Source organism: Triticum aestivum, chromosome 2D (assembly GCF_018294505.1).
Source record: "Triticum aestivum cultivar Chinese Spring chromosome 2D, IWGSC CS RefSeq v2.1, whole genome shotgun sequence".
Lineage (NCBI taxonomy): Eukaryota > Viridiplantae > Streptophyta > Magnoliopsida > Poales > Poaceae > Triticum > Triticum aestivum.
The window spans coordinates 561812190-561884278 of NC_057799.1; the positions used below are offsets into that span (position 1 = coordinate 561812190).

The 72089-nt window shown below is 44.3% G+C and overlaps 2 protein-coding genes across 7 annotated transcripts; both read left to right on the plus strand.

Annotated features, from left to right (window-relative positions):
- The first annotated feature begins 33167 nt into the window (after nt 1–33167).
- Nucleotides 33168–51743, plus strand: LOC123054513 (uncharacterized). Of its 5 annotated transcripts, none has more exons than XM_044478299.1 (19): nt 33168–33277; nt 33393–33627; nt 38997–39113; nt 39290–39436; nt 39671–39714; nt 40503–40540; nt 41977–42067; nt 43218–43323; nt 43403–43473; nt 44035–44104; nt 44617–44679; nt 46382–46453; nt 47305–47406; nt 47509–47583; nt 47719–47841; nt 49784–49900; nt 50371–50427; nt 51178–51275; nt 51379–51743. In XM_044478299.1, exons 4-18 carry the CDS (start codon nt 39359–39361, stop codon nt 51235–51237), a joined length of 1167 nt encoding a protein of 388 aa, XP_044334234.1. In that variant the 5' UTR covers nt 33168–33277; nt 33393–33627; nt 38997–39113; nt 39290–39358; the 3' UTR covers nt 51238–51275; nt 51379–51743. The 5 variants fall into 5 exon arrangements, with proteins under 5 accessions (XP_044334234.1, XP_044334231.1, XP_044334229.1 ...); XM_044478296.1 differs by having other exon boundaries at nt 33393–33601; XM_044478298.1 differs by having other exon boundaries at nt 33182–33274; nt 33393–33601.
- Nucleotides 51744–64033: 12290 nt separating this feature from the next.
- LOC123054514 (AT-hook motif nuclear-localized protein 10) lies at nt 64034–68194 on the plus strand. Of its 2 annotated transcripts, XM_044478301.1 has the most exons (6): nt 64034–64168; nt 64300–65016; nt 65557–65609; nt 66528–66659; nt 67349–67510; nt 67601–68194. In XM_044478301.1, the coding sequence occupies exons 2-6, from the start codon at nt 64446–64448 to the stop codon at nt 67919–67921; spliced, it is 1239 nt and encodes a 412-aa protein (XP_044334236.1). In that variant the 5' UTR covers nt 64034–64168; nt 64300–64445; the 3' UTR covers nt 67922–68194. The 2 variants fall into 2 exon arrangements, with proteins under 2 accessions (XP_044334236.1, XP_044334235.1); XM_044478300.1 differs by lacking the exon at nt 64034–64168 and having other exon boundaries at nt 64199–65016.
- Nucleotides 68195–72089: the final 3895 nt, after the last annotated feature.

Consider the following 72089-nt stretch of genomic DNA (forward strand, 5'->3'; position numbering starts at 1 on the left):
ACATTGTAAAGAAGAAGAAGGAAAAGAAGAAAGACAGAAAGGGTCGGAATCCAAGTCAACAACGAGGACACAAGCTGACGACCGGAAACAAAAACGACTATGCGACCTAAGAGCCGGCCCAAGGAAACAAGAAACAAAAATAGGCAAGGAAGAACATGCCCACTAAGGGCATCTCCAATGTCGTCCCCTAAGACAAACACAGTATCCATTGCAGACTGGTCCCGTGGTCTGGACTTGTCCGTGGATATGAATACAGGAGCGGGCCATCCAACCGTATTCCTAAATGTCCATCCAGGTCTGGCCTCGTTCATTTCAAATGCATAGCAATATGAACATATTAAACTGCAGTGCTCATAGCGTTCGATCACAGAGACGCATGTTTATGGTTTTTACCTGCACGCAATCACGAAAGTTTCAGTCCATGTAAAAAAGCAACATTTTTGCACTCCCAGACCAGTTGGACATGCCTCCTCACTGACTCTGCTGCCAGCTCCTCCTCGTTAGCCGCCTCCTTCTTGGCTGCCTCCATCTCGACCGCCAAGCACTTCAACATCCTAACACGGACAATCGTTGCATCAGGATTCAGCTTCTCCATCCTCATAGTCAACATTTCGGTATCCTCCGAAGCGGTTGCGAGCTCAACCCTCCTCTCTTCGAGCTTGGTCTTCTTCTTTTCAAGGTTGATCTTCTCGGACGTTGCCATCAAGATGTTAAACCTCTCTACCTTCGTTTCCTCCTTCACGTCATAATGCTTGACACATGCCTCCTCCTTCTTCGCCAAGATGTCCTAGAACTCTCCATCATCTTGGCCGTCGTCCCTTCTCGCTTCTCTTTCTCCTACTCTCATTCTTTCCCCGGAACCCCCTTCTAACCTTCTTGGATGGCTCTTTTGTCGGGTCGGTTGGATTACCCGCTTCGTCCTCATTGTCGATGTCGCCAGTCTTGATGGATTTGGCAAATGGATAGTTGCCACTTGGGTTGTGCATTCAACTTCAACCAACAATGCATGAGGGTGAAGCTCTTCTTCTCCGCATTCAAATACAAGTTGCATGCACGGGAGGGCTAGGAAAAAAGGCATTGTCAACATGGCACATATCCGGCCAAATGACCTACACAGAGATCATATTTGGCCAACAAGTTGCATATCCGGCCAAATGACAAAAACATAGAATAACTTACTTGCTTGGTGATTTGCCCACTACCTGGCCACCGACCAATTAGTTGTTTGCAGTGGCCACAATACTTGCTCACAGACTCTTGGATGGTGTACCATCGATGGTCAAGCGACTTTGTCTCACAATTTCAGATGACTTTGTTGCAGCAGTAGGGCTCGAAATTTGTGTGCTCATGGAACCAAGAATGAATATTGGACCAAAACGTTGCACCCCTTTGCTTCGTGCCATAGATCGGATCGTTGCTAGTGGACAACCACGCATCGCACAAAAAAGTGTCATCCCTCGTGTTGAAAAATTCTGCTCTACCCTTCTTATTTGGATCGGTCGGCCAATCCTCCGGATCAAGCCCCGTCTCGTTGGTGTACGTGTGCTGCTCCAGCTGCCTGCTGTATGAGTCCAGGTGCTAGGAGTACGTGCCCGGTTGCTTGGCGTACGCCTCCGGCTGCGAGTCATCCACTTGTCTGTCCTCAAAGCCGCCTCCGCCTCCGTCGAGGATCATCTCTCTCAACTCCCTCTTTGTTTTTTCATATGTTGTCTCATCCGGTTGAGACATACTGGCAAACATCGAGCGGGCACCCAGCAGATCCATGTTGGCGTTCGTGACCGGACAAGTTGCCGCGATGGCGAGTCAGCGAAATGGAGCAGAGCCACGCTGAGGTCGACGCAATATGGCACGTGCCCAGCGACAGAGGCCGGGAACTGCTGTTGATGGTCGAGCTGCTTGGCAATATACGAGTAGGGGGACTGAAACTACTCTGGCCAGGGCAGCGTATGCATCGACAGCAGCAGAGGTGCGCCTCCATCCCCTGCCCCTCGTCCCTGTCCCATCCCTTCTTTTTGCCGGACACCGTCTCCTGTTGATCCTTTGCCTTCTTTTTGAGATGGCGGGCTTACCGTTCGCCGAGTTGATCTTACGGGCGACCACTTTCTCTGGATCCTTGCTTCCTCTGAACTAAGAAGTTATTAGGCCCCAACTGCAAGGGTTTGTAGCTAGCAACAATTTCCCTTAAAGTATGTGACCTTAAGCTTTATCAAACCAATGAGAGTTTGGGAACACAGGTGAAAGAACATGCGGTGCCTCCTGTGTTTGGTTTTGGTAATTGACTAGACCATGACGGCGCGCGTTGCTGCACCCGTTTATTTTTTCAATAGGCTGGTAGGGATATCTAAAAATATATGGATACATGAGAGAATTGAACTCTTATTTTCAGTGGCATGTAACTGAACAAAATATTGACAATTTTATGAGACCGTTCTCTTCTTTAGTTGTTCTATTGTTGTCAGGTTATCTTATGCCTTAACAACATCGGAGCTCACTAACATGTATTGCTAAAGAAAATGCATTCACATGGTATAGAATAGTATGTATTTTCACATGATTCAAGCATGCTAAAATACTCGCATCAAAAAGTTCAAGTGCACAGATAACAACTGAATCAATACTGAAAGATCCCATAGTGAATTTATGAACTCTCATAAATTGCATCTGCTCAACAGGGGACAAAAATAAATAATACAAATCTTTGCATGTCTTTTCAATTTGTGGAACCTTAAGTGAAGGTCTCACAAAGACTTGAGAGAATAAGAGCATGGTGTAAATTGTTTTTATCATAGTGTGTTCCCAAAATGCATCCAGGGAGAACTTTGTATTGATGTTCTTTAATCAATAAAGTGACAACATTCTAAACAAAAAGGAAATATAAGAGTGAGACCACTTTTGCATAGAGAAAGAAAGTGGAAGAAGATGCATGTATAGAACAAAAACAAGATTACTGTTGCCAGAATGGTTACATATTCTGTACATGATCCACATCTCGAGGGACTTGTCTCCAACCGAAAGGTTAGGATAATGGGGTGCACCTACATCCGTGATTAAAAATACGGGCACCTATTTGTAGTGTCGGTTTCAATTCAAAACCTTAGTTTCGACTAAGAATGACGAAGTAATATTTTGAGGTTGCATTGCCTTATGCTAATGGCATACACTGCAGTATGACCTAGAGAGCCAAAAACAAGGTTCAATTTTTCCTGGGGCATCCTGTCTGGAAAGGTGTTCAAGAAAACATGGTATCCTAGAAAAATAAGATTGAGTGAAATAAGGAACCTACCAGGTAAAAGATACATAAAGACACAGACAAAAAAAACAACTAATCAAAAAACTTTTATCTTGAACAGATTTGAGAGTAACAAAAAAAGGACTACCAATTTTATCGAACATAAAATGACTACCACTTCTATCTCTAATTATGCAAGCACACATTTGAGAGCAAGCAATTCAAGAACATACCAATGCAAAATGCCCCGGTTGCATTAGCTTATTGTTTCACTTGGCGCCAATACTTTCTTTTTCCGCTTGGATAACCTCCCTGCAACCTGCGAACAAAAATAGGGTTCTGTCATTTTCCACAATTTAGCAATGATGTTTTGCTTTCAAAACAACTCCATATGTTTTACTATGCAAAATAAGGTTGATTACCTTAAGCATAACTCATGTACAAATGTTGGGATTGACTGCCCATATATCTAGGCATCACGACGGTTGCTAATGATCACATACTTTGAGAAACACATAACAAATTTAACATCGTTGGCTTGGGCTTGGTTATTCCTCAAGGATTCACGTGTCTGTTCCTACAAAACTTGATAACATCTAACCATTACCCCCTATAAAATGTAAAACCATCAACCATATGGCTCTGCATCACTTCTGTCTATCTTCTCTTTTGTTGTAACATCTAATTTACTGATGAAGTTGACTACCATAATCTACATTAGAATAGTTGATCGTCTGAAAGCTACATATAGCATAAGTCAAAGTTTGCTAAGAGCACCCCGCGATTTGTGTGTGTATACATGAATCGGAAACTTGAATCAAACCAGGTCGATTAGCATTTAGCGCACACGTGAATTGAATTTCCGAATGGTACATATGTACTGTAGTCAAGTTTGTTAAGCCACACACAACACCCTACAATATTTGTACCACTAAGCAACACCACTGCAATTTCGTGGTGCGAAATACAAATTAACCAAAAAAACTTGGCCATACAAATATAAACAGTATTTTGCACACAAGCACTTTAATACCTTTTGGAATAGAGTGGGCATAACAGGAGCATACCTTGTTGAATCCAGAGAGTGGAGTACCACGATGGAAAGTTGAATGTCGTTTGGATCGGGAGAGGATAGTTTCATGGCGTTTGGATATGAGAGGATAGAGATGAGCAGAGAAGTGAGCTGTAGAAAAGGTGAATTAAAATAAAGCACAGACAAAGAGAATGAAGAAACTCACCAGGAACTTGTAGCGTCGATCATGTTATGGCGAGGTGAGTTCGTATTGCCGGCGGCAGCACGAAGGAAACATCAAACGAGAGAAACTGGATATGCATATGGTCGTAGCAGCGCCACGTGCTCCTCTTTTATTGAGCCCTAGTACCACAAATTCCAAGCTCCGGCTCAGGTCTTTTTTCATCTCCCTTGTCATCGATGTCCACAATATGCAGCAGCAACAGGAGAATTAGGAAGGCAGGGGAAGAAGGTGCAGAAGCAGAAGGTGGACCGAACGACGAAGGTAGCCACGGCGGCATACCTAGGAGTGGACCTAGCTTCCGTCGGTGCCCCACAGTGGCAGTAGCGGTGGACCTAGGACTGATGCCGTCGCAAAGGCCACAAGTTGAGGTCGCGACGGGTGACAGGATTCAGGGGACAGATGCGGCGTCGCTTGCTTTGCTGGGGCGGGTGAGGGAGGGGCCATGGTGGAGAGGATCTGCCGCCGCCACACAGTTAGGGTTCGAGTCGTCGAGGAGAGGGAAGGGAGAAGGGGCTCAATCGTTCCCTCGTGGGGTGGAGCGTGGAGCGGTCTCCCAGCTTAATGGGTGGTGACTAATGGGTTCCTGTACGACACATGTCACCCGAATAAACCAGAATCGGGTGATTTTGTTACGGGAGCAGCTTCTCAATCGACGACGCACCCGACCCGCAACGGTACCAACCCGTAAACCTATTTGATGCGGGAAGGAGCTCCACATCGAATGGTTAGGAACGTTCACAAGCTCGATTTGACGTCCGAAAGCACAGAAGGTCCGAGGGGGCTCCTAAGGTGCACAGTTATAATGTCTTAAAATGACAATCTCTATGGACTAATGGTTGCCTTGAGTTATATTTGAAGGATTTTTCCATATGCATTTCTTGAATTCCATTTGTTGGTTTCAAAGAGTTTATGTGTTGACCAAGGTGCTTTTCAAAGAATTATCCAAAGGGTGGTCATAGAGAAGACATGATTCAAGGTTGATCAAGACTAAGTCAAGGAGTGAATCAAGTTGATCAATACACAAAGCGTACAAGATGTACTGAGAGGGATCAAGTGATCACATGGTATGGTAAGCATTGTCCATTACACTTTGTGTACTAACCCATGGTCTACGTGAGAGTTCTATGTGGGGTCAGGTGTGTTCTATGGGTTTGCGTCAAGAGGAAGATCTCATACAACCCATGGAGGATGACATCAAGTGGTGATCATCATCAAGATTGCGGTGTGCAAGCTCAAGTGGAGCATCACGAAGAGATCATGCTTGAATCTTGCCATCCATTTGGTGACAATGGACTTGTGAAGATGTGCCAAAGAGTGGCTCATCCATAGTGGAGTATGTGTGAGCAATCATCTAGTCTTTATCGAGCCAACGCAATCAATAAAGATGGTCCAACTTGAGGAAGTCAAGATCTTCATCATCTAGCTCAAGTGGACTATGTGCAAGGCAAAGGTTTGCCCTTGATAGGTTTTCTATTTTACCGGTCATGGTGGTAGTTGGGAGACCGGGTTATAGGATCGATTGTCGTACTATCAAGGGGGGCTCTCAAGTGAGTAACTTGATCGTATCATTCATAGAGATCTCAAACCATTGCATACTTGCATCATCTTTCTTGGTTCTTGTTTGATATTTCTCTTTATGAGTTTTAGAGCTTATGGTCATCTTCATGACAAGCTCGAGTTCATCGAAAATGGAGTTCATATGCATCTTCTATGATGATTTCGATGTTGGAGTTTTTGCCAGTTCTTCGGTGAAAGAGGTTTCACATCTCTATATCTTAGGCATTCTCCGTCTAATATTTGTCGTCATTTGTTCAACAAGCTTGAGTTTTCTCAATTCGGAGCTTATTTGCAGAAGTTATTGCAGTTATGGCTTTATTGTATCCTTCTGTTTTGCTTGGGCTATTTTGAAGCTCGCTAGCGGTAGTATCGCCCTGGGTAGCAGTAGTACCACTACAGTAGGGCGGCAGTTAGGCAAGGTAGTGCCGCACCTGCCCCGCGGTAGTACCGCTCTCGCGGTACTTCCTCTACCGACTACCGTTACACTATCGCCTATCTCTTTACTTATGTAGTCCCTCGCCGCCTCCACAGTAGTAGAGCGGTAGTAGGGCGCGGTAGTACCATTGTATGCAGTACTACCGTCCTACCCTCCCTCTACTGCTGCTAGTTCTCTGTGTCCTGAGACACTAAGCAGTAGTACCGCTTGTGAGGACGGTAGTACTGCTCCGGCAGCACTACCGCGCCTGGACTTTTGTTCTCTCAGTGCTACACCTAGAACTACCACCCCAAGAGGGCGGTAGTACCGCTTGTGTGCGGGCTGGGGGCATAACGGTTGGATTTTCCCCCACCTTTAAAAGGGGGTCTTCTTCCCCAATGAACTCAATTCTTCTAGCTCGTGTTCTTCCCCCATTGTTAACCTTCTTTGAGCTTCCTAACTCTCAATCCCTCCATGGATTCTTGCTAGTTTTTGAGGGAAAAGAGAGAGGAGATCTAGATCCACATTTCCACCAATCACTTTCTCCTCTTTGTGAGGGGAACCCCTTGGATCTAGATTTTGGAGTTCTTCGTGTTCTCCTCTTCGTTCTTCCTCTCATTTTCCTCCATAGCATTAGTTGTTGTGGTGGGATTTAGAAGAGAAGGACTGGGGCACTCCGTGTGCCCTTGCCATTGCATTTGGTGCATAGGTTTGAGTTCTCCACGGTGATACATGGAAGTGAAGTTTGAGAGCTTGTTACTCTTGGGTGCTTGGTACCCTAGAGCTTGTTCCTCTTGGGTGCTTGGGCGCCCTAGACGGTTGGTGGTGTCTCGGATCTCAATCATTGTGGTGTAAAGCTCCGGGCTTGCGTTGGGGTCTCCAATTAGGTTGTGGAGATTGCCCCGAGCAATTTGTACGGGTTCCGGTGACCGCCCCCAAGGGTTGCCAAAGTGTACGGGTTCGGTGACCGGCCCAAGGGTCTCCATTTGTACGGGTTCGGTAATGATTCCATAAGTGTAAAAGGCCAATTTTTTGCATTTGCCTCCGAAGTCACCACAAGAGTTTGAGCTAACTCTTCATCAACCAGCACCCATGTGTATCTTGACACAGTGCATTCAACAAGTGAATGTCTCCAAGAATTCGATGCCCCGGGGAGCTCCTAACCAACGCCTTCCGCGCCGGTTGGGGTTCCGGGTGCCCACGCAACTGCTCTTATGCGTCGGCCCATCACGAGACAGAGAAAAATCGCTCACGAGCCCACACCTTCGTGGCCTTCGGTCGACGGTTGACCATTCAAACATTGACTTTTGAACAAAACAAAATCATAAAAAAAATCGTTCACAGATTTGAGAAATAGTTCAAAAATCGTGAGTTAAAAAATGATCACAGATTTGAAAAATAGTTCACAAATTTAAAAACAAACCAGAAAAACTTACAAAAAGTTCATCAATTCGAAAAAAGTTCATCGGTTTTGCAAAAACTAATCACGAATTTGTAAAATATTCATTGAATTTGAAAAAAGTCACCAATTGAAAAAGTTCACTGAATTTAGACAAAGCTCCCCAAATTTGATTTTTTTATGGAATTTGAAAAAGGTTCGCATTAAAAAATTCATATAATTTTAAAAGTACTTCAATTTTGAAAAAAAAGTTCAGCAATTTTGAACAAAGTTCATCAAATTTGAAAAACAGTTCATCTACTTTTGAAAATAAAATCACAGTATTGAAAAAGTTCAATGATTTTGAAAAAAATCACGAATTTTTGAAAAAAATCATGGATTTTGGAAAGATGTTCACCGGTTTTGAAGGAAAAAGTTCATCGATTTTTTTAAGAAATTCATGAATTTGAAAGAAGTTCACGCATTTAAGAAAACAAAAAAAGAAAAAGAAAAAAGAAACATAAAAAGGAAAAGGGACAAGAAAAATAGAAAGAAAAACCGAATAAAATCGTCCCGAAACTGACTAGTGAACAAGGGAAAACAAAACCAGGGACTCTCGCGACCTGGAGAAAGAATAAAACAATAAAAAGAAGTATATAGGCACAAGTGTTCCATGGTCTTACTGGTTAGTGCGCTGCTCTCCGAACCTAGAGAAGGCGCCGTTTAGATTTGCCCGGAGCTCCTATAGGGCGCCTTAAGCGCTGGTTGAGGATCCGGGCGCCCACTGCAGCCCTCTAGTGGGCCGGCCCATGAATACGCATGCCACTGAAAAAACGGCCCATGACCACGCAGACCACTGAAAAAATGTATCTCTGGCGCTAAAATTCACTACGATTCTTCGATCCTGGGATGATTCGAACCCGCGCAAACAACCTGCAGCGCATGGTAGTCTTGCCACTACACCAACTATGCCGCACTGAAAAGGTAGAATGCGAAACATTTAAGAGGTAAAGTTTGTCCGCGCTATATAGAAAACCGTGATTCCTTCCGAAAAAAGTTGAACAAAATTTGAATGTCTACAGATTCAAAAAAATTCACAAAAAATAAAAAATAAAGTTCATAAAAAATGGAAAAGTTCATTGATTTGAAAAAAAGTTTATAGATTTTGAAAAAAGTTCATCTAATTCAAAAAAATCACAAATTTAAAAAAAGTTCACTGGTTTCGAAAAAAACTTCATTGAATTTGGAAAAATTTCATCAAATTTGAAAAAAAGTTCACCAATTTAAAAAAAGTTCACTGATTTTACAATTCATATGATTTGAAAATAGTTCATTGAATTGAAAAAGTTCACCGAATTTCAAAGAACGTTCATAAAATCCGTTGAACTATTCTCATAGAATTAGAAAAAGGAAAAAAGAATAGGAAAAAGAAGAAGAAGAAGAAAATGAAGGAATAATAAAGTAGTAGAAGGGTCGTCAGTCACCACGTCTATGGTATTGGTCGAGTTGGCTAACGTAGCTTGCTTGCACGACGAGATGGTAGGTTTGAAACTCGCTGCTCGCACTTTTTTTCCATCATTTTTTGACGGAAAATGCGAGGCAATATGGGCCGGCCCATCTTGGCCCGGGGGTGTGCGCTCGTTTGCGTACACTGAAGGAACGGGCGCAGAGGGCGCCGTTTAGGGTTTGCCTTTGCCCAACCTCCGCTCCCCAGAGCGAGCTCTTCTGCGCCGGCCCATGTGCTATCTAGACACCCTAGTGTTTTTTTATTTTGCTTGTGTTTCTTTGTTTTAGGTTTTTTTCTCTTTAAAATAATTCAGGAATTCAAAAATATTCCAAATTTCAAATCAAATTGTAAGTTTTGAAAAAAGTGTCTGCACATTCAACAATGTAGGTGAATTTGAAAAAAGGTTCTTGATTTTCAAATTTTGTTTGGAACATCATCAAATATCTCTGGATTCCAAAAAATGTTCATATATTTATACAAATGTTTGTGAATCCAAATAATTTCTAAGGAAAAAATGTTCACGTATTCAAGAAATGTTTGTGAATTAAAAAATGTACAGGTTACATTAAGTGCTCATGATTTTTAAAATGTTAATAAATTTGGAAAAATGCTCGTGAGTTCCGAAAAAATCATGAGTTTCACAAAAGTGTTCTAAAGTTTGAAAAAAATGTTTATAAATTTTAAAAAATAGTCTTCCTATTTAAAAAATGTTCACTAAGCCAAAATAATTTCATGAATGCATTAAATGTTCACAAACTTGGAAAACTATATTCATGAATTCAAAAAAAATCACGAATTGCCAAATTGTTCGTGAATTCAATATATATGCTTGGATTAAAAGTTGTTGAATTTTAAAAAAAAATCACGAAATTAAAATTAATAAAAAGGAAAGAGGTGAAAAATAATAAAAATACAAAAAATAAAATGGAAAAGGAAAGAAAACCAGGCAAAAAAATAGAAAAAGAAACAACGTGGTTGGGAAAGGTTTCTTCCTAAAACAACGGGGAATAAAATCTGTATGGGCTGCCCCATCTCGTGGAGGTGGCGCATGGGGAGCTCCTTCAGAAGCCTCACAACGATCAGTGATACTTGGCGCGCTCTCAGCCGCCCGCCACGTGTCACGCTCTGGGTGCTTCCTTGGATTTTGTTTATTTTTTTTATTTTTTCGCACGCGTTTTCGACTTTTAAATGGTTTTTTGACGTTTTGGTTTCCCACCTGTCTTCCTTAGCTTTTGGACCAATTTTATTTTTCGAATATATTTTTTTTGCGAAAAAAATATGTTTTCTTTTTTTTCCTCGAGATGCACGGTTTTGCTTTGGAAATGGGAAAAATGTGTTTTCTATTTTTTCCTTCCGCTAGAGGCACTGCCGTGCGTTCGCGAAAGGCACGGCCGTGCTTCCGCGAGAGGCACGGTGACCAACGAAAAAATGTGTGTTCCTGTTTTGTTTCCTTCCGCGAGAGGCACGGTTTTGCTTCTGTGAGAGGCACGGTTGTGCTTTTGCGAGAGACGTGGCCGTGCCTCTTTCAGAAAGGAAAAAAAAGCGCGTTATCTATTTTTTTCCTTCCGCGAGAGGCATTGTTTCGCTTCCGCGAGAGGCACTATTGTGATTTCGCGAGAGGCACAGCCGTGCCTCTTTCGAAAAATGAAAAAACCATGCTTCCGATTCAGTTTTTACGTGAAAATAAGGTTCGTTAAAACCTATCAACATGGGATCTAGTTTTGAAGATCTCGATGCGAGGAATCCAACGGTGAAAACGGTTCGAGATTTGAACGCACGGTTTAAGAGATAAACCGTTTTGAATAAACGGATCTACGGAAAAACGGAAAACTCCCATGCGACAAGTGGCGCACATACAACGCGCCACTTGTCACAATCTGGGAAGGTGGAAATGATATTTACGATGAGTACTCCTCGATTAATGATTCCGGGGAATGCATGTGAGGCTTGGACTGAACATTTAGTTAGTGGGCGGCGACATGGGGACACGGCCCGATGCAGTAAAGGCCCGTTATGGCTTGTGCATAACATCTGTGCCACCAGCCCAATCAGCCCGTTGTAAATATCGTGTCTTTGACTCACAGCGCACAGACGAACATTGCAAGGCAACATTTTTTTCTTAGAAAGTATGCTTGTATAATCATGAAATAATATAGAAGTCCTAGAGCCGTACAAGCACACCCTAATACACGCATAAAGAATCAGAAAAACAAAGAGCACTCTAACAACCAGTAAAACATGGAAAACTCTGGAGTTATGTGTCATCATCCCTGAACCTTGCGAGAAGACACTGCCACACAAGAATCTACAACCACACCCAAGCAGGTCATCATCTTCAAGCACGGCATAATCGCCACCACGCTGCTCCCCTTTTATGCGTTCCACGCTGAAAAGACAAGGACACACATGTGCATCTTACACGCCTGCACCAGACTTTGTCATATGTGTCTTCGAGTACCGCTATATGTGCCCCTTCCAAGCGGAATAGAACTAGGATTCTGTTCCGGCGCCGTGGCCGGGCCCGCTCGATCAAAGCAGGACACCCCTATAGCAGCAGCACAAAGAAGAGGAAGAACAACATCAGAAAAACATACCGACGAGGAGGAAGAAGAATCTCCATCGCCACACAACCACCACCCATCCAAGCTCCGAACCAGTCAGTGTCGGTCGACCTCTAGACAACATAGCCCATGACCTCGACAAGATTTGGGGATACCCCACCTCGCTGGCTCCTAGATGAAGGCGGGAGCCCGCCTGACCGTGAATGAAGCCCGAGGAAACTTATTCACATGTGATGCCGATGCTGAAGGAAATATGCCCTAGAGGCAATAATAAAGTTATTTTTTATTTCCTTATTTCATGATAAATGTTTATTATTCATGCTAGAATTGTATTAACCGGAAACATAATACATGTGTGAATACATAGACAAACAAAGTGTCACTAGTATGCCTCTACTTGACTAGCTTGTTAATCAAAGATGGTTATGTTTCCTAACCATAAACATGAGTTTTCATTTGATAAACGGGATCACATCATTAGGAGAATTATGTGATTGACTTGACCCATTTCGTTAGCTTAGCACTTGATCGTTTTAGTTTACTGCTATTGCTTTCTTCATGACTTATACATGTTCCTATGACTATGAGACTATGCAACTCCCGATTACCGGAGGAACACTTTGTGTGCTACCAAACGTTGCAATGTAATTGGGTGATTATAAATGTGCTCTGCAGGTGTCTCCGAAGGTACTTGTTGATTTGGCATAGATCGAGATTAGGATTTGTCACTCCGATTGTCGGAGAGGTAACTCTGGGCCCTCTCGGTAATGCACATCACTATAAGCCTTGCAAGCATTGTAACTAATGAGTTAGTTACGGGATGATGCATTACGGAACGAGTAAAGAGACTTGCCGATAACGAGATTGAACTAGGTATTGAGATACCGACGATCAAATCTCGGGCAAATAACATACCGATGACAAAGGGAACAACGTATGTTGTTATGCGGTTTGACCGATAAAGATCTTCGTAGAATATGTGGGAGCCAATATGAGCATCCAGGTTCCGCTATTGGTTATTGACCGGAGACGTGTCTCGGTCATGTCTACATAGTTCTCGAACCCGTAGGGTCCGCACGCTTAAAGTTTTGTGACGATCGGTATTACGAGTTTATGTGTTTTGATGTACCGAAGGTAGTTCGGAGTCCCGGATGTGATCACGGACATGACGAGGAGTCTCGAAATGGTCGAGACGTAAAGATCGATATATTGGACAACTATGTTTGGACACCGGAAGATTTTCGGGAGGTTTCGGACATTTACCGGAGTACCGGGGGGTTACCGGAACCCCCCGGGGAGTATATTGGGCCTAATGGGCCCTAGTGGGAGAAGAGGAGGGGCGGCCAGGGCCACCGCGCGCCCCCTCCCCCTCTAGCTAGTCCGAATTGGACAAGGAGGGGGGCGGCGCCCCCCTTTCCTTCTCTCCCTCTCTCCCTTCCTTCTCCTCTCCTACTCCTACTTGGAAGGGGGGAGTCCTACTCCCGGTGGGAGTAGGACTCCTCATGGGGCGCGCCATAGGAGGCCGGCCCCCTCCCCCTCCTCCACTCCTTTATATACGGGGAGGGAGGCACCCCTTGGAGACACAACAATTGATCATTGACCTCTTAGCCGTGTGCGGTGCCCCCCTCCACCATAATCCACCTCGGTCATATCGTAGCGGTGCTTAGGCGAAGCCCTGCGTCGGTAACTTCATCAACATTGTTATCACGCTGTCGTGCTGACGAAACTCTCCTTCGAGCTCTACTGGATTGTGAGTTCGCGGGACGTCACCGAGCTGAACGTGTGCTGAACACGGAGGTGTCGTACGTTCGGTGCTGAGGATCGGTCGATCGTGAAGACGTACGACTACATCAACTATGTTGTCATAACGCTTCCGTTTTCGGTCTAAGAGGGTACGTGGACACACTCTCTGCTCTCGTTGCTATGCATCACCATGATATTGCGTGTGCGTAGGATTTTTTTTTGAAATTACTACGTTCCCCAACACTGGCATCCGAGCCAGGTTTATGCGTAGATGTTATATGAACGAGTAGAACACAAGTGAGTTGTGGGCGATACAAGTCATACTGCTTACCAGCATGTCATACTTTGGTTCGGCGGTATTGTTGGATGAAGCGGCCCAGACCGACATTACGCGTACGCTTACGCGAGACTGGTTCTACCGACGTGCTTCGCACACAGGTGGCTGGCGGGTGTCAGTTTCTCCAACTTTAGTTGAACCGAGTGTGACTACGCCCGGTCCTTGTTGAAGGTTAAAACATCACTAACTTGATGAAATATCGTTGTGGTTTTGATGCGTAGGTAAGAACGGTTCTTGCTCAGCCCGTAGCAGCCACGTAAAACTTGCAACAACAAAGTAGAGGACATCTAACTTGTTTTTGCAGGGCATGTTGTGATGTGATATGGTCAAGACATGATGCTATATTTTATTGTATGAGATGATCATGTTTTGTAACGGAGTTATCGGCAACTGGCAGGAGCCATATGGTTGTCGCTTTATTGTATGAACTGCAATCGCCATGTAATTGCTTTACTTTATCACTAAGCGGTAGCGATAGTCGTAGAAGCAATAGTTGGCGATACGACAACGATGCTACGATGGAGATCAAGGTGTCGTGCCGATGACAATGGTGATCATGACGGTGCTTTGGAGATGGAGATCAAAGGCACAAGATGATGATGGCCATATCATATCACTTATATTGATTGCATGTGATGTTTATCCTTTATGCATCTTATTCTGCTTTGATTGACGGTAGCATTATAAGATGATCTCTCACTAAAAATTTCAAGGTACAAAGTGTTCTCTCTGAGTATGCACTGTTACCAAAGTTCGTCGTGCCGAGACACCACATGATGATCGGGTGTGATAAGCTCAACGTTCTTGTACAACAGGTGCAAGCCAGTTTTGCACATGCAGAATACTCGAGTTAAACTTGACGAGCCTAGCATATGCAGATATGGCCTCGGAACACTGAGACCGAAAGGTCGAGCGTGAATCATATAGTGGATATGATCAACATAGTGATGTTCACCATTGAAAACTACTCCATTTCACGTGATGATCGGTTATGGTTTAGTTGATTTGGATCACGTGATCACTTAGATGATTAGAGGGATGTCTATCTAAGTGGGAGTTCTTAAGTAATATGATTAATTGACCTTGAATTTATCATGAACTTAGTACCTGATAGTATTTTGCTTGTCTATGTTGTTGTAGATAGATGGCCCGTGCTGTTGTTCCATTGATTTTTAATGCGTTCCTTGAGAAAGCAAAGTTGAAAGATGATGGTAGCAATTATACGGACTGGGTCCGTAACTTGAGGATTATCCTCATTGCTGCACAGAAAATTACGTCCTGGAAGCACCGCTAGGTGCCAAACTTGCTGCAGGAGCTGAACCAGATGTTATGAACGTCTGGCAAAGCAAAGCTGATGACTACTCGATAGTTCAGTGTGCCATGCTTTACGGCCTAGAACCGGGACTTCAACGACGTTTTGAACGTCATGGAGCATATGAGATGTTCCAGGAGTTGAAGTTAATATTTCAAGCAAATGCCCGGATTGAGAGATATGAAGTCTCCAATAAGTTCTACAACTGTAAAATGGAGGAGAATAGTTCTGTCAGTGAACATATACTCAGAATGTCTGGGTATAACAATCACTTGATTCAACTGGGAGTTAATCTTCCGGATGATAGTGTCATTGACATAATTCTTCAATCACTGCCACCAAGCTACAAAAGCTTCATGATGAACTATAATATGCAAGGGATGGATAAGACAATTCCCGAGATCTTCGCAATGCTAAAGGCTGCGGAGGAGAAATCAAGAAGGAGCATCAAGTGTTGATGGTCAACAAGACCACCAGTTTCAAGAAAAAGGGTAAAGGGAAGAAGAAGGGAACTTCAAAAAGAACAGCAAACAAGTTGCTGCTCAAGAGAAGAAACCCAAGTCTGGACCTAAGCCTGAGACTGAGTGCTTCTACTGCAAACAAACTGGTCACTGGAAGCGGAACTGCCCCAAGTATTTGGCGGATAAGAAGGATGGCAAGGTGAACAAAGGTATATGTGATATACATGTTATTGATGTGTACCTTACTAGAGCTCGTAGTAGCACCAGGGTATTTGATACTAGTTCTGTTGCTAATATTTGCAACTCGAAACAGGGACTACAAATTGAGCGAAGATTGGCTAAGGACGAGGTGATGATGCGCGTAGGAAATGGTTCCAAAGTCGATGTGATCGCCGTCGGCACGCTACCTCTACATCTACCTTCGGGATTAATTTTAGACCGAATAATTGTTATTTGGTGCCAGCGTTAAGCATGAACATTATATCTGGATCTTGTTTGATCCGAGACAGTTATTCGTTTAAATCTAAGAATAATGGTTGTTCTATTTATATGAGTAATATCTTTTATGGTCATGCACCCTTGAAGAGTGGTCTATTTGTGTTGAATCTCGATAGTAGTAATACACATATTCATAATGTTGAAGCCAAAAGATGCAGAGTTGATAATGATAGTGCAACTTATTTGTGGCACTGCCGTTTGGGTCATATTGGTGTAAAGCGCATGAAGAAACTCCATACTGATGGACTTTTGGAATCACTTGATTATGAATCACTTGGTACTTGCGAACCATGCCTCATGGGCAAGATGACTAAAACGCCGTTCTCCGGAAGAATGGAGCGAGTAACGGATTTGTTGGAAATCATACATACTGATGTATGTGGTCCGATGAATATTGAGGCTCGCGGCGGGTATCGTTATTTTCTAACCTTCACAGATGATTTGAGCAGATGTGGGTATATCTACTTAATGAAACATAAGTCTGAAACATTTGAAAAGTTCAAAGAATTTCAGAGTGAAGTGGAAAATCATCGTAACAAGAAAATAAAGTTTCTACGATCTGATCGTGGAGGAGAATTGATACGTCCATTTTGCATCATGCTTTTATATCGATATTTATTAGATTATGGGCTGTTATTACACATTATGTCACAATACTTATGCCCATTCTCTCTTATTTTACAAGGTTTACATAAGGAGGGAGAATGCAGGCAGCTGGAATTCTGGGCTGGAAAAGGAGCAAATATTAGAGACCTATTCTACACAACTCCAAAAGTCCTGAAACTCCACGAAAGTTATTTTGGGAAATAATAAAAAATACTGAGCGGAAGAAATACCTGAGGGGGCCCACACCCTGGCCACGAGGGTGGGGGGCGCGCCCTACCCCCTGGGCGCGCCCCCCTGCCTCGTGGGCCCCCTGTTGGCCCTCCGATGCCCATCTTCTGCTATATGAAGTCTTTCGTCCGAAGAAAAATCATAAGCAAGCTTTCGGGACGAGACTCCACCGCCACGAGGCGGAACCTTGGCGGAACCAATCTAGGGCTCTGGCGGAGCTGTTCTGCCGGGAACACTTCCCTCCGGGAGGGGGAAATCATCGCCATCGTCATCACCAACGCTCCTCTCATCGGGAGGGGGTCAATCTCCATCAACATCTTCACCAGCACCATCTCCTCTCAAACCCTAGTTCATCTCTTGTATCCAATTCTTGTCTCTAAGTCTGGGATTGGTACCTGTAGGTTGCTAGTAGTGTTGATTACTCCTTGTAGTTGATGCTGGTTGGTTTATTTGATGGAAGATCATATGTTTAGATCCTATATGCATATTAATACTCCTCTGATTATGAACATGAATATGCTTTGTGAGTAGTTACGTTTGTTCCTGAGGACATGGGAGAAGTCTTGCTATTAGTAGTCATGTGAATTTGGTATTCGTTCGATATTTTGATGAGATGTATGTGGTCTCTCCTCTAGTGGTGTCATGTGAACGTCGACTACATGACACTTCACCATTATTTGGGCCTAGAGAAAGGCATTGGGAAGTAATAAGTAGATGATGGGTTGCTAGAGTGACAGAAGCTTAAACCCTAGTTTATGCGTTGCTTCGTAAGGGGCTGATTTGGATCCATATGTTTCATGCTATGGTTAGGTTTACCTTAATACTTCTTTTGTAGTTGCGGATGCTTGCAATAGGGGTTAATCATAAGTGGGATGCTTGTTCAAGTAAGAACAGCACCCAAGCACCGGTCCACCCACATATCAAATTATCAAAGTACCGAATGCGAATCATATGAACGTGATGAAAACTAGCTTGACGATAATTCCCATGTGTCCTCGGGAGCGCTTTTCTCTATATAAGAGTTTGTCCAGGCTTGTCCTTTGCTACAAAAAGGATTGGGCCACCTTGCTGCACTTTATTTACTTTTGTTACTTGTTGCTCGTTACAAATTATCTTATCACAAAACTATCTGTTACCTATAATTTCAGTGCTTGCAGAGAATACCTTGTTGAAAACCGCTTATCATTTCCTTCTGCTCCTCGTTGGGTTCGACACTCTTACTTATCGAAAGGACTACGATAGATCCCCTATACTTGTGGGTCATCAAGACTCTTTTCTGGCGCCGTTGCCGGGGAGTGAAGCGCCTTTGGTAGGTGGAATTTGGTAAGGAAAAATTTATATAGTGTGCTGAAATTTATTCTCACTTGTTACTATGGAAATTAATCCTCTGAGGGGCTTGTTCGGGGTATCTTCACCCCGACCAGTAGAGCAGAGAGTTGCTCCTCAACCTACTGAACCTACTGAAAATGAAAATGTCTACTTTGAAATTCCTTCGGGTATGTTGGAAAAACTGCTAGCTAGTCCTTTTACAGGAGATGGAACATTACATCCTGATGAGCACCTAATATATGTGGATGAAGTTTGTGGATTATTTAAGCTTGCAGGTATGCCCGATGATGTTGTCAAGAAGAAGGTCTTCCCTTTATCTTTGAAGGGAGATGCATTGACATGGTATAGGCTATGTGATGATATGGGATCATGGAACTACAAACCATTGAAATTGGAATTTCATCAGAAGTTTTATCCTATGCATCTTGTTCATTGTGATCGTAATTTTATATATAATTTTTGGCCTCGCGAAGGAGAAAGCATCGCTCAAGCTTGGGGGAGGCTTAAATCAATGTTATATTCATGCCCCAATCATGAGCTTTCAAGAGAAATGATTATTCAAAAATTTTATGCTCGGCTTTCTGATAACAATCGCACCATGCTCGATACTTCTTGTGTTGGCTCTTTTATGATGAAGACTATTGAATTTAAATAGGATTTATTGGAAAGAATTAAACGCAACTCTGAAGATTGGGACCTCGACGAAGGTAAGGAGTCAGCTATGACACCTAAGTTTGATTGTGTTAAATCTTTTATGGATACCGATGTTTTCCGTAAATTTAGCACTAAATATGGACTTGACTCTGAGATAGTAGCTTCTTTCTGTGAATCTTTTGCTACTCATGTTGATCTCCCTAAGGAGAAGTGGTTTAAATATCATCCTCCCATAGAAGTAAAAGTAGCTACACCTATTAAAGTTGAAGGAAAAACTATCACTTATAATGATCCTATTGTTCCTACTGCTTATGTTGAGAAACCACCTTTCCCTGTTAGAATAAAGGATCATGCTAAAGCTTCAACTGTGGTTCGTAAAAGCAATATTAGAACTTATACACCTCCTGAGCAAGTTAAAGTTGAACCTAATATTGCTATTGTTAAAGATCTCTTGGCTGATAATATTGATGGGCATGTTATTTATTTCTGTGATGAAACTGCTAGAATTGCTAAACCTTGTGCTAAAGATAAACATAGACCTGTGGTAGGCATGCCTGTTATTTCTGTTAAAATAGGAGATCATTGTTATCATGGCTTATGTGACATGGGTGCCAGTGCTAGTGCTATACCTCATGACTTATACAAAGAAATTATGCATGATATTGCACCTGCTAAGATAGAAGATATTGATGTTACCATTAAGCTTGCCAATAGAGATACCATATCAACCATTGGAATTGTTAGAGATGTTGAAGTCTTGTGTGGGAAAAATAAATATCCTGCTGATTTTCTTGTTCTTGGTTCCCCATAAGATAGCTTTTGTCCCATTATATTTGGTAGACCCTTCTTAAACACTGTTAATGCTAAGATAGACTGCGAAAAGGATGTTGTTACCATTGGTCTAGGTGATATGTCTCATGAGTTTAACTTCTCTAAATTTCGTAGACAACACCGTGAAGAGGAATTGCCTAGTAAAGATGAAATTATTGGTCTTGCTTCTATTGTCGTGCCTCCTAGTGATCCTTTAGAACAATATTTGCTAGACCATGAAAATGATATGTTTATGAATGAAAGAAGGGAAATAGATGAAGTATTATTTAAACAGGGACCTATCCTGAAACACAACTTGCCTGTTGAAATCCTAGGGGATCCCCCTCCACCCAAGGGTGATCCCATGTTTGAGCTTAAACCATTGCCTGATACCCTTAAATATGCTTATCTTGATGAAAAGAAGATATATCCTGTTATTATTAGTGCTAACCTTTCAGAGAAGGAGGAAGAAAAAATATTGAAAACTCTGAAGAAGCACCATGCTGCTATTGGATATACTCTTGATGATCTTAAGGGCATTAGTCCCACTCTATGCCAACACAAAATAAATTTGGAGAAAGATGCCAAACCAGTTATTGATCATCAACGACGTCTGAATCCTAAGATGAAAGAAGTGGTAAGAAAAGGAAATATTAAAGCTCCTTGAGGCAGGTATAATTTATCCCGTTGCTCATAGTCAGTGGGTAAGTCCTGTCCATTGTGTCCCTAAGAAGGGAGGTATTACTGTCGTTCCTAATGATAAAGATGAATTGATTTTGCAAAGAATTATTACAGGCTATAGGATGGTAATTGATTTTCGCAAATTAAATAAAGCTACTAAAAAAGATCATTACCCTTTGCCTTTCATTGATCAAATGCTAGAAAGAATGTCCAAACATACACATTTTTGCTTTCTAGATGGTTATTCTGGATTCTCTCAAATACCTGTGTCAGCTGATGATCAATCTAAGACCACTTTCACTTGCCCTTTCGGTACTTTTTCTTATAGACGTATGCCTTTTGGTTTATGTAATGCGCCTGCTACCTTTCAAAGATGCATGATGGCTATATTCTTTGACTTTTGTGAAAAGATTTGTGAGGTTTTCATGGACAATTTCTCCGTTTATGGATCCTCTTTTGATGATTGCTTGAGCAACCTTGATCGAGTTTTGCAGAGATGTCAAGAAACTAATCTTGTCTTGAATTGGGAAAAGTGCCACTTTATGGTTAATGAAGGTATTGTCTTGGGGCATAAAATTTCTGAAAGAGGTATTGAAGTTGATAAAGCTAAAGTTGATGCTATTGAGAAGATGCCATGTCCCAAGGACATCAAAGGTATAAGAAGTTTCCTTGGTCACGCCGGATTTTATAGGAGGTTCATTAAGGACTTCTCAAAAATTTCTCGGCCTCTGACTAATTTATTACAAAAAGATATACCATTTGTCTTTGATGATGATTGTGTAGAAGCATTTGAAATACTTAAGAAAGCATTGATCTCTGCACCTATTGTTCAGCCACCTGATTGGAATTTACCCTTTGAAATTATGTGTGATGCTAGTGATTATGCTGTAGGTGCTGTTATAGGACAAAGAGTTGATAAGAAATTAAATGTTATTCAATATGCTAGTAAAACTCTAGACAATGCTCAGAAAAATTATGCTACTACTGAAAAATAATTCTTAGCAGTTGTATTTGCTTGTGATAAGTTCAGACCTTATATTGTTGATTCTAAAGTAACTATTCACACGGATCATGCTGCTATTAAATATCTTATGGAAAAGAAAGATGCTAAACCTAGACTTATTAGATGGGTTCTCTTGCTACAAGAATTTGATTTGCATATTATTGATAGAACGGGAGCTGAGAACCCTGTTGCAGACAACTTGTCTAGGTTAGAAAATGTTCTTGATGACCCACTACCTATCGATGATAGCTTTCCTGATGAACAATTAAATGTCATAAATGCTTCTCACACTACTCCATGGTATGCTGATTATGCCAATTACATTGTTGCTAAATTTATACCACCTAGTTTCACATACCAGCAAAAGAAAAAGTTTTTCTATGATTTGAGACATTACTTTTGGGATGACCTACATCTTTATAAAGAAGGAGTACATGGTGTTATTAGACGTTGTGTACCTGAGCATGAACAGGAACAGATCCTACGCAAGTGTCACTCCGAGGCTTATGGAGGACACCACGCTGGAGATAGAACTGCACATAAGGTATTGCAATCCGGTTTTTATTGACCTACTCTCTTCAAGGATGCCCGTAAGTTTGTCTTATCTTGTGATGAATGTCAAAGAATTGGTAATATTAGTAGACTTCAAGAAATGCCTATGAATTATTCACTTGTTATTGAACCATTTGATGTTTGGGGCTTTGATTATATGGGACCGTTTCCTGCCTCTAATGGATATACACATATTTTAGTTGCTGTTGATTACGTTACTAAGTGGGTAGAAGCTATTCCAACTAGTAGCGCTGATCATAACACCTCTATTAAGATGCTTAAAGAAGTTATTTTTCTGAGGTTTGGAGTCCCTAGATATTTAATGACTGATGGTGGTTCACATTTTATTCATGGTGCTTTCCGTAAAATGCTTGCTAAGTATGATGTTAATCATAGAATTGCATCCCCTTATCACCCGCAGTCTAGTGGTCAAGTAGAATTGAGTAATAGAGAACTCAAATTAATTTTGCAAAAGAATGTTAATAGATCTAGAAAGAATTGGTCCAAGAAACTTGATGATGCATTATGGGCCTACAGAACTGCATATAAAAATCCTATGGGTATGTCTCCTTATAAAATGGTTTACGGAAAAGCATGTCACTTACCTCTCGAACTAGAACATAAGGCATATTGGGCCATTAAAGAGCTCAATTATGATTTCAAACTTGCCGGTGAGAAGAGGTTATTTGACATTAGCTCACTTGATGAATGGAGAACCCAAGCCTACGAGAATGCCAAGTTGTTTAAGGAAAAAATTAAAAGATGGCATGACAAAAGAATACAAAAGCGTGAGTTTAATGTAGGTGATTATGTATTGCTATACAACTCTTGTTTAAGATTTTTTGCAGGAAAACTTCTCTCTAAATGGGAAGGCCCTTACGTTATCGAGGAGGTCTATCGTTCCGGTGCCATAAAAATCAACAACTTTGAAGGCACAAATCCGAAGGTGGTGAACGGCCAAAGAATCAAACATTATATCTCAGGTAATCCTATAAATGTTGAAACCAATGTTATTGAAACCGTAACCCCGGAGGAATACATAAGGGACACTTTCCGGAACGTTTCAGACTCCGAAAAGTAATAGGTATGTGGTACGGTAAGTAAACCGACTCCAAAACAGTTCTAATGGCAATTTTCCTCCGTTTTGGAATATTTAGAAAAATAGAAAAATAAGAAGCAGTCCGGGAAGGACACGAGGGCTCCACGAGGGTGGAGGGCGCGCCCTACCCCCCTGGGCGCACCCCCTGCCTCGTGGGCACCCCGTGCGCTCTCCGGACTCCGTTTTCTTGCACGATACTTCTTTTGGTCGGTAAAAATTCATTATATATTCTCCCGAAGGTTTTGACTCCTATATCACGCAAATATCCTCTGTTTTCGTTTCGAGCTGTTTTTCTGACAGATCTAGATCATCATGACGTCTCCAAGCGCCCCCAAGGACAAGTTCTTCGAGAATGTCATCAACCCTTACCTCGCGGAGGTGCTGCGACACCCTCAAACCATTGAGATGCGTGATGGGTTGCTGCACATTCGCGATGTTGAGGGACCGAAGGGGACCGGAAGCTTGGAGACGAGGCTCGAAGCAATGGAGCAACAAGTTTTCAAGTGTCAGGGGATGGTGGAACGTGGGCTCAACTCCAACCACATGATGATTGCGGAGTTCACCAACAACCACAAGCTGGATGCCCAGAACATTGGGGATGCCATCTTCAAGCTTCACGAGAAGATCGAGCACCTCCAAGCCCAAATCTATGACCTGCAAAACCAAAACTGTGAGTATGAATATAGATTCAAGAGGATGAGTTTGGCTGCAAATTTGAGGATCCTGGAGACTCGATCATCCTTCTATGATGGTGAGCCTATGCCTTGGAAGATGGACAACAAGCCCACACCATCAACAACTCCACCACCTTCTTCATCAACAAAGGAGACATAATCATATGGGTATGGGCACTCCCCTTCGCAACTGCCAAGCTTGGGGGAGGTGCCCCGGTATCGTATCACCATCACACTCCTATCTTTACCATGTTTCTTAGTTCGATCCTTTTAGTAATATCTTGATCTAGTAGAATAAAAGTTTTAGTATGATCTAGTTTTGAGTTTTGCTTTATGATCCTTCATGTAATCGAGTCCGTGAGCTATATAATAAAGATTAGTGTTGAGTCAAGGGCTTGATTATCTTTCTATGATCTTGAGTGAATAAAAGAAAAGAGAAAAGAATAAAAAGAAACAAAGAGATCATATTGATCTTATGGAAAGTAATGACTTCACATAGAAAGAGTATGATGATTAAAAATTGTTGAGAGTTGATAAACATAGTTTTGGTCATCGTTGCAATTAATTGTTGGGGAACGTAGTAATTTCAAAAAAATTCCTACGCACATGCAAGATCATGGTGATGCATAGCAACGAGGAGAGTGTTGTCCACGTACCCTCGTAGACCGACAGCGGAAGCGTTATCACAACGCGGTTGATGTAGTCGTACGTCTTCACGATCCGACCGATCAAGTACCGAACGCACGACACCTCCGAGTTCAGCACACGTTCAGCTCGATGACGTCCCTCGAACTCCGATCCAGCCGAGTGTTGAGGGAGAGTTTCGTCAGCACGACGGCGTGGTGACGATGTTGATGTTCCACCGACGCAGGGCTTCGCCTAAGCTCCGCAACGGTATTATCGAGGTGTAATATGGTGGAGGGGGGCACCGCACACGGCTAAAATATTGTATATCAAGTGTGTCTTAAGAGGTGCCCCCCTGCCCCCGTATATAAAGGAGCAAGGAGGAGAGGGCCGGCCAAGGGGAGGTGGCGCGCCCAAGGGGGGTGGGAGTAGGACTCATCCTTTCCTTGTGGGAGTAGGAGAAGGGAAGGGGGAAGGAGAAAGAAGGAAGGGGGCGCCCCCCCTCCCTAGTCCAATTCGGACTAGCCCATGGGGAGGGGTGCAGCCACCCTTTGGGGCCTTTCTCTCCTTTCCCGTATGGCCCATTAAGGCCCAATACGAATTCCCGTAACTCTCCGGTACTCCGAAAAATACCCGAATCACTCAGAACCTTTCCGAAGTCCGAATATAGTCGTCCAATATATCGATCTTTACGACTCGGCCATTTCGAGACTCCTCGTCAAGTCCCCGATCTCATCCGGGACTCCGAACTCCTTCGGTACATCAACATACATAAACTCATAATAAAACTGTCATCGTAACGTTAAGCGTGCGGACCCTACGGGTTCGAGAACTATGTAGACATGACCGAGACACCTCTCCGGTCAATAACCAATAGCGGAACCTGGATGCTCATATTGGCTCCCACATATTCTACGAAGATCTTTATCGGTCAAACCGCATAACAACATATGTTGTTCCCTTTGTCATCGGTATGTTACTTGCCCGAGATTCGATCGTCGGTATCTTGATACCTAGTTCAATCTCGTTACCGGCAAGTCTCTTTACTCGTTCCGTAATACATCATCCCGCAACTAACTCATTAGTCACAATGCTTGCAAGGCTTATAGTGATGTGCATTACCGAGTGGGCCCAGAGATACCTCTCCGACAATCGGAGTGACAAATCCTAATCTCGAAATACGCCAACCCAACAAGTACCTTTGGAGACACCTGTAGAGCACCTTTATAATTACCCATTTACGTTGTGACGTTTGGTAGCACACAAAGTGTTCCTCCGGTAAACGGGAGTTGCATAATCTCATAGTCATAGGAACATGTATAAGTCATGAAGAAAGCAATAGCAACATACTAAACGATCGGGTGCTAAGCTAACGATGTTGGAAATATGCCCTAGAGGCAATAATAAATTGGTTATTATTATATTTCCTTGTCCATGATAATCGTTTATTATCCATGCTAGAATTGTATTGATAGGAAACTCAGATACATGTGTGGATAAATAGACAACACCATGTCCCTAGTAAGCCTCTAGTTGACTAGCTCGTTGATCAATAGATGGTTACAGTTTCCTGACCATGGACATTGGATGTCGTTGATAACGGGATCACATCATTAGGAGAATGATGTGATGGACAAGACCCAATCCTAAGCCTAGCACAAGATCGTGTAGTTCGTTTGCTCAGAGCTTTTCTAATGTAAAGTATCATTTCCTTAGACCATGAGATTGTGCAACTCCCGGATACCGTAGGAATGCTTTGGGTGCACCAAACGTCACAACGTAACTGGGTGGCTATAAAGGTGCACTACAGGTATCTCCGAAAGTGTCTGTTGGGTTGGCACGAATCGAGACTGGGATTTGTCACTCCGTGTAAACGGAGAGGTATCTCTGGGCCCACTCTGTAGGACATCATCATAATGTGCACAATGTGACCAAGGAGTTGATCACGGGATGATGTGAGTTACGGAACGAGTAAAGAGACTTGCCGGTAACGAGATTGAACAAGGTATAGGGATACCGACGATCGAATCTCGGGCAAGTAACATACCGGTAGACAAAGGGAATTGTATACGGGATTGATTGAATCCTCGACATCGTGGTTCATCCGATGAGATCATCGAGGAGCATGTGGGAGCCAACATGGGTATCCAGATCCCGCTGTTGGTTATTGACCGGAGAGTCGTCTCGGTCATGTCTGCATGTCTCCCGAACCCGTAGGGTCTACACACTTAAGGTTCGGTGACGCTAGGGTTGTAGAGATATTAGTATGCGGTAACCCGAAAGTTGTTTGGAGTCCCGGATGAGATCCTGAACGTCACGAGGAGTTCCGGAATGGTCCGGAGGTAAAGATTTATATATGGGAAGTGTTATTTTGGTCGCCGGAAAAGTTTCGCACTTTATCGGTATTGTACCGGGAGTGCCGAAAGGGGTCCGGGGGTCCACCAGCCCCGGGGGGGCACATGGGCTGTGGGGGGTGCGCCTTGGCCTATATGGGCCAAGGGAACCAGCCCCAAGAGGCCCATGCGCCAAGAGATAAGATAAAGGGAGAGTCCTAAAGGGGGAAGGCACCTGCGAGGTGCCTTGGGGAGGATGGACTCCTCCCTGGCCGCACCCTTCCTTGGAGGAAGGGCCAAGGCTGCGCCCCCCCCTCTCCCTTGGCCCTATATATAGTGGGGGGGAGGGAGGGCAGCAGCAATCCAAGCCCTGGCGCCTCCCTCTCCCTCCCGTCATGAGCTTTCGAGAGAAAAGATTATTCAAAATTTTTATGCTCGGCTTCCTGATAACAATCGCACCATGCTCGATACTTCTTGTGTTGGCTCATTTATGATGAAGACTATTGAGACAGCTGCATTCACGTTAAATAGGGCACCATCTAAATCCGTTGAGACGACGCCTTATGAACTGTGGTTTGGCAAGAAACCAAAGTTGTCGTTTCTTAAAGTTTGGGGCTGCGATGCTTATGTGAAAAAACTTCAACCTGATAAGCTCGAACCCAAATCGGAGAAATGTGTCTTCATAGGATACCCAAAGGAGACTGTTGGGTACACCTTCTATCACAGATCCGAAGGCAAAACATTTGTTGCTAAGAATGGATTCTTTCTAGAGAAGGAGTTTCTCTCGAAAGAAGTGGGTGGGAGGAAAGTAAAACTTGATGAGGTAACTGTACCTGTTCCCTTATTGGAAAGTAGTTCATCACAGAAACCGGTTCCTGTGACACCTACACCAATTAGTGAGGAAGCTAATGATGATGATCATGAAACTTTAGATCAAGTTACTACCAAACCTCGTAGGTCAACTAGAGTAAGATCCACACCAGAGTGGTACGGTAATCCTGTTCTGGAGGTCATGTTACTTGACCATGACGAACCTACGAACTATGAAGAAGCGATGATGAGCCCAGATTCCGCAAAATGGCTTGAGGCCATGAAATCTGAGATGGGATCCATGTATGAGAACAAAGTGTGGACTTTGGTTGACTTGCCCGATGATCGGCAAGCCATCGAGGATAAATGGATCTTCAAGAAGAAGACTGACGCTGACGATAATATTACTGTCTACAAAGCTCGACTTGTTGCGAAAGGTTTTCGACAAGTTCAAGGGGTTGACTACGATGAGACCTTCTCACCCGTAGCGATGCTTAAGTCTGTCCGAATCATGTTAGCAATGGCCGCATTTTATGATTTTGAAATTTGGCAAATGGATGTCAAAACTGCATTCCTGAATGGATTTCTAGAAGAAGAGTTGTATATGATGCAACCAGAAGGTTTTGTCGATCCAAAAGGTACTAACAAAGTGTGCAAGCTCCAGCGATCCATTTATGGACTGGTGCAAGCCTCTCGGAGTTGGAATAAACGTTTTGATAGTGTGATCAAATCATATGGTTTTATACAGACTTTTGGAGAAGCCTGTATTTACAAGAAAGTGAGTGGGAGCTTTGTAGCATTTCTAATATTATATGTGGATGACATATTGTTGATTGGAAATGATATAGAATTTCTGGATAGCATAAAAGGATACTTGAATAAGAGTTTTTCGATGAAAGACCTCGGTGAAGCTGCTTATATATTGGGCATCAAGATCTATAGAGATAGATCAAGACGCTTAATTGGACTTTCACAAAGCACTTACCTTGACAAAGTTTTGAAGAAGTTCAAAATGGATCAGGCAAAGAAATGATTCTTACCTGTGTTACAAGGTGTGAAGTTTAGTAAGACTCAATGCCCGACCACTACAAAAGATAGAGAGAAAATGAAAAGTGTTCCCTATGCTTCAGCCATAGGCTCTATCATGTATGCAATGTTGTGTACCAGACCTGATGTGTGCCTTGCTATTAGTTTAGCAGGAAGGTACCAAAGTAATCCAGGAGTGGATCACTGGACAGCGGTCAAGAACATCTTGAAATACCTGAAAAGGACTAAGGATATGTTTCTCGTTTATGGAGGTGACAAAGAGCTCGTCGTAAATGGTTACGTCGATGCAAGCTTTGAAACTGATCCGGATGATTCTAAAGCGCAAACCGGATACATGTTTATATTGAACGGTGGAGCTATAAGTTGGAGCAGTTCTAAACAAAGCGTCGTGACGGGATCTACGTGTGAAGCGGAGTACATAGCTGCTTCGGAAGCAGCAAATGAAGGAGTCTGGATGAAGGAGTTCATATCTGATCTAGGTGTCATACCTAGTGCATCGGGTCCAATGAAAATCTTTTGTGACAATACTGGTGCAATTGCCTTGGCAAAGGGATCCAGATTTCACAAGAGAACCAAACACATCAAGGGACGCTTCAATTCCATCCACGATCAAGTCTAGGTGGGAGACATAGAGATTTGCAAGATACATACGGATCTGAATGTTGCAGACCCGTTGACTAAGCCTCTCTCACGAGCAAAACATGATCAACACCAAGGCTCCATGGGTGTTAGAATCTTTACTGTGTAATCTAGATTATTGACTCTAGTGCAAGTGGGAGACTGAAGGAAATATGCCCTAGAGGCAATAATAAAGTTATTATTTATTTCCTTATTTCATGATAAAAATTTATTATTCATGCTAGAATTGTATTAACCGGAAACATAATACATGTGTGAATACATAGACAAACAAAGTATCACTAGTATGCCTCTACTTGACTAGCTCGTTAATCAAAGATGGTTATGTTTCCTAACCATAGACATGAGTTGTCATTTGATAAACGGGATCACATCATTAGGAGAATGATGTGATTGACTTGACCCATTTCATTAGCTTACCACTTGATCGTTTTAGTTTACTGCTATTGCTTTCTTCATGACTTATACATGTTCCTATGACTATGAGACTACGCAACTCCCGATTACCGGAGGAACACTGTGTGTGCTACCAAACATCGCAGTGTAACTGGGTGATTATAAATGTGCTCTACAGGTGTCTCTGAAGGTACTTGTTGAGTTGGCATAGATCGAGATTAGGATTTGTCACTCCGATTGTCGGAGAGGTATCTCTGGGCCCTCTCGGTAATGCACATCACTATAAGCATTGCAGGCATTGTAACTAATGAGTTAGTTACGGGATGATGCATTACGGAACGAGTAAAGAGACTTGCCGGTAACGAGATTGAACTAGGTATTGAGATACCGACGATCAAATCTCGGGCAAGTAACATACCGATGACAAAGGGAACAACGTATGTTGTTATGCGGTTTGACCGATAAAGATCTTCGTAGAATATGTGGGATCCAATATGAGCATCCAGGTTCCGCTATTGGTTATTGACCGGAGACGTGTCTCGGTCATGTCTACATAGTTCTCGAACCCGTAGGGTCCGCATGCTTAAAGTTCTGTGACGATCGGTATTACGAGTTTATGTGTTTTGATGTACCAAAGGTAGTTCGGAGTCCCGGATGTGATCACGGACATGAAGAGGAGTCTCGAAATGGTCGAGACGTAAAGATCGATATATTGGACGACTATGGTTGGACACCGGAAGTGTTTCGGGAGGTTTCAGACATTTACCGGAGTACCGGGGGGTTACCGGAACCCCCTGGGGAGTATATTGGGCCTAATGGGCCCTAGTGGGAGAAGAGGAGGGGCGACCAGGGCCGCCGCACGCCCCTCCCCCTCTAGCTAGTCCGAATTGGACAAGGAGGGGGGCCCTTTCCTTCTCTCCCTCTCTCCCTTCCTTCTCCTCTCCTACTCCTACTTGGAAGTGGGGAGCCCTACTCCCGGTGGGAGTAGGACTCCTCATGGGGCGTGCCATAGGAGGCCGGCCCCCTCCCCCTCCTCCACTCCTTTATATACGGGGAGGGAGGCACCCCTTGGAGACACAACAATTGATCATTGATCTCTTAGCCATGTGCGGTGCCCCCTCCACCATAATCCACCTCGGTCATATCGTAGTGGTGCTTAGGCGAAGCCCTGCGTCGGTAACTTCATCGACATCGTCATCACGCCGTCGTGCTGACGAAACTCTCCTTCGAACTCTACTGGATCGTGAGTTCGCGAGACGTCACCGAGCTGAACGTGTGCTGAACACGGAGGTGCCGTACGTTCGGTGCTGAGGATCGGTCGATCGTGAAGACGTACGACTACATCAACCGCGTTGTCATAACGCTTCCGCTTTCAGTCTACGAGGGTACGTAGACACACTCTTCCCTCTCGTTGCTATGCATCACCATGATCTTGCGTGTGCGTAGGATCTTTTTTTTTTTAAATTACTACGTTCCCCAACAGCTGCAATGGGCTCGGCAACGTCTCCCTCAACCCTAACCCTATTGAAAACCCACCGGAAGCACATTTCCAAGGTTCCCCCTCCCTGCCGCCATCGAAGCGGCCGACAGAGGAAGAGGGAACCAACGGCGGCGTCGGCGGCACTCAAAGAAAATGCAGTCGCCTCCTTTCACCTGTGCATGAGATCCGATCTCTTTTCGGTCGTTATGAGTCCCTGCATGGCAAGGTAACGTTGACTAGTCAAAATCAATGCTATCGTCTCCAATTCCAATCCCAAAAGAAAAATCAGTTCGATACGAGGCATGTAGGCCTCATTCCGCCGCTGCTCACCCTTCCTTACCCCGACGGCTCCATCTCTTCCTAACTCGCCCACGAGTGAGGAGACCACTTGGATGGCGCTTGATCAAGGCGCGTCGTCCATGTCGGGAACGACAGCATGTGTACTTGTGGCCTCTCCCTTGGTCCCTCCTATCTCCAATGACTGAAGGGCGGCACGGCCTAGCACGAGAGCTCCTATATTGCGCGCTACACGCTGAGCGGCCACCAAACGCACGCCCCCTCGCCCCCCAGGGCATGGCTCCCATGTTTTTTGTTTTTTCATTCTTTTTGTTTTTTTCTTCTTGAAAAAAGTTTGGAATTTCAGAAAAGGCCCATAATTCTAAAATAGAATAAAAATTTATAAGAATATTTAAGAATTCAAAAAATGTTCACAATTTTAGAAAATGAACAATTTCTGAATTTTACTGAATATTTTCTTGTATGTTGATCAAAACATTTTGAAATTTCTACGAACATTTTTTAAATTTTGATGAATATTTTTGTATTTAATGAATGTTTTCTGAATTCAATGAACTTTATTTGAATTGGATGAATTTGTTTCCAAATTTATGAACATTTTTTAATTTGCTACACAAATTTTGTATTCAATGAAAAATATTTGAATTTGATTTTTAATTGATGAACATTTTTTGAATTTGACAAACAAAAAATGTTTGCGAATTGGAATAATGTTCAAAACTTGGAAAAATATATTTGTGGATTCGAAAATTATTCCTGAATTGCAAAAATTGTTCACGAATTAAAAAAAGTTTAAGAAATCATGAAATGATAGTGATTTTGAAGAATGTTTGAGTAATCATAATTCTTTCACAAATTAAAAAAATGTTCATGATTTGAGAAATGTTAGCGTATTCAAAACATGTTCATGTATTTGAATTATTTTTCAAAATTCAAATAATGTTAATGACGTTTTGAACATGGAATCATAAAATCTAAAAATGTTTGCGAATTTTGAAAATTGTTCCCAAATTTCCAAAGAATTTTCATCAGTTCAAAATTGTTTATGAATTCCAAAATTCGTCAAAAACAAAATAATGTTTGTGAAATTTTAAAATTATTCTAGGATTTCAATAAATCTTCTCCGATCCAAAATATATTGACAAGTTTATTTTTTTGTGTTTTTTTTGAAAAAGTTCATAAATTTGGAAAATAGTCATAATTGTAATAAATCTTCGTGGCTTTTATAAAGTTTTTGAAAATTTGAAAATTGTTGACGAATTGGAAAAATATTCATGATTTCAAAAACATTCCAAATTTGCAAGATGTTTACATAAATGAGAAAGAAAAAGAAATAAAAAATATATAAGAAACGAAAAATGAAAATGAAAAAAGGGAAAGAAACATAAAAGAAAAATGAAAAATGAAAAGGAAAGAAAATGAAAACTGGAAGAAAAATTGAAGGAAAACGATAAAACTGGTTCATGGAAGGTTCAACTTCCCCCCTTTTTTTGTGAAACGGTTCAACTTTCTAAAAACCAGTATGAGGGCAGAACCCGGAATGGGCCGGCCTAATTCTCCGGCCGCGTTGGGGGGCTCGGGTCAGCCGGCCCGGCACCCCCCTGCTCGCCCGATCAGGCCCAGTTCCCAGCATTTTAGTGGATAGGGAGAATGCTCGGTGCAAAACTGCTGCCGATAGCTCACCCTGAAAGAAAAGGCAGCGGCGGCTGCGATTCTGGATAGGAGCGGCGGCGCGGTTGAGCAAAGGCGTCGGCGCTCGTGGTGCAGCCCCCCCTCCCCCCACCCCCACCCCCATCTCTCCGCGACGGCGCGGTTGAGCAATGGTTCTCCCTCTGTACTTCTGTGCTGGTCTCTGACCCCCTATTCCTCCCTGCAGCTAGCACGAGCGAGTCGACGACAGTAAAAAGCAGCGGCGTCATGGGCGATTTTACCTTGGTCACGACTAGGGGATTTTATAGGTGCTCGGGCACCTCGGCGTCCGTGAGGTCGAGGCCGCGTGGCGCGTACGCCTGCCATGGGGGCTATCCTCGATTCGGCATGGCTCCAGCTCGCTCTTCGCCCCAAAGAAGCCCGGCGTCACCGGAGGTGAGGAAGCCTTCAGTTTCTTTACGGTGATTTTCCCATCCAAAATTTCATTGTTTAGAGTTTATAGGTCACCAGTTTCATTGTTATTAACTGAATGGAAACATGTCTCTATCAGCACAGCTTTCTGGTGTTTACTTCCTTTAGAGTTTAGATATGTACTAAAAGGGCTAGTATGCGTTTCTGCGCCGTTTTATCCCTAGCATTTCAGACTGAAGTTATTCCTCCATGGCTAAGTTTAAGTCTCTTTTATACCTGTTGATACGAAAAATTCAGGACAAAATTGCCGAGGCTGTAAATAGGGCAAACAAATAGAAAAATAATATCAAAATTGTATGTTATAGGAAGCAAAACATATTATGAAACTACACCTGGTGAACAGACTTTAATTATGGCTCGACGAAATACTTCTTAATTATTGAAAAAATCTTATACACTTAGAAAATAGGCTTTCGCCCCACTTTATAGATAAAGCCACATGGCTGAATACGATATAAGGTGTTGAGCTAAACCTCTTAGAAAGTTGATCAAAGATAACTAGACTACACAAGACTAACAGCACAAACACAGCACCAGCGGTGCATTGTTGAGCCGCGCCAGCTTGTCGTCGAGCAAAAGCATGGGAGTGGCAGAACCACCCCAAGGAGAGCCCACAACGCCTGATGAAAAATGACCTCATGACTCCTTGATGAACCACCGGACCTTGCCGCCAAGTCCCACCTCATTGTCGTCGGAGAGGGCCACTACCCTCTCGCTCCGGATCGGGGAGCACCAGCCCTGTCGGCGACCAAAGGGGACCTAAGACCTCGACACTACGATGTGTATATGACATGAGGCAAATGAGAGTGGCCACCATCGGGGCCGAGGAGGCCTCAAGAGACGATTCCAACTAGACCAAGAACGCCGTCATGGCCGGAGGAGACCTGCACTCACCAACGACGTCGCAGGAGGGTTACGACGCAAATGCGCCGCCATCACCAAGTCTGCCGATACGGACAAGGGTTTTCACCCATAGTGTTGACATGGGGAGGTAGGAGAACCATGACCACCTTCCCCGAGGGCTTGTTTAGTTAGGCAAGGTTTGGAGGTTTGAAAGGGATTGAAGGGGTCAATATCCCCCTCAAACCTCCCCAATCCCCTTCAAATCCTTTGGTGAGGGGATTAATCGAACAAGGTCCGAAGGGGGGAACGGACACCCGCAATGTCGCTGGCGCCGACGTCGAAGCGCTGAGCTTTCGCTCAGTACCTCCCTCATACATTGTTGTGGGACCTTGACCATCGAGCTCACCCCAAGGAGAGGCCCACCAACGCCATGATGGATTTGGGCCTTCAGATCTGGATCAGGGTCCAGCTTCCACCGCCAGCAGCAACCTCGCCACGAGGCTAGCCAGAGAGCCGCCTGTGCGTCCCACCTTCCAAGACTAATGCCCCGGCATCCAAGACCCTGCACGACCTTCTGTTGTCAAGTCCTTCATCCACCGAAGGACACCCCTGCCTCATTGCCAAGACCAGATTTGGGCAAGAGAGTCGGCGTTGTCGGTAACCTGCCAGATCGGACAAGCGCCGACCGCCGTAGGAGGGACAAGAAGGCTCCTCCTTCCGCATCCTAGGGCACCCATGCCTCATTGCCAAGGCCGAATTTTTTGTGGGCAAGCGGCCACGCTAGCGACCCCCGACCAACCCCGCTAGATCTGAGGAGCGTTGACCGCTGGAGGAGGGATGTGAAGGCGCCTCCTTCCACGTCCCAGGGCACCTTGGCCACCCTCTATGGCCGGAACTGGGGGAAACTAGCTTTAAATCAAAGGCATTACACTAGCTTTAAATTAATAAAGCCCCAAACAGTAGATACCAAGTGCCGATAGCTTTACCCAAAAAGGCTTTTGCCCCGCTTTATATATAAAGCAAACCACCAAGCCACAACAATGGAGAAGAGTTCACGACACACACACACACAACACGAAGTAGCATAGACACACAGGTTCAAAAGAGGGGGTTCTGCTGAGGGCACAGCTCAACAAGACCTAAATGAAAAAACACAAATGGCGAAGCAACGTCTACCAAGTGGCTAATCCGGCTATGGAGGTGGCGGAGGAAGTGGCGGCGCCAAGCGGAGAGCCATCGCGCGCAGGTCGGTGATGAGAGTGTCGATGGCGTCTCGGTCCTGCGGGCTGCTAAGCGTCCGCCAAAGCTGCATATAGCCACATATTTTGAAGATCGCGTCAGTAGCACATCGGAGAGGCACACGCTGAATCACTAGCTTATTCCGAATCATCCAAAGCGTCCAGGCGAGCACCCCAGTGCCCAGCCACCTAATGTGGCGGAGCCGTAGCAGTGAGGCGATGAGTTTCGTGAATAGGTCAGGGAAATTAGTGTGGCACCAACTTCCACCGACCGCCTCCTGAAAGCAGATCCACAAGAAACGCGCGGTGCTGCAGGTGAAGAAGATGTGGTTGGAGTCCTCTATCGTCGCACACAATGGGCACATTCCATCACCCAGGCCATTCCGCTTAAGTACCTCCACCCCTGAAGGTACCCAGCCGCGGATCCATTGCCAGAGGAAGATCCTGATCTTCAAGGGCAGTCTAATCTTCCAGATCGCCGCGAGGGGCTCTGGGCCCGGAACTGCCATGATAGCCTGGTAAAGCGATTTCGTGGAGAACCGACCTGAAGGCTCCAGGCGCCAAGAGATGCGGTCGACCTGTTGGTCAACATCCGGTTCATGGAGCGTAATACACTCAAGGAGCTCGTGCGAAGCATCAAGCTCCTGGGGGCCAAACGGCCGACGGAAAGCAAGGTGCCCTAAGTCAATAAGGGCCACCTCGACGGGGATCTTAGGCTCTACCGCGGTGGAGAACAGGTCCGGGAAATGCGCCGCGAAGGCAAGGTCACCTGCCCATCTGTTGAACCAGAATAGGGTCGAGGCGCTAGAGCCTACCGCGATGGAGGTCTCGATATGAAGGACCAGGAGCAGTTGGATGACGGACTGCCAGAACTGGGAGCCATCGGAGCGTTGGCAGAAGGCGAGGGGCTGTCCACGGAGATATTTGTTCCGAATTATGTCCGGCCACAGACCTCCCTCCCCGTTCGCGATGCGCCATAGCCAGCGTGTGAGTAGGGCGATGTTCATGCGTTTGGAGGACATGATCCCGAGCCCGCCCTGGTCGTGCGGCTTACAGATCTCGGGTCAACGGACCATTTTGGTGGTACTTTTGCTTATCGCCCTCCCCCGCCCAGAAGAAACACGCTTGAAACTTGGCTATCTCATGATGAAGGGTCTCATGAAGGTTGTAGAAGCTCATGATGAACAGCAACAAGCTAGATAGCGAGGAATTAATGAGTACTGTTCGGGCCACCTTGGACAGCCACCTACCCTGCCAGGGTTCGACTCGGTGTTGTAGCTTAGTCACCGTCGGGAGCAGCTCCGCCACTGTCAGCCGAGAGTCACTAATGGGTATCCCTAGATAGGATGTGGGGAAGGAACCCAACTGGCAATTAAGGCAGTCAGCAATACTTTGGCATTCGTCCGGGCCGTAGCCGAGAACCATGACCGCGCTCTTGTCGAAGTTAATCTTGAGACTCGACATCTGCTGGAAGCAGAGGAGGAGGAATTTCAGATTTGTGATGTCAACCGCGGAGCCTTCCACCATGTTAATGGTGTCATCGGCATATTGTAGGAGGGAGACCCCACCCCCTCCTACAAGGTGAGGGACTATGCTGTGGATGTGCCCCGCGGCCTTGGCCTTGTCTAGGATGGTGGCGAGAGCGTTGACCACCATATTAAATAGAAAGGGGGAGAAGGGGTCGCCTTGCCTAACCCCACATTGGGTGGGGAAGAAGGGGCCGATCTCCCCATTGATGTTAATCGCGGTACGACCGGATGATACCATCTGCATGACCTGGGTAACCCACCGATCATCAAACCTCCCGAAGGAAGGGCCAATGTACCGTGTCATAGGCTTTATGGAAGTCGATTTTCAGGAAGACCGCCTTCTGGTTTTTGGCGCGCACCTCATGAAGGACTTCATGGAAGACCAAAACCCCATCTAGAATATATCGGCCTTGGATGAAGGCCGACTGATTGGGATGGGTGACACGGTAGGCCAGCGAGGTCACCCTATTGGCGTACCCCTTCGCCAGGATGCGGAAGATCACGTTAATCACCGTGATCGGGTGAAACTGGCGGATGTCCGAGGCCCCAGGTACCTTGGGGATGATGGTGATGATTCCGTAGTTAAGCCGGGTTATGTCAATGGAGCCCACGTAGAACTCCTCGAAGAGAGCCATCACTTCATTTTTTATGACACTCCAGAATGTCTAGAAGAACTTAACCGGAAGGCCGTCAGGGCCCGGGGCAGATGTAGGATTCATGCCCTTGACAGCCAACCAGACTTCCTCCTCAGAAAACGAAGCCGTGAGGGCCGCGTTCTCGGCCACCGTGATGCGTTAGTGTTCGGTCCAAATATCGGGGGCCAGGGCCAAACCTCCCCGAGGGGAGGCTGAGAAAAGGACTATAGAACCATCAACATGCGCGCAAATGTCAGACGGTCTTTGAAGGAGGGTCTCACCGTCCCATAGGAGCGGGATGGTGTTTCGTCGCCTCCTACCATGGGTGATGGCCTCGAAATAGGCCGTATTCGCGTCGCCCTTGAGAACCTAGCTTTCAGGCAACCAACAAAGCAAGCAATCAAAAACAAAAAAGGAAAAAGAAATAAACGCGAACTTCGAGGCCATGGTCTTCCCTGCGATTAGACCAGAGAAGAAGCTAGGTCTTGAAGCAAGGCATGCCATTGGAGAAAGAACAGGCCTTCGTCAGCTCCTGGTTGGCCAGACACCGTCACAATGCCTTCGTCTCTGTTGACACTACCTCCGTAGAAGGCCCCCTGCCCTCTTGCCCTAGATCGAAGGGTGCCACACCATCGGAAGGAAGAGCATCCCACCCGAGAGCACAGCATGAGCACTTATGGATGGCTTGCCAAGGGAGAGAACATTGAGGACGACCACCTCACACAAATATTTCGTTGTTAAATTCATTTGATAAGCGAAGTAACTAATATTGATTCAACTTGCCATTACCCCTTGCTGAAGCCTAGTGTATTTATGTCCATTTTAAGGGCATCCTTCCTAGGAATTCAAAGGAAATTTGTAGGATTAGAATCCTTATGAATTTTTTTTTTCAAGGCTTGTTTGATTTGTAGGTTGAAAATCCTTGTGAATATTTCTTATGGTTAACTTCGAACTCATTTCCAAGGAAATTTTTATCGAGTTCAACCTTTTGGAAACTTTTCTATGTCTATTACAACTTCGGCACACACATTATCCCTCTGAAATATTCTGTGTTTTTCCGGTGCTACAACTAAACAACTTGTAATTCTTATTCATGTGCTTTAAATTCCTGTAGGAAAGGACATATCATCACATCCAACTCCTGCAATTTTCCTATTCTTGCGAACCAAAGAAGCCCTAAAGGAGGCCATACAGTTAAATTTAGTTTGTCCAAAGTACAAAGGGATTTTCCGTAAGCAAAACAATCTTCTTGCCTGCCACTTTCTTCCATTTTGTATATTATATTTTTTGTGAAGTGTGCGACGAACAATATCTAATTTACTCATGCTTTCGATTGCAGAATTTCACATTAGTCTAATTCTTTGGAATATAAGCTTATTGTTTGAGGTATGTATATGTCTGTTGTAGGGATGCCTGCAAAAAATTGGACGAGGTACTGACGTGGAAATATTTGGTTTAAAGATTGCCAACTACAGAATGCACAGGGCATTCAATTTTGAGTGTTTTGCTTCCAGCGGGGGTGGATTTGGGACTGATTTTACAAATAAGAAAAGAGTAGGTTCCCTCAGTCTTTAATTTTTCCCTCCCCTACTTCTGCGTAGCCACAGTGTGTTCCATCTTTGACTAATATAATTATTAAAAAATACGGGACTGCATTACTTTCTTGCCCTATATATTAGAGGTTCTTGAAATTATGAAATTCTCTTTACTGGGGTCCTACATCTTATTCATTCTATGTTAAGAAGTTTGATTCCTTAATGGTCTACTTTGCCTTTGCATTATCACCAGATTAAAAGCAGGAAGAGGGCAAAGGATGTTGTGCAGGACCCAAGGTATTCAAACTTGCTGCAACTGATTTCTTTCGTCACATTATGAACTAACTCTGTCCTTGTTGCCACTTATGGTTGTGGTTGTCATCACATTTTTTCCATACCATGTACCTCTTGTATTATGTAACATCTAAGTACATCTCAAAATTCTAATGGAAAGTTTGATTTTACCTGTGTCCAAAATGGGAGCTTTTAGGGAAATTAGAGGTATTTAACTCTTAGGAATATGTCCTCATTTGAAACGTTATTTGATAATCTTTGAAGCTCAACTGTTTTGTCAGCCATTATACAGAATTTAATATGCAGATTAAAGTGTTAAATATATCTTAATTGTGAAACTGTTCGGCTACATACCACAATATTGCTTACATGGGGTCGGCCTCTTGCCAACAACTTCGCTCTGTTTATCATATCTGTTCTACCTACGGGCTATAGCTCATTTGTTATGCTTACGTGTTAGATCTGGTTCTCAATACAATTTAATTTGTAGATTCCAGAACAACCTATTCAGTAAATTGTATGTAAAAATATCCTGGTAATTCAAGGCCATGATGTATGAAGTTGTGGTGCATGCAGCTAAACTCCAGAAGTTTGGGTTCTTTCTCTCTTCTTTTTGGGCTTCAGATGTGCCTTGTTATCTTCTATGTTGACAGAATCTGCAACTCAAACTAAAGACTTCAATATTTTTTCTTATTCATATCGTTCTATACTTCATAGTGATATTTAGTTTAACTTAGTTATGATTCTTTTTGGTTATTCATATTATTATCAACAACTTTCTTTTGATGCAGCAAGGTAGCATCTGCAGACTCAAAGAACCAGGAACAGTGTGAGTGCACTTCAATCTTTAGTTAATTTGTAATTATTGTGTGGCAAGTATGTTACCAAGATTGCCAAGTGTGCTTGTCTAGCAACTTGAGATATGTGTTGTTTTTTTCTCACCACATGCTCTCGCTGCCTTACTTTTTCATTTACTTGTGGGCCACTGGGCCCATACTTTGTTTCCTGGAGTTAGTATCAAATAATCAACATACAATTCCACGAAAAAAGCAAGCATTGTCTCACAAAAAAAAAAACCCGAAAAAAGCAAGCATCTCCCAGTGCAACGTAGTTATTGATGCCAAGAAAGGTAAGTGAGAGTTAGCATCGGATGGCCTTAATGCTGTGGTTGGCCTTATGGAATATTTGTATCTTTCTGTGTTTTCTTGTGCTGGATTTTTCCCCCTAACGCGCATCAATATATTAAGAAGAAAGGGAGTCTAAGCAGAAACATACACACCTGTTAGGGTAGGGTTTAATACATGGCCTTCACTGAGGAAAACAAAAAGGAAATGACCAGCAGCCTATACAAACAGAGGCTATGGCCAGATGCTAGTGCTACTGCGGCCTTTAGCCCCTGCCATACACCACAACTTGGCCTCATCCCTTATATCTTGCATCATGACACTGAAATTATGAGAGGCCCCCTTAAAGACACATCCATTCCTATACTTCCATAATCACCAAGCGACCAAAATTACTAATGAGCCGAAGCCTTTGACGTATTGCTTGACAACTTGCCACGAAGCTTGACGCCGCCACCTGGTAAAAAGAAAAACAACATCCGGCCTTGGTGTTTTTTGCCACAATCCAATTGAGGACAACACCAGAGAGCCACACGCTCCTTGAGAATTTAATGTGGTAAGCAAGTCTTGCACATTCTCGTCCTCCTGATCACAAAGTGGGCATCATTCGTCCATGTGACACATGTGGTAAGCAATCCAAACAATTCAAAAGAAAAGTAGGCATCATTCGTGGTGATCAAGGCCCTGATGGGACAAATGGTGGGTCAGCACTTCAACATCGTTTCAGTGAGGCCAGCCCAAATATTGTTTTTGCAGCAAGGCGGGACCCAAGCCCTCCAAATATCCTCGGCTCAAATTCCACAGCCCCCACAAAGAAACAACGATAATTTTTTGGCTGGAATTTGCATAAGTTCTTGGAGGAGTTTGCTGATATCTTCTATTTTGTAAATGGTGTTCTTTTTTGTGCTACCACTGTTTCTTTATATTGGTGAAATGGCATTGCCAGCTTTAAACCACCAATCTCTATACCTCCCCCACTATCAATATAAGTTCGGTCATTATATATATATATATATATATATATATATATATATATATATATAATTTTATGCATTTAGCCTTTGATGTTTGTTAGATATGGTTTTATTGCCACTTCACCCACCGCTGACACTTCTCAATACTTGGACATTTACGTTTTCAGGGGCACCAGAGTTAGGAATTGGAAGAGAAAACAAATCTGGTAAAACGGTCATGGATAAGAAATTTCTGGAAAAAGTTGAAGCCGTTCGAAGGTACTCAACAGTTACCTCATGCTATAGTGAGTGAAAAGAAAATCCATTGTTCAACTGCTACTGCTTGAAAGTTTGTGAGCAAGTTATTCGATACACGAGATACCGAGACTCGATATGATATGGAAGCAAGAGGTTCATAGTTAAACTTCTGTTTGGCCAATGTGATGAAAAATATAAAAAATGTAGAAGAATGTGCTGCGTTTCCCACTTTTCCAACCCACACCTGATTTGGCCAGTGTCTTTTTAGCATGCCGCGTTCTTGCACGACTGCCAGGATGTAGACTATAGTTTTACAGCTGTCCCATCTCTGCCTACAAGCCCAAATGACCACTATCATTTTGTGTCACTGGAAATTTAGGTTGAAACTGTTGTCCGTTGTGGCCTTACATCATGTCATTCTGCTGGAAATCTGACAGAGTGGACCCACCTGTCATTGTTAGAGCCTTTATGGCTGGGCTTGTGCTTGAGCCAGGGGTTTTTGCAGCTCCCCGAGCCTCCCTAAATCACCCACTGCCTTTCTGCTGTGGGAGAGGTGAGGGCGCTGTTGTTGATTTCCGCCACCGCCCTCGCGTCCATCTGGCGGCAGCTCGCAGGAGTGGGTGAAACACAGAGGATTGAGAGTGAGAGGGCAGAGAGTGGGCGATTTGAAGAGGCTCGGGCGAGCTAGCTCAAGCCGAGCCAGAAGGACTCTGACAATGAGATGGAGACCCATTCAATGAGATTTCAGTTAAAGGACTAGGCAGTGTACTTTTTTTTTTGCTAAAGGTTAGCCTTGGGGTGTTAAGTGTTCAAATCCCTCGTAGCTATAGTTTTTTGTTACACCCTCCCTCGAAGGTGTGTTTTGCTTCCTTCTTTCTTACAGAATGGAGGAGCTTTGCTTCCTCTCTTAGATCCTGCTTGATGTGTGTGCCTTGACTGCCTTCTTTGGCTCCCCTCTTGTATAGCGCCCCCCCCCCCCCCCTGCTGGTTCCCACTATGTACAGTCTCTCTTGTATATATTTCTTCTTTTAATAAATTTTTACTGTCGTGACCTCCCCTACAGTTTCAGTTCAAAAAGGAGTGTTTTGCTGCAATTCACTCTTCTTTGAATCTAATGTTTTTATTTATGTTCTAAGCTTGGGGCTTCTGTTGTTATTATGTTTTTTTACAGGTCTGCACTTGATAAAAAGAAAGTTGAAGAGACCAAAAATTATCAAGCTATTGATTATGATGCTCCAATTGAATCAGATAAGAGCACACTTGGCTTTGGTACAAGGGTCAGTATACATGTACATCTTTACGTGTTTTCACTATTTGGTAGCTTCCATATCATGTACAGCGGAATTTCTCTGGCAGGTTGGAATTGGCATAGCTGTTGTGGTTTTTGGACTAGTCTTCACTTTTGGGGATTTCCTCCCTTCTGGAAGGTGCTTAACATCTACTACACTAGTGGACCACATTTGTTACTTCAGGAAGTAGCAAGTGACTATGGTTTGTGGTTTTGGACTACTGTTAAGAGTTTCTCTTGGAAGCTTTTGAAGTACTGAATGTGTTATATTAGGTATATTTTTAGTCGGTCTGGTTTAGCTTAGTCCAATCTGTTCAACATACATTGTACGTGTGGATCGCACTTAGCAGGTATGTGTAGAGTGTAATTACGGACAATTAGTTACTTTAGGAGTCTGATGGGCCAGCACATTTTTATGCACTAGAATATTACTATCAAATACTTAATTTATACTATTTTTGTGTTTGAAATATCTAGTAACAAATCTATTGTACTATTAATTGGTGACAATTTTGGAAATACAATTACACCTTACATCATTTTTCTCTTACATCTGATGCTGGTAATTAAAGTGATTCATGTGTGAACAAAGCTGTAGGTCATAAGAGAAAAATAATTTTGCAGTTAAAAGTTGACTTTTCATTGTATGCCTATGTACATAATCATTTTCTTACGAGGAACTATACTCCCCTTGTTACAGTGTTAGCCCTAGCAATGAAAGCACTGTGGTTAACAAACAGCTTTCAGAGGAGGAAAGAACAAACTATAAGGTACCCCCCCCCCCCCCCCCCCAACCCCACCCATCCACCCAGAAAGTATTGCTGACTTTTAAATATATGAACTACTCCAGTTACAGTGTATGTGTAGTATTACCCACAAAATTGTTCATAAAGGGTTTTGCTTTTGAAAAATAAAACCATGTCCATGTCACCCTTATAATGTTTTATAGCCATGTGATTTTCTCTCGCAAGATGTAGCTCAATAAAAAGGAAGCATAAGCAATCAGTCTAGACAGCAGGCGTACTGCGTAGCGGTCATGGCCATCATCTAAGTATTCAGAATTGTAGTAAAAACAAATGCCATGCTTAGAAACAGTTGTGGAATGTGCTTGCTTATGAGCTGTATACTTGTATTGATTTGTATTGTACCTCTGATGTTTCATTTCGACACAAAGGGTCAAAGAATTATTTCAGCCGCAATACCAAAAATATCTAAGGAAATGTTTTCAGTTCAGTTTGGTACTTTGTTATTGTATTAAGATATTGTCAATTGTCTTGATTAGAGGGCACTTGAAGGGTACGAAGAAACACTGACGAAGTCGCCTAACGATCCTACCGCTCTTGAGGTGAACTGTTATTTCCTTCTTTATTTTACTTGGGTTATGCATCCTGTCCTAGAACTTTCTGCTCTTACTGTGTGATTTCTGTCCACATTGGTACTTCATTTGTTATTTATTGATGCAACTTGCATAACAAGACTCCTCGTTATAATTGTCCATGAATTATAATTGCTTAGTCAGTAAAAGTTTAATTGGCCACCGGCGATTACTGGTGTGTCTTGATGTTATGTGGGGGCAAGAATACAAGAGGAGTGGCCACCCAAGGTGCGCCCTGTTCAGGCTGCAGCAGATGGGGCGCCCATGCATCACCCCCCCCCCCCCCCCCCCCCCCCCCCAGTTTGAGAAAAACAAATCTCATCTCTTTCTCTCTCCCATAAATCCTACCACCCTCCTCCATAGCCTCACCGCTCCCTCTCCACCTCAATCTCTGCTGCCGCAATCACCATGGGCGATCTTGTGGATCATGATCTGAGTGTCAAGTATGGTGAGCAGCAGAAGCATCGCAATGCTGTCTTCGACAACGCACAGCCCAGTATCTTCAGTTTGCTCGACACGATCAAGGTCGAGGCTTGGTCATGGGCAAAGGCAGGGGCGGTGGGTCTTGGTGCACTACTTCCGGCGATTGCTCCTTAGGCGCGTGGAGTTGTAAATTGGAGTATTAGTCCGGTCCTGGGCTTGTACAAAACTTAGTCTCTATCGATGCATCGAGATGCAAGTTTTTGCGTTTTCTTGAACAAAAGATCTGTATTCTATATTTGAGGGTGTCCGCATCTATACAAGGAGACCCTGGCTGCTGTTGAATAAAGCAGACGAGAAGTTACCCTAATTTCTCCCGTCTCTTCTCTGTCCTCTAATCCCAGCGGCACCACCCTCCTCCGTAGATGCAGTATACGCAGCAATACATCCAGCCCAGCTGCACCTCAATCTCTCCTAACCACGGGACACCTTTTTGTTTTGTTTTGAGAAACCTCGTTGCGAGGGCAGATGGTTCCTGCATTTTATCAAGAAGAAGAGAGATGATCCCCAAAACCTAACATTCTCGGTTAATCAGGGAAAACTGAGTGAAGACCCAAAAAAAGAGAAGAGAAAAAAACGGAAAAAAGACACTAGAGCTTGGGGATAGGGACAAAGACAAATGGAACATCAAGGGACATTGTCTGAGCCAGACACCAGAGCACCAAGGCCCAAAGCAATAGGGCGAGGCTCAAGTGCAACCAAACTGACCACCGCTTGCCGGAGAGAACTCATCCATATCGAATGATGCCTCTGCCACAACATGGGAGCATCAAGGTCCATCTTTCACTTCCTGGCAATGCTCGCCAAAGTGCTCAACGCCGCGATCACTTGTGGTGAAAGCGGTTTTTTGTACATGACCACGGGACACCTGGCATGCCACCTTTGGTTGGGATAAATTTTGGCAGTTTCAGGCCAGTCATATGCTAGACTCCATCATATTTACTCCACTTATCTTCTAGTAGCACTACCTCGCAAGCTGGTGCTTGTGTGGGTGAATTGTACGTATGACCCTTTTTTGGAATGCAATTGTACTATTTTCTTTATCTTGTTGAGATTGATGTGTCAGAAAGAAAATTTTGAGAATAATACATGCATATAAATACTTGAAACATTGTGGAAATATTTAATTGAATTTGAAAACTGCCAATTTTGTTCTATGACATACCTGTTTACTTTTCACATGGCCTCACAGGGTGCAGCAGTATCGTTGGTTGAACTAGGTGAATATCAGAAGGCCTCAGATCTACTTGAGAAGCTAGTTAAGGTACCCTTATTTGGTGCAGCTTGTATTTGCTATTTGGAGTTTTTGTCTTTTTTAGGAAATGGAAGCTTTATTACCCCAGGCCTCTTCATCACAGATACAACCTCAATTATTACATCATTTATGACAAAGTCACCAAAAAATAGCCTAATCAAAGAGCCACATAGACCACACAGATCATCATCACAAATCTAATAAAAAGGTGTGACATGCCACATATATCATCAGACTAAGAAGCCTATCACTGGTGGGCGCCATTCATGTTGGAAGACGCGCTCGTACCATACTGACCGAGTCCTTTGCATGGACTTCGTCCACTTCGGTGTGCTCCCATTGCGCCCACAGCGTGCGCACATCGTGCACCCATTTGCGTCTGTTGCTCAGTCAGTTGTATAGCGAACTGTTGTAACCAAGCCATGTACTTGTATTTATACCATGCCATGAATAGAATTACGAAGAGTTCCTCGATTCTTCTATGGTATTTGAACAGAACAGGGAATGAACTCCCTGGTAAGCCACTCGAGCTTCTTGGCGCCAAGCTCCATCGACTCCTTGTGTTGCACTTTCTGTAACAACGTCCAGGACCACAGCCAACTGGTAGATGAGAGCAACACATGCATACAAGATTGAACTCATCTTTTTGTCAAGCATAACATCATTTCTACTTCCTTTTTCACAAATAAAAGATCATTTCTACGTAGCTAAATGGGCCAAAAAACCGCTGCAGCCTGACCATAATAAGCGTAACGACTAACGACTTATCTACCCCCTGCAGCCACCTCGGAAATATTTGCAGGTTCTGTCTAGCTTGTGAACTTCTTATCTAGCAGAAATGCACATTTTACTTGATGTAGGTAATCCCCGACAAAGCAGAAGCATACCGCTTGTTAGGTGAAGTAAAGTTTGAGCTCAAGGATTATGATGGGAGTTCTTCATCATACAGGAACTCTCTATCTGTAAGCAAGTATTGATGCATATTTATATTTATACAAAATATATGTTGTCGTTGACTAGTTATCACGATACAGGTTTTTTAACTCTAATACTTTGTGATACAGTCATCTGACAGCATTGATTTTGACGTTCTCCGTGGGCTGACAAATTCATTAGTTGCTGCTAAGAAGCCCGATCAGGTCTGTAAATAAAATTATGATCAAGACATACCTTGACATATAACTTACTTGAAGTTAAACTCTAATTTTGCCCAGTTTGTACAAATCAAAATATCTGCCATATTTTCACAATTAACCGACCTTAATTTCTGATAGGCAGTCGAAGTAATTCTATCTTGCCGTCGCAAGTTGAGTGAAAAGCGTCAAACCAGGCAACCTGATTTGGAGGCTGCAAATGAGAATGGTGCTCAGGAGTCTCGAGATATTGATCCTATCCAAGTATGTTGTTTCTCTCATCACAGGATCAGCTGTTACTAATATTTTTGTAAATTACTTGGTTTTTAGCAGAGTTAGTGAAGCTTTCTGCTTAAAAAATTGACAGCATACATGTTGAACTGTGATTCATAATGGGATAGCTAGTGTGCTGAATACAGCCAGAGGGCGTGCTGTGAGGAATTTGATAGGCATAGACTTAAAAGGCGCGGTTCCTGGCCAAAGCCGTCAGTATGACAAAACTCCACGCGGCTTTACCTGGGCAGGGTGCAAGGAGGCTAACATCGGCAACTCTCTGGTCAATTGGAGCTGCGTCTGCTGCCTTCTCGAGCTAGGCGGCCTAGGCATCCTTGACCTCGACAGAATGGGCATGTATCTGCGCCCTACATCTACATGGCTTTGGTTCAGCAAAACCGGCCCATCCAAGCCTTGGAACGAGCTTGCTACTCAAACCTCATCCTCAGAGCATGCCCTGTTCCACACCTCTACCTACACCAAGCTGGGTAATAGTTAGTCCTGCTGGTTTTGGTCTGAATGATGGCTCGACGGACATGCGGTGTCAAAAATTGCACCTGACATCCTTGCCAAGGTCCCTAAGCGTCAACCGAAGTCTGCACCATAGCACAGGCGCCCCATAACGGGACTTGGATCGATGACATCCGTGGTGGCCTTTTGCTGCCAGAACTGCAACCGTTCGTGCTGCTCTGGTGGGCTATGGCCGCAACCGACCTTTCCGACGAGCCAGATTGCCTTATCTGGCGCTGGACAGTCTGGGGTCTACTCCGCCTGATTGCTACAGGGCGACCTTTCACGGTTCCATCTGCTGTCATGCTTGAAAACTAACTTGGAGGTCTTGGGCTCCATGGAAGGTTAAAATTTTCTTCTGGCTGGCTGGTATGAACTGCTGCTGGACAGTGCAGCATCTCGCTCTCAAAGACTTGCCGCACAAACCAGCCTGCTTATTCCGCGGCCAAACCTTGGAGACAATGCAGTACCTTTTGGCTGACTGCCTGTTTTCCAGAGTGATCTGGCATGAGGTTCTCTCCTCGATTTGTGCCACCTTCGGAGGCCTCGTCCCTGGTGAAACCCTCGTTGACCAGTGGCTTGAAGCTAAGCAGATGACATCGAAAGAGAGGCACAAGGGCCTTGCTAGTACTGTGCTGCTCACGTCCTTGATGATCTGGAAGCACAGAAATGCCTGCACCTTCGCAATGCGCACCCAAATTCTCGTGTCCTCAGCAATATCATTCATGAGGGTTGTGAGTGGGTTAGAGCAGGAGCCACCCAGTTGACAGCGTGCCGGCCTGAGGGCTGGGATGTTCATCGATTTCCCGAGCAGTGTTTTCATTTTCCTTTTTGCTCTGCCCGTTTGGGTGTGTAATTAACTTTGTTCCCACCTATTAAATACATCGAAATGCATAGCTTTTGTGTTTTCTCGGAAAAAAAAGTTTTGGTATATATGCCAACATGTATGTGTAATTGTGTATAAGTGTATTAGTGTGATTCTATCAAGTTCCTCAATTCCAAATTTCCAACCCATATACATGCGCTTCTCGATACCTTGCCACCCTCAGAGGCCAACTCAGCTTTCTCGTGGCGACACAGAGACTGGCCCATGATTTCCTGTGCCTTGTTCCCCCAAACACGCGAGCCCACACACCAACTAAATCTACCGATGTGGCGATGCATTGAGCCAGTGTCCTCGACAACCCAGACCTGCTGCTATCCGTTCCTCTCAAGGTGCACCTACTCTCCTCTGGCCACTCTCAGGTCGGTTGGTTTGTTGTTGTCACAAAAGAAAATAAAACTCCACATGTCCCACGCTTGAAATCCTGGCGCGGCTACTGTAGCACTGTTTGTTAGGACAATGTACTCTGAGTTGCTGATTGTTAATATGGGAGTTTAGACAAAACTCAAAGTGCTCAGTTATTTTCATGTGCTATCGCAGGTTGACCTGCTTCTCGGAAAGGCCTATTCTGATTGGGGCCATATCAGTGATGCTGTTACTGTTTATGATAACTTAATCGCTGAACATCCTGAAGACTTCCGTGGTTATTTGGCGAAGGTATTGATAAGATGCATATACTTTGCGCTTTAGCTAGGAATTTCCAATTTGGAACTTTGAATTGTGCTTTTTAGGACAACATAAAGAGTGAACATCAGCTATGTCCTTAATTTTTCAGTAGATTCGACATGCCAATTCATTATACACAATATTAGCAAAATAAATAAGGGGGCATATCTAGCCATGGACAGGGGTGCATGGAAGTTGGCTATCCACGTGCCAGAACCATGACTAGGTTTCGAGATCTTATGTATTTCAACTCTAGCCTACCCAACTTGTTTGGGACTGAAAGACTTTATTATTGTTGTTGTTGTTGGATATATTTAGAACATACCATGATTCAGCTATTTATTTTACTACTAAGCAAAGTCACTACTTTGAATAGTTGTGGACTCTCAGTAGTCTAATCTTGACCAGTTATTTGTTTCTACTGTCAAGTGACGGTATACATTTTGATTTCACTTTCACAGGGAGCTATACTGAAGCAAAATGGTAAGGCAGGTGATGCAGAAAGAATGTTTATTCAGGTATTGTCTTCGTTTGTGATATCTCCTTTCAAGAACATGTTTCATTTTTGTTTGTGACATCACATACCAACGGTTTCAATATCTACTGGCCTCAAAATTAATTACTACAAATCAGTTATGGTACCTAATAACACCCAGAAGGATAGAGTTGAGTTGAGTACTTCACCAACACCTTAAATTGCAGAAGAGGGGATTTCCATTCCACCTATTTGGGGGCTACCTCTAAGGGCTGGCCAAGCCATCTGTAGAACACTTCTTGCCTATGTCTGAATATGCTATTTTAGACATATATAGGTCCATCGGTATCGATGGGTAGGCATATTGCCGTGCCCTTGCACCATGTATACCATATAACAGGCCCTACGGCCGGGCCTAGGTATGCAAAGCCTGTGGGCCCCTATTCAAGCATGGCAAGCCTATCTGGAGAAGAAGTAACGGAGAGCCCCATCCGGGAAGGACTCTCAGTCTACCACCACCTCTCCAGTCATACATAGAGAGGCCAAGACTTGCAAGAGACCAAGTTTTAGAAACCCCATGACTAAGCAAGATCTACTTTCGTTGTAATCAAGCCACCAAAGTTCTCAACTGTCGATTGCAAATTAATATGCTATTTAAACATACCAGTAACAAGAAATGGTTAGACACCCGCCTTGAGTGACATAGTTTTCCATCCGAGGAATAATCAAGAGAATCCAGTGTCTTCCATCTTCGGGATGCCATATGCGACTTAATTTACTCCCTTCCATGCAGGCCAAATTCTTCGCCCCAGAGGCAGCAAAGGCACTTGTTGATATTTATGCACAGAGATAGTCCACGAGAGGTAAAGGAGGAAAAAACTTCCGTTTGAGGTACCAACACATTCCTTTTGTTGAAAATGAGGTTGTCCTACTATGTTAATATCTAGACTTAGTGCAACAAAGGGGTCAAAATCATAGATGTATGGCATATCAGGTGGACTTAAGCTGTCGTGGACTGTTAGCACTCAGTAGGACATTACAGGCGAGGGCAGCAGTCCATGCTAAGCTTGTAGAAGATCAAGCAGACCAAATGAAGGCAGGGAAAATCAATAGAAGAGCAAGAGTTCAAAGGGAAGGAAAAGAGTTTGAAAAGGTTTTGGACAAAGTCTTATAGGACACACAATTCAATTCGTTAAGTCGAAAGTTCAGTTTGTCGCTGCTATTCTGATAATGTTCTAAAAGGACAAAAGTTGCGAAATAGTGGTTACTCTGCTTGAGAAATACTCCCTTCCATCAAGTATGATGTCCCATTGAAACACCGATATGTAAAAAGGGTTCAACCTATTGAGGTTTCCGTAATTCGCCACCGCTGAAGGTATCCTATGTCCAAGTAAATTGGGTACCTAAAAACTACTCTCACCCCTGAAGCCACATAAGATTAACTGATTAACTGGGTTTGCAAGGAGAACCGGGAATTGAAGAGCTCCCACAACTACACGGATATACCGGCATAGTATAATCCAATCGCGGGCTTTCATTTTCTGATTCCCTTTTTCATTCTTAACCTGGTTGACTAACTCACTTGCAATGTTGTACTCGTATTAGGCAATCAGTCTTCATTAGAAGACAGATTGTTGGTGACACATTTTTCATAGCTTGGTTGTCATTGTTTCAGCTCGTTTGTATGGTATGGAAGTAAAGCAAATCATGTTTTTGCGGTATTGCTAGAAGGAAAAGGAAAACAGGGCAGGGCCGCAGGACCCCGCTTCGTTTCCAAGTATGGTCAGAGACATTTGGCTCTCGAGGCCACGTGATACCTTTTTTCAGACAATTCAAAACCAAGTTTATTTAGAAGTTGCAAAAAAATACGTACAAAAAGTATGTGTGTTTGGCTCTGGAGGTCACATTTTTGCATAGCTTATCTAAAAAACGGCTCAACTCCAAAGCAAACATTATTCACAATCACATCTCCTACAATAACGACTGCCCAAAGTGTGGCCATGGCCTAGAAGACGTAGAGCATATATTCATTCGATGATCTCTTAACCGCAAACTGTGGCAACACATTGGCATTAATCTGGGATCGGACATTCAATCTATGTGGCATTCGATCCTACTCATCATCCTTCGGAAGATCTGAAACTCTGAATAATGGGTTTGAGATCCTCTGTAGAAGCCTACACGGTGTTATAGTGTAGATCACAAATGGGATCGAGTCTACATGACAGCGATCGTACTGCCCCATGTGCTATTGTAGAGAATCGTAACCCTGAATACCGAGGTCCTCCGGAACGAAGACATCCACAACTTTACCGAAAAAGGGTTTCCCCCCGCTTTGTATACAAAGCAACCAACCGAACCATACAGGAATAGGTGCTGGGGCGGAAGCAGCACAGTTACGCCCAAAAGAAACGACAGAGAAAGAGAAAAAAACAAATGCCGACAACGGCGGATCAATAAAAACGAAGAAGCCTCGCGATCGCTGCGCCCACCGGGATCTTCCACTAGGCTCCAAGACTCCGAAGCGCCGGCACCTATCAACACCTCCAAGAAGGATCGCGACGATGACGACGCTGCTGCCAAGGGTTTCCTCCGATACACGACGAGGCGAGAGGAAGGGTAGCCCCCGACGCCCTCCCGGAAGGTCAGGTGGCACCCACAGGCGCCACCGCGCCGGTGTCGGCCACGCCGACAGGGGTTTCCCCCGATCCCAACCTGCACCTCGGGCGCTCCGGATCCAGCCACCAAACCAACCACCACCCTGCGCCAACGCGGTCATGAGGCCCCCACGCCGTCTCACCACAGCACCGCGAAGTGAGGACAGCGCGGCGAAGGATCAGAGCCGGGACTAGGGCATCAGCACCGTCGGCACACGGGAGGGCCCCACCTCCACCGTCAGCGACGGTAGCCGTCCGGACGCAATAGCAGGAGCACACCAGGCCCGTGGGCCAACAGGCCCGGCCGAGCCCTCGTGGGCCCGTAAAGCTCCCGCCTTCGCGCTGCTGCCGGCACGCCATCGGCGCCGACGCCCCATATCCGAGCCGCTCCTCCTCCTCACCGCGCCGCAGACAACGAGGGCACGCCGGAGGGCCGGCCCGCTAGGACCTAGATGGGGCCCGCCGGGCCCAGATCTGGGCCGGGGGCGCGACGTCGGCCACCCAGCACCACCACGCCGCCCCGCCGCCAAGGAGCAGCGCCGCCACCGTCCGTCGCCGGCCACCCCGCTGGGTCACCGGACCGCCGCCAAGCCGGGCGACACCGCCGCCGCCCCCTGCCCCGGGCCAGGAGGGCGCGCGCGCGGGGAGAGGAGATCCTGCCGCCGCCGGCACCCCCGGGCCGGAGCCGAGGGCGCCCGCCGGCGACGGCAGGGGAGAGGAAGAGGGGACGGAGCCGAGAGCAGGAGCGCGGGGGCCGCCTCTCGAGGAGGCGGCGCGAGGGCGGAAGGAGGGGCAGGGGTGACGGCGGTGAGGGTTTCGGGGGCGGGAGCAGGTCGCGGGACGCTCGCTCGTCCGGGATCGACTCAACTCACATCCACAACTTTCACACCATGAGACTAATCATCGATGATTAAAATCTTTGAAAAGCAACGCCACCATCTCACCACTCCACGCCGTGCCGTGTCATGTGTTGACTGAAGAAACAAATGGCCTGTTTGGTGTCTACGTCAATTGTATGCCTCTATAGTCTGGTTGAGTAGAAACAGGCTCTAGATCATGTTGTGCACCCCATTTGATAGCTTACATTGCATATAGTCACTTTTGTGTCTGCTGTTTGGACGCTTGCACGTGTGCATTGGTATGATCAATGCACCGATCATAGCAATGTGCATTGCTTTGGTAATGCACTGACCATACCAATGCACACCCCTTTGATCAATGGACTAATCATACACAGTGTAGGCACACATAGCAACCCTAATAATCAATCAGTATACACATATGCACTACCTGTCTGGGAATTCAATTTGGCTCCCCAGTGAACATGTCCCGCGACCAATTTCTTTTTCTTCAAATGTCAAAAAAAATATGACAATTTTTTTTGTGATCTTTGTCTCATACAAATGCTACCTGTAAATTTTGAGGCAAAAAGGTTAAGCATTTTGCCCTGCGCAAAAAAAATTGAATACCAAATGTCACCCCAATTTTGTTTTTTTTTCACCAACGAAACACCGTTGCTTCGTTCAGCATGAAAATTGTCAAGCATGCTTGCGACACCAACATGATCATCTAAAAAAAATAAAAAATTTTAAAAACATTTACTGTTTACCTTGGAGCATGTGCTCACGGGAGCCAAAACGCTGTTCCTACATTGCTAGCAGCCCACACATCTACACATATGCACACTGCTAGCAATCAGGCCATAGATAACAACGCACAAACGGTGCTAAGATGTAATCTAGTCCAATCAGTTCAACAGTTGTCGCTTGAATCAGTGCAGAGTCTAAGTGAATCAATGCAGAATCTAATGAATCCGGACCAGCAAACCGCCTAAAAAAACCTAACCGCGAAAATCAAATCAAATCTGCAAAATCGGAGAAGCACTTACTTACAACGGATGGCGCCGGAGGTGGAGAGGGAGCAGATGGGACCGGGGTATGGGAAGAAACCCTCGTGGGGAAGTCAAAATCCCCACCCCGCCAAGGCCGATGTGCCGACAACCGTAACCCCCATCCTGTTGCCGTAGTGTACGTACCGGCCACCGATGGGTAGTCGATACACACCAAGCGCGGCCTAGTGCAAATGGGGGAAGGGGGGTTTGAACATCCGGGGTAACTCATTGCAGTTGTAGATTCCCGCGGTCAGGGAGGCGAACCAGTGGTCGGGATTGAGACCGCCGACGTGGGAAGGAATGGTGCGGAGCATCGCCGGCCATCGGTGAGACCGAAGGGACGGTGAGAGAGAAATGTGTGAATGGTGTTTGGGCGATGAGGGGAAAGGGGAATGCGAGTAACGGCTTGGCCGAAACATCTCGCACATCTCCCGTGCTTCCCAATGCGTGCATGGAAAAGAAACGTGTGCCTCATATGAGCTTAGCTCTGACAAAACGGTTGATTCAGCCGTTCCTCCTTAGCCAGGCACAGGGCAACTATAAAACGCGTGCATGTCAAAAAATTGATGTATCAGCCTATCAAACAGACAAAAATACATCTAAGGGGCTGGCAGATAGTGACGCGGGCTACCAAACACGTCAAAAGCTCGGCGTGTCGCGAACCAAGTTGTGGTTGGATAGTTAGGAGGACAGTGATATCCCCAGCCCACCAGGGTTCAAGTTCTAGACTTGACGCCGGCCGGTGTTCACATGTTTCTAGATTTATTTCGGGTCTTCCAGTGATGTGCGTTCAGTGGGAGAAGACATTCCCATCGACTATGAAGGCGTATGTGGCGACTTCGTCAATCTCAAAATGATGTGACGGCTCAGTCTCTCGGAGATTCTCATAGGGACATGTGCATGTGTGCATGCATAGGGATGAGTGTATGTGCATGCATGGCGTGTGTGTATGTATCGTGTTAAGAGCATCTCCAATGCAAATTTGGAGATATAAAACAAAAGATGTAAAAATTTACATCTCCAAAAAGTGCATTTTACATCTCAAAAAGGAGCCAACTCCAAATTCCAATAGATGATGTATATTGAAGATGTAAAAGTAGTGCTCTAACAGGTGATGCATATTTGAAGATGTAAAACTACTACTTGAAGCGGCGGTGACCGAGCTTCAGTGGCATGGAGGAGGTTTGGTCGCGGATCGTCCGGCGGCGGCCGAGCCTTGAGACTGTTGGGCGACGCGGCTGCAGATCGAGCGTCAGCGGCCGAGCGTGGAGTCGAGAGGAGGAGCGGGCGGGGCAGCGACGGTGCTCGAATCGAGCGGCGGCCGAGCTTGAAATGCGGCGGGAAGGGGCGGCCGAGCTTTGAGACCGCAGGGCGGCGCGGCGGCGGATCAAGCGCCAACGGCCGAGCGTGGAGTCGAGAGGAGGAGCGGGTGGGGCAGCGATGGTGCTCTAATCGGGCGGCCGCCGAGCTTGAAATGCGTCGGGAAGGGGCGACCGAGCTTCAAATCGGGTAGCGGGGGTTGGAACTGAGGCGGGGCAGTGCGGCGGAGCTCGAATCAGGCAGTGGCGCGATGGTGGCGGCGCGGCGGAAAAGCGGCCGTTGCGACCGATTTGCAGGCTGCATCCGACCGAAATGCGGCGGAGCGCTGGCGGATCCGGCGGGAGTGGGGAAGCCGGATCTGTTGGCGGCGCGGCCATGGATCGAGGTAGGCGGCCGGTCGGGTAAGGGGAGGGGAATTTCAAGGTAGTTGCAGCCTGGTAAACACTTAGGCTAACGGGAGTTTGCACAAGAGTATTTATGAAGGGATTAGTCATGGGAAGTAGATTTTTACTCCCATTTTCTTGTTTGGTATATGATGGAAATTAGCGTGGGATAAAACTCTGCTCACGAATTAACAGGGTACCCCTGGAAAGAAATAGGTGGGAATTGGCTTCCTCAACTCCCATTCCCCTTCCTACTTAAACTCCTATTCCCTCTAATCAAACAGTGGACTTTTAATCTCCTCACCCCTCAACTCCCATTCTCCATCTCGAATTCCCCCGAACCAAACCCGCTGTTGGGGTTCGCGCGTGGCTAGCCGTTTACATATGGGATTACATCTGAGGCGGTTGTAGATGTAAATTTGCATCACAAGGTGTTGTATTTTACACCTCCAGAAGGTGAAGATGTAATTTTTTTTTGCATCTACATCATCTGTTGGAGAGAGGTTTTGAGGTCCCGAAGATACAAAAGTTTGTTATGTTTCATCTACACCATCTATCGTCTAGTATTAAAGATGCTCTTAAAGCTTAAATAAAGTTTCTAGTTCCCCTAAAAAAAGAGATGCTCTTAAAGAAAAAACTCAGCGTGCCGTGCGTGGTGCGCGTGAGCCCCATCGCGGATCACATGGCCGCACTATCGCGCCCAACGGCGTGACAAGCCACAGTTTTTGACGATCCCGCTGGCTGCCTCGTGCCGCCGCGCCACCACGGGACCGCGGTCTGCTTCTTGCGTGCGTGCGTCGTCACCGTACGTGACCGGCTGACGCGGGACGGATCGGATTCCGATCCGGTGCTACCTGCCTGCACTGCGTCCGGCGTAAATGCCGATTGGCCGGATCGCCCGTGTGTCTGCAAGTTGTTAGGCCATGCCCGTGGCGTTTCTCTCGCGTCCCCGTCAACTTCGAGCCTTCCAGTACTCCCGTGCATGCACGCACGAGGTGATGGGGCTAGTCTTTACTTCGCTGTGCGATGTGATGTCTGTTTGTCCTATTCGTACTCCCTACTGTTTGTGGTGTTTTCTTGTTGCAAAAAAGGGAAAATAATCTACACAATTCTCAAATATTGGAAATGCAATTTTCAAAAAAAAAGGTCCAAATATAATTCACATTTTTGGGGGTGCGAGCTGCATGACATTGTCGTCCAGAGGGCTGGCGAGATCGATAGCGCCGGTTGCGCCAGTCGGATCAGGGGGAGGGTGCGGGAGGAGGACTACATCGGGTGGAGCTGTGGGAGGAGCAGCAGAACGGTGGAAGCATGCTCGGGGTGGACAGCGAGGTGGAGCGGCGGACGGGGATAGCGGATAGACATCGACAAAGTGGAGAGGCGGTAGGAGCATGGTGTGTGATGCGTCTGTGTTGCTCGTGTAGGAATAGAGGAGAGGAGAGAGAGAAGAATGGACATGGTGGTGGGTGGCCCGGGACGGGCACCTTTACTGAGTCGGTGTCCATCTGATCCCGAGTTCAAATGGTCTTTTATAAAAAAAAGATTTTAAGAAAATTAATTTTGTTTTTTCTCTCCCAGAGCAGTAGGAATGTTTTTTCTTTATGGAAATTTGCACATATGTAGAACACTTAAAAATGTTTGTTGCCAAATAAATCAGTTTTGTTTTTGACTTATTGTTCACGAGGGTGCATTTGAGCTCGAAAGCAGAAACTCCACGTCATAAGGTCCTTGTTGGATACTCACTCTTTCCACATTATAAGTCAAACTTTCTAAAGTTCGACCAAGTTTATAGAAAACAATACGAACATTCATAATACCAAATCAATATAATTAGATCCATCATGAAAATATTTTCATATTATATTTGTTTGGTATTGTGATTGTCAACAAATTTTAATATAAATTTGGTCAAACTTTATAGAGTTTGATTTAAGACAAACCTAATATATAAAAAACGAAGGGAGTCATTTATTTTGAAAACCATCCAGAGTGTGGGATATCTTCTTTCGATAACTAAAACAATTCTTCGCTAACTGACCTTGCCTATGGCCAATTATGTAATACCTAAAGTGCAATTTGTAGACTTTGTAAAAAATGTTTGTTTGAACTTTTAACATTCAAGATACCAGATCGCTAACTGTGAATTTCATGCTTCTGTAGCCTCCAGGAAAATTGGTATTGAGAATTTGAGATGATTATGTGAAGTGCAATTAGGGGAAGAAGGGAAATTATTTATTCTCATAGGTCTTCAACATATCTATAATTTTTAAAGTAATCATGCTATATTTATATCATTTTTAATGTTTTGGCACAATATTTATTTGGACTAACCTATTAATCCAGTGCCAAAGGCCAGTTTTCTGTTTTCTAGTGTTTTTTATATGTAAAAAATTCACGGAGCTGGAACGAGTTGAAAGTTTTTGTGAAATTTTTATGGAAAATATCTTATATGTGGTCGAAGAAATTAGCGCACGGCAGGGCACGAGGGCCCCACAGCCACTTGTGGCGCGGCCAGGCCCCAAGCTGCTTGGGGTGGCCGCGTGGAGGCTCTGGAGGTCAGTTGCCGCTCTTCTTTCGCTGCAAGAAAGATAATTTCTGGAAGAAAAAAAATCCCCTTAAAATTTCAGCTCAATCGGAGTTATGGACCTCCGGATATTTAAGAAACGACGCTTGGCCACAGAAACAGTTCAAAATAGAGAAGAAAAATGGAGGAGAGATCCAATTTTGAAGGGGATCTCGCTCCTCCGAGAGGCATGGTAGCCATGCACCAGTGAGGGGAACCTTTCGCCATCAAGGGGGGCCCATGTAAGAAGAAGACGGAAGGGGAGCCTCTCTTTCCCTACCTTTCGGTGATGACGGAGTGCCGCTGGGGGATCTATCATCACCGACATCTCCATCATGTTCCTCACTTCTATTCAGCGGTCCACTCTCCCGCAACCCGTTGTAATCTTTTACTTGAACATGGTGTTGCAAGCTATTGATTATTATTATGATGATTTCTTGCGTCTTCTTTATGTCCGAGTAGATTATTGTTGTCCTATGGGTTAATTGATGAATTGCTATAATTGGTTTGAGTTGTATGTGTTGGGGAACGTAGCAATAATTCAAACTTTTCCTACGTGTCACCAAGATCAATCTAGGAGATGCTAGCAACGAGAGAGAGGGAGTGCATCTTCATACCCTTGAAGATCGCTAAGCGGAAGCGTTATAAGAACGCGGTTGATGGAGTCGTACTCGCGGCGATTCAAATCGCGGAAGATCCGATCTAGCGCCGAACGGACGGCGCCTCCGCGTTCAACACACGTACAGCCCAGGGACGTCTCCTTCTTCTTGATCCAGCAAGGAGAGAGAGGAGAAGTTGAGGGAGAACTCCAGCAGCACGACGGCGTGGTGGCGACGGAGCTCGTGGTTCTCCGGCAGAGCTTCGCCAAGCACTACGGAGAAGGAGGAGATGTATGAGGAGGAAGGGGGCTGCGCCAAGGAAGGGTGTGGCTGCCCTCCTACCCCCTCACTATATATAGGGGGAAGGGGAGAGGGGGGCGGCCCCTCTAGATGGATCTAGAGGAGGAGGAGGCGGCCAGGGAAAACCCTAGATGGGTTTGGCCGCCCCCACCCCCTAGGAAACTTGCCCCCCAAGCCGGGAGGGGCGGCTGCCCTAGGGGTGGCGCCCCCACTTCTCCTGGTTACGTGAGAGGGGTTGGGAGGGGCGCACAGCCCCTTAGTGGGCTGGTTTGCCCCTTCCCCTTGGCCCATAAGGCCCCCCAACGCTTGCCGGGGCCTCTGAAACCCTTTTCGGACATGCTGGCCATAGCCTGGTACCCAAAGGAACAATTCCGGACTCCAATACCCTTCGTCCAATATACCGATCTTCACCTCCGGACCATTCCGGAGCTCCTCGTCATGTCCGGGATCTCATCCGGGACTCCGAACAACCTTCGGTAACCACATACCATTTCCCATAACAACTATAGCGTCACCGAACCTTAAGTGTGTAGACCCTACGGGTTCGGGAACCATGCAGACATGACCGAGACACCTCTCCGGCGAATAACCAACAGCGGGATCTGGATACCCATGTTGGCTCCCACATGTTCCACGATGATCTCATCGGATGAACCACGATGTCGGGGATTCAATCAATCCCGTATACAATTCCCTTTGTCCATCGGTATGTTACTTGCCCGAGATTCGATCGTCGGTATCCCAATACCTCGTTCAATCTCGTTACCGGCAAGTCTCTTTACTCGTTCCGTAACGCATGATCCCGTGGCTAACTCCTTAGTCACATTGAGCTCATTATGATGATGCATTACCGAGTGTGCCCAGAGATACCTCTCCGTCATACGGAGTGACAAATCCCAGTCTCGATTCGTGCCAACCCAACAGACACTTTCGGAGATACCTGTAGTGCACCTTTATAGCCACCCAGTTACGTTGTGACGTTTGGTACACCCAAAGCATTCCTACGGTATCCGGGAGTTGCACAATCTCATGTTCTAAGGAAACGATACTTGACATTAGAAAAGCTCTTAGCAAACGAACTACACGATCTTGTGCTATGCTTAGGATTGGGTCTTGTCCATCACATCATTCTCCTATGATGTGATCCCGTTATCAATGACATCCAATGTCCATGGTCAGGAAACCATAACCATCTATTGATCAACGAGCTAGTCAACTAGAGGCTTACTAGGGACATGTTGTGGTCTATGTATTCACACATGTATTACGGTTTCCAGTTAACACAATTATAGCATGAACAATAGACAATTATCATGAACAAGGAAATACAATAATAACCATTTTATTATTGCCTCTAGGGCATATTTCCAACAGTATGTGGCTATTTTACTGTCTTTTGGTGCCCATCATAAGAATACACGTGTGGAACACACCTTAGGGTTAGTAGTATGTTGATAGGACTATGCATATGGCGGCATGAGTGACCGAAACCTCGCCTCATCACCATGAAAATTGATACATATGGGGCAATATATCTTAATTCTATGGTTGGGTTTACCTAAATGAACTTGTTAGTAGTTGCGGATGCTTGCTAATAGTTCCAATCATAAAAACATATGACTTCAAGCACAAATAGTATGTTAGCAGAGGCCTCTCCCACATATACCTGCAATGATGATATGTTCACTAACTTAGCTAATTTCATACGGAAAATTCCACACACCATACCACCACTATTTCACACACTCGCTATTTGTATTATATTGTATATATTCAAAAATTCAATTCGGCTCCCGGGCCCAAAATAATTTTTTGAAATGTCAAAAAAATCAAGACAAATTTTTATGTGTTCTTAGTCACATCGAAATGCTATGTGCAAATTTTGAGGCAAAAAGGTTGAGCATTTTGTCCTGTGCAAAAAAAAACAAACAAATTAAACACCAAATGTTACCTCAAATTTGTCTTTTCACTTACAAACACTGCTGCTCCGTTTTGCATAAAAATTGTCAAGCATGCTTGTGACACTAACACGAACATTCACAAAAATAATTCAATTTTTTAAAAACATTTATTAATTTTTTCTTATTACTGTTCACCCAGGAGCATGTGCTCCTGGGAGCCAAAACGCCCCTCCTGTATATATAGTGTACTATTACTCCCTCCGTTTGGAATTACTTGTCTCGGAAATGGATGTATCTAGAACTAAAATACGTCTAGATATATCCATTTTTACGACAAGTAATTCCGAACGGAGGGAGTACTTAGGAAGCACCTAACTTTTATATTCAAGTTCTTTAGTATCTAGCAAACCTATCCTTTCTTACCCACAACATGAGTTTTATTTCTTATTTCTAGGTAAAGCAAACGTTCAGCGTACATAGAGTTATATGCAATAAAAATATAGTTTTTTTCAAATAAGGACCCCGATATAGTTTTGGTATATAACTCATATTTTTTTGGTTGTGAAATAGCGGATATAGAAATACATGGGATGCCCTTATATTTGGGAGGGGGTGGGTCGTGAAATAGCTTTTCCCTAAACTAGATGAAAATTATACTTTTGAGGAAGAAAAAAAATAAAGAAACATTATAGTCAAGGATCATTTCCGATTGAAGGACGCCAATAGGGAGGAAAAATGGCCTCCTTGGTGTCCCTGTAGCGAACCATTGTGCGCTTTGGAGGCTCTTGTGAGTGAACAATGACGACCCGGGAGGCACCCACACACGAACGCCTCTTCCCCCCTCTTAACACCTTCTTTCCTTAATTTTTTTGCTATGTTAACAGTGAGAGTTTCTATAGAGAGGGCCGTTTCGACTATGGTGAGCATATGCTCCTAGTTGAACAGTAAATTTTAAAAAATAGTAAATAAAATTTAAAAATTCCGATTTTTAGTGGATGTTCGTATTAGCCTGACAAGCGTGCTTGACAATCTTCATGCGAAATAGAACAACAACGCTCCCCCCCCCCCCCCCCCCCCCCCCCGCGCGCAAAAACTGTAACTTTTGGCGTTCAATTTGTTTTTTCTTTCGCACAGGTCATAATGCTCAAGCTTTTTCACTAAAAAAGTTGCAGGTAGCATTTTGATGTGACAATGAATACATCTATTTTTTTCTTCTTTTTTTGACATTTGTAAAATACATGTTTGGCGGGCACGAGCAAATGTTCCCAAGAGCCGAATTGGAGTTCTGATTGCTATGCTGTAGTATAGAAGAATTGCCATGCTACATGAAGAAATGTGCTTACCTATCCAGGAATTGCGATGCTAGCAAAAGAGGATTGCCATGCCATGGCAAAAAGAATTGCCATCCCGAGAGAAGTTGCCACACACGTGCATGAATTGCTATGATACAACGGTGAGAATTGCCATGCTATAGTAAGAAACTTTCATACTGCAACAACAGAGAAAAATGCCACACATGTCTCATTAAAAACATTAGAGGGAGCCGCCATGATACACATAGAAATTGTGATGCTTATATAGAAGAATGCTACTTGTTCAAGATTTGCATCGTTGGTTTAGGGGTTGGTTGGAGCAAACGTTTTGCAGCATTCGCTCAGGAAGAGCGGATAGCGAATTGGTGCTCACAAGAGTTGCCACACTCATGTGTTGAGATTCGTGCGAGGAGATCGGACGCAGAAGATGGCGTTCGCTCAGAAAACTCTTCTCAGAGCATGTTCGCTCCATAACATTCCCGATAAAATTTACGGAATTGCCTCATATACGATGAAAGCTCGTCCGATTTGGTACGATAGTGCAATCCACCGTGAACCCACCTTGAGCAAGCGTTGATCAACGGTGGCCCTGCTACTTCGTACAGAAATCATACAAATACTGTCGTATGTGTAGCAACGCTCTAAAATTTATAGATAACACTTTTTGTAAGGGTGTTTTTTTCTTGGAAGGTCCCACATGTAAGAATAATTTGCCCAATGAAAAAGGAAACCGAGGCTATTTTTGTCCGGCCGGTAAGAGCACGCGAGGAGGGGGGCTGGGGGCGGATTTATTGCTCGATATTTCGCGATTTCTCCTGCGGCCAGCAGATCTGTTCCGATCCGACCCCCGAGGGCAGGTAACTCCCGTCCCCCTCCCTCCCTCCCCCAGTTTTACTCCCAGATCGATTTTTCTTTCCACGCAACAAATCCGCCTCCGCTTTCCCCATTTTCCCTGCGTATTTTATTGAGTCTCGATTTCCTCGATTAGTTTTTTGAGCGCAGAGGTGGTTCACCTTCACGTACAACCGCCGCCAACCGCGCGCGCGCGCTGCCCGGAGCGACGACGCGCGGCGCGGGCCGGCCGAGGGGAGCGCGTCGGATTCGTGGGGGACGGGCCTAGGGTTTCGCCGCGAGATGGACGGCCGGGATCAGCAGCAGCAGCAGACGCCGACGCCGCTGCCGCTGCCGCCGCCGCCGCAGCAACAGACGCCGACGCAGGCGCCGCAGCAGCCGCAGACGCAGGCGCCGCGCGTGAGCTCGCCGCCGCCGGTGGCCCCCGGCGTCATGATGCCGCAGCACGCCTACGGCGCGATGCCGCCGGGCTCCGCCAGCGTCATGCACGGGATGCCGCTCGCCTTCAACCCCATGGCGTCGCCCGGCGCCTCGCCGGCGGCAATGAAGCCCGCGGACATGCCGCCGCTCGCCATGTACCGGCCCGATTCCACCCCGCCGGGCATGCCGCAGCCCGTCGGCGGCGGCGGCGGCGCCCGGGTGGTCAGCGTCAGCGGCAGCGGCAGCGGCGGGGAGCTCGTGAAGAAGAAGAGGGGGCGGCCGAGGAAGTACGGGCCGGACGGGACCATGGGCTCGGCGGTGAAGGCCGAGGCGGGAGGGCAGTCTGGTGGCGCGGGCTCCAACTCGAATCCTGACGGGAAGCGCAGAGGACGGCCCCCGGGATCTGGCAAAAAGAAACAGCTCGATGCCTTAGGTAATTTTGGCCGCACCCGCGTTGGTTCACATCTGAATTCAGAAAGATCAGTGTTTACTCAGCAGCAGCTTGTGCTGAATAAAAGCATGCAGTACTGTATGCCTTTCTACATGTTTGCCACCATTAACTTTGTAAGGATTTCTCCACATTGTAAAGGAATTAAATAGGACGCAATAGTGCAGGCATTTAAACAATGTGGGAAGTACACCTCTGCTTTATGTTAGTTATGCACAGAGCACTCATATAATATAGAAGCGAGCTCAGGTCTTCGGTTGCCTTACTTTTTTAGGAATATTCTTCTATGGGTTATTATTATTATTTTGCTCATTTTTCTATCATGTCACAAACTGTGTTTACTTTTGTGTTTTTGCAAGATAAAAGGGTGGTAAATATTCTGCCAATTCAATTAATTAAAATTATCCTTCCGGGCAATATAGGAGTATCATGTTAATTGCAGTTTATCACGTTTGATTATAATTCGATGGCCTTCTTTGGACATTTTTTTGTGCTGACTATGATATTGTGTTTACTGAATTGTAGGTTCAGCTGGGACATCATTTACTCCTCACATAATAACTGTCAAGCCTAATGAGGTACTCCCTCGGTTTTTATTTACTCTGCATATTAGAGTTGGCTGAAGTCAAACTTTATAAAGTTTGACCAAGTTTATAGAAAACAATATAAACATTTACCATAACAAATTTATATGATGTGAAAGTGCATTCAATAATAAATCTAATGGTATTGATTTGTTATTGTATATGTTAATATTTTTATTTATAAACTTTGTCAAAGTTTACAAAGCTTGACTTTGACGAAAGCTAATACGCGGACTAAATAAAAATGGAGGGAGTACTTGAAAAATGCTCCGTCCTCTCTGATGTCTATCGCGTGCTCTGGTTGTTCCTAAGTTGCTTTTGGACATTAGTTGTGCGGTCGTAGATTGCCCTGCTGGCTACCACTCTTGGTTGAGAACAGAACCTGTCAGCATTATATTATTCATGAGCATACTACTTTACGTTGAAATTAATCACTTCCATGGAAGAGCTAAGAACAGAGTGTATATTATGTGGCTCCTGGTACAAACAGCAAGAAGTAAATCATAGCACTGAGTGGACCCTTGAGCATCTTTTGAATATTTTATCCTCTTTACTTCTGTTTTCTTGCTACAACTGTTTTCGGTCTTCCCATGGATCCATGCCATTACTGCATATTTATTACATAGTATCCAACTTGAACTTGCTGCTGATCCACAGGATGAATGGCACAATTCTTAAAGGATGGTCTTACAAAACTACTAGTAGGAGAGTATGAGTAATAAATAACTGTCGGTTCTATCTTAGGCTGGATTCCATTCTCCTGGCGTTACTTGGATACCTGTCATTATTCTGCAGTACCAATCTACATCCTCCTTTAATAGATATTTGCTGAAGTTATTCCTTGCCTGTCCCTGGATTTCAGACTATCTACCTCACCGTGGGCGTTTATGCTTTAAATCATCTTGCTTGCAGGATGTTGCTTCGAAAATAATGTCTTTTTCACAACAAGGCCCACGTACTACATGTATAATCTCAGCAAACGGTGCGCTGTGCACAGCAACACTCCGTCAACCAGCAACCTCTGGTGGCATAGTGACATATGAGGTACGTCAAGGCCCAACTTGCTAAGATCTCAGAGGCATTGTTTGCTTTTTGCTTCTTGTTATTTTTGTGAAGTGGTAATGTTCAGGTTCAAAGACCTGCATAGCATCACAGCTGTCAACGGACCTATGATTTGGACGTGTTCTAGCATATAATTCTGTAGCCTGCACTCTGCTGGCCTATTGTTGACTGAATGTTTGCTTATTATTTAGGAGTAACAAATTAAGCCTATACGGTCGTTTTACTGAATGTTCATATTTCTGCTACATTCTGTTTCCGTTACTTCCTTGTGTTGCTAGTACTGTCTGCTAACAGTCTTTGTGAGCCAAATATGGAGTTTGTTTATCTTGTCTGTTCTTGTGAAAATAGTCTCTGATGATAGAACTGAAATGTCTAATATGCAGTTTAAGTTTACATCCCAGTTTGTCAAGTTACATGAAAACATGTCAGAAAATTTAATCTGTTTTCATTCTCCCATGATAAATGTCTAATATGCAAATCACTAACTATTCATGTTAAAGGCACCAGGTTTTCTAGACCCTGTGATAGTTTATTGGTTCCTTCATGTGGTCAGACTACAGAGTCACACCACATTACTTAATACTGTTGTAATGCAATGTCAGTTTTGTGTGATACAAAGTCATCAGTATGTAAAAATACATTCATTACCTATATACTGTTATGTGTCACAGGGCCACTTTGATATTCTCTCTCTGTCGGGCTCATTTCTGCTGGCAGAGGATGGTGACACTCGTAGCAGGACAGGTGGTCTGAGTGTTGCTCTGGCTGGAAGCGATGGGCGTATTGTAGGAGGCTGTGTTGCAGGAATGCTTATGGCTGCAACGCCTGTCCAGGTTTGTTGACGTTCTTTGCACTTTGTTGTCAACTGGCATCTTTGCATCCAAATTAGGCCATCGGTGACAGGTGACCATGTTGTGTTTCAGGTTGTGGTGGGCAGCTTCATCGCTGAAGGTAACAAAAAGCCCAAGGAAGAACAACCGAAACGCGAGCCCACATCTGTGCCGATGTTAACATCTGCGCCGATGCAGACTGCTGCTGGCTTTGGTGCGGCCTCAGCTGCTGCTACTCCATCAGATGGAACATCGAGCGACCACTCTGACGACCCAGGGAGCCCCATGGGGCCCAATGGCAGCACGTTCAACAATGCAGGCCATCCGACTCACGCTTCATATGCTCCGGTGGGCTGGTCCATTTCCGGGAACCAAGGCCGCTACGACCCTGACATGAAGATGGTGACCGACTAATGGCCTCCGGTTTACAGCAGCTTCATTTTTTAGTATTTGACCTAGTAGAGTGTAGGGTTTCCTGCACCGGCGCCAGTGAGTGATTGTCGGCCAATAATCCGGTGTGCTAGAGGTAGTCGGAGAGCCTTCCGTGGAAGGCCTGAGGAGCAATAATAAGTAGCATCGTCTTGCCCCTGTTATTGTTGCTTTTAGTTTGTACCGTATCTCTTATCTGCCTTCGCAGTTAGTAGCTTATGCTTGGAGTTGTTATATCCTAATCAACGGTTTCTATTACCCATGAATTTGTATTTCAGTCTAGTATGTGCATGCACCAGTTTTGAATGCCATATATTTGTGTTATCATTGTCTAGCTTATTTATTCAGAGGGCTGGAGGGACATATGCTCCGGGAATTACTGGGTATAAAAGAAATTCAACATCCATTTTGGACGGGTCATTCTTACGACGGATGGCTTTATTACCGTGGTATTCAGATTCCATAGTCAAGCCATTATTCACTAGTTACTCTTCTAAATCTCTCCTCTATATATAAGCCTTCCACCCCATCAGTACCCTGACGTAATTCGTCACGCCCATGATTCCATGGTTCCAATCTGTAGCAACTGCGGCCGTTTGTTCAGAGTAATAGCAGAATGGCAGAAGGTACATTCTATGATAGCTCACTAGCTCGGCATACAGGCACGCACGCACGCACACACTTATATTCAGTTTATTCTGCCACGATCACTCCTTCCCTCGCCTTTCCCTGGCACGACCCCCATTAACGAGTTATTCTCCAGCACGCTATAATGTGCTATTTTCTTTCACTAATGGAAATTCCAATAATAAGCATAACAAAGCAGCGGATGAACTTTTGGACGCTGATGATCTGCTTGTTGGCGGCGGTGAGGACGAGGCAGATGCAGGGCATGTCCACCACCTTCATTTCAGCGCGGGTTTCCGGGCGTACGTAGGGGGCCTCCTTGATACTCTTGCTGCAGATGAGCAGGGGCGGAGCTGGAGCTAATCTTACCCTGATGCACCACTTAACCATGAAGAAAAATTTCAAGCGTGGATGCATTAAATAAAGGTCGGTCATAGCTTGTAATACGGATTACCAAACATAATAGAAGTCGATTTATAAAATAAAATGCAACAGCCAAATTGCTTAAATATAATGCTAAAAAAATGACAAAATTACTTGAAAAGGTCTAGCATTCTCAAAATAAAACACATCATCACATATCATGGTTCATTAACCTACAATATAAAAACTAGAATCAAAATTTCAAGTAGAACATAATAAAATGCCCAAATCAAAGTACTTAAATTTGCTATTTTTTTAAAAATTACCTTTAGTATAATCTATTCCTCCGAGACATGAAATACTCAACCACATGATCATTGATGACCTTTCATGTTTCTTCTTTCTCCAGATAACACAGATAACATCATCACTTAATATTCTATCAATTTCCTTTTGCCTGGATCATATTGAATCTCCGCCTCCCAATTCATGTCTTCTGGAGCATCTTGTGATGGTGCATTTCTTTTTAGAAGAAACTGTCCATTATCTGCACTTAACAAATAAGATATCAAAAATTATGAAGCCAATGAAGTATATCTAATTACAAGTTAAAACAATAGCTAATGCCTGACGTTTTGCCCAAACACATACTCCCTCTGTCAAGAAATATCAGAGTATTTCGATCACTAAAATAGTGATCTAAATGATCTTATATTTTCTTTATGGAGGGAGTACAATTAAATCTAATTAAATACGATTTAATCCACTAGGCACAATTTCATACATACAACTGTTGTAACCCAAAAATATTTAGGACAAACAACACAGAGAAGGGTTAAATTCGAACCAAAAGATACTGTAATCTAGACAAAAATAAATAAATATACATTGCTATTTTGCTAAGGGAGAGGAAGAGAAAATTATGACGTGCCACGTGGTCGCAAGGGAGGCACGTGGTCTCTGCAGCATTAAGCGTCCTTCGGATCGATGAGGAACAGATCCGTGCTGCAGTAGGCCAAAGGGCCCAGTTTCCTTCCCTCAACTGGTTTTTTGTGTGTGTTTCCTTCTTTTTTCAGTTTCCATTTGTATTTATTAAATTTTAGGAATATTTATAAAAATTCGGCACATATTTTTGGAATGAAATAATATTTTTCTAATATGTGAACAGTTTTTTTCTTTCAAATTTTGGAACTTTTTAAAATTTAGAATATTTCTAGAATTTTAGAAACAATTTTACAAATTAGTAAACATTATTTGGATTTTTGTAAAATTTTCGAAATATGAGAAAAAATCAAATTCATGAAAGTTTTTGTAATTTGGAGAATTTTAAAAATTCTGAACATTTATGAAATAGGGAGAATTTTTTAAATTCATTAACGTTTTTTAAATCCAGGAACAATTTTCCAAATTTTTAATATTTTTTAAAATTCCTTTTTTGTAAATATGAGAACAATTTTTCAAATTCACGAACATTTTTGAACTCTGGAAAAATATTTCAAATTGTGAGAATTTTTTAAAATTCTTGATCATTCTTAAAAATTCGGTGAAAATGCAAAAAATTGAAGGAAAAAATAAATAGAAAATAAAAAGGGAAAAAAAAGAAAGGAAAAACATAGGCTCCTGGTACATGGCTCGACCCAAAGTGCGCGCTGGGGCTGGAGGGGTTGGAGGTTATCCTCCGACCCACGCAATCACATTGACTAGTAGGTCTTGGATGGTGATGTAAGAACCAGAATTTAAGATAATGTGATGAGTATATGTCAACGCATGTATGGTTCTTTTTTACATCATCGCTCATGTACGATTTGATATCACCTACGGCTGGTTGAATTAGACATACCCCAGGCTGGGCTAGATTTTGGGCCAGGTTTAACAAAGCCCAGGTGAAAATACCAAGCCCTGAGCCTAATTCAAAACGGCTAACCAATGTTTTGTTTGGTTAAGTTTAATCATTTTGGGGATACATAAATATATTACTATAACTATTATTTACACAAAATATTAGTTTTAGCCATTCTAAAGCTCGCCAAGATAGGATTCAAGTGAAAGCTGAGCCCGTGCTTCCGCCTGTCGTGTTTCTCGGGCATCCATTTCTCGTGTTCGCAGCTCATTGACCACCTCGCGGCGGCCGATGGCGGCGGCATGTTGTCGATGATCTGGGCCGAACCGGATAATGAACCGATTGTGTGGTGGAACGGGTGGAGAAACCGGCTATAGAAGAAAAAAAATAGTCGAAGTGGAGCACCACATGTGCCCTGACACGTGGGACCATCTTGACTGAATGTGCACAAATTAAAGGTAAAATATGGCACACGTTTATATTTAATAAATGAGCTAAAATGAATGAAAATACATTATATTGGCTAATTCGAATTCATCTGTACAATTCATAAAATTGTTGAAGTCTGAAATTTCAGTCTCTTCACTAGTAGAAAACGGAGCTTTATCACCGGTTCGTAAGGGCCTTTAGTGCCGGTTCTGCAACCGGCACTAAAGAGTGGAGACTAAAGGCCCCTCCCCTTTAGTACCGGTTCGGCACGAACCGCCACTAAAGGCCAACCGGTATTAAAGGTTTTTTTTTGAATTTTTTTTGAAAATTCTGGAGAAAAGATTTGATTTTTTCTTCGATTTTCTGAATTATTTGATGATTTAGTCTCTAATCACTCCTCTTAACTACTCAAGTGTGGATCACTCATTCCAAATCGTCTAACTTCCCGGTCAGTCACCCATCCTCTCACTCCCCCAGCCTGAGCACGCTTAACTTCGGAGTTCTATTCCCTCTACTTTCCAAGTCTGCACTTGTTGTTTTCCTGACAAATGTAAGCTGTCAATCCTATTAACCCTCAGCAGTTTAGCTTGAGCATTAGGTCACACATTTCACCGTTTGAGTTTGAAACTATTATTCTAAAAAACAGTAATTATTTAGTAACACTAATATTTCTTGAATAAGTTTGACCATAGTTTGACCATAGTTTGACCAGATTTGACCAAAATTCAAAAAATTGAAATAATTATTTAGTAACACTAATATTCTTGAATAATTATGTAGTAACATTAATACTTCTTGAATAAGTAGTTTGACCATAGTTTAACCAGATTTAACCAAAAAAACTGAAATTTTTACATATCTTTTTTTCCTTTTGGAATTTGAGAATTCTAAAAA

Bases quoted from the DNA above. Each gene is read 5' to 3' on its own strand.
- LOC123054513 (XM_044478294.1), top strand. From the start codon at position 33,434: ATGGGCGATTTTACCTTGGTCACGACTAGGGGATTTTATAGGTGCTCG. The intron at 33,602-39,289 runs GTGAGGAAGCCT...TGTCTGTTGTAG, and splicing joins GAAGCCCGGCGTCACCGGAG to GGATGCCTGCAAAAAATTGG. The intron at 47,842-49,783 runs GTATGTTGTTTC...GTGCTATCGCAG, and splicing joins GAGATATTGATCCTATCCAA to GTTGACCTGCTTCTCGGAAA.
- LOC123054514 (XM_044478301.1), top strand. From the start codon at position 64,446: ATGGACGGCCGGGATCAGCAGCAGCAGCAGACGCCGACGCCGCTGCCG. The intron at 65,017-65,556 runs GTAATTTTGGCC...ACTGAATTGTAG, and splicing joins GAAACAGCTCGATGCCTTAG to GTTCAGCTGGGACATCATTT. The intron at 65,610-66,527 runs GTACTCCCTCGG...TCTTGCTTGCAG, and splicing joins TAACTGTCAAGCCTAATGAG to GATGTTGCTTCGAAAATAAT.